Source organism: Cyprinus carpio, chromosome B7, assembly GCF_018340385.1.
Source record: "Cyprinus carpio isolate SPL01 chromosome B7, ASM1834038v1, whole genome shotgun sequence".
NCBI classification, from domain to species: domain Eukaryota; kingdom Metazoa; phylum Chordata; class Actinopteri; order Cypriniformes; family Cyprinidae; genus Cyprinus; species Cyprinus carpio.
The window spans coordinates 30,230,883-30,302,971 of record NC_056603.1 but is presented as its reverse complement, the minus strand read 5'-3'; the positions used below and the strand labels follow the sequence as shown (position 1 = coordinate 30,302,971).

The following is a 72,089-nucleotide window of genomic DNA, read 5'->3' as shown; positions in this document are numbered from 1 at the left end:
CTCTTTTTATCTCTCTTTTTACTCCATGTATTGGAAAATACTATCAAAAGCCTGAAAATAATAAATTTCACTATGCTTTTAGGAATAAAATGTTACATAAATCAGACAAATGATAGATTAAAAACCCCTCTGTAGAAACCATCATTATATATATATATATATATATATACACACACACACACACACACACACACACACACACACACACAAACTGGAAAGTGTAGTGTATGTAAGTGCTACAGATTTCTGGCTCAGTGCAGGTCAAAAAAAAAACACATTTTATTAAAATGGCTTTTAGGATATTCTACACATGCAAATGGATAAAGTGTATAAACACTTAAATGTGTAGTATGGATGTTTTCTTCTGCAGAACACACAATAGTTTTGTTAGTATTGCCTTGCCTTAAACAGATGAGAATTTTTAAAACAAATGCTTCTCTGTTTGAGCAGACTGTCCTGGTTCAGTCTGTGTCCTGGTACAGCGCTCTAGACGGCTGACACAAACTGACACATGACTGGATGGCAGAGGTGACAAAACTCCAGATCTGAAAAAGGAAGGAGCGGAAAAGAACAAGGCAAAGAGAGTGTGTGTGTGTGATCGAGATTTTTTTTGGTTTTTTTGCAGAAAATAAAGAAAACACACCCTGTGGCAAATGGGAGATGGTACACATACCCCAGAGAATGGATGTGTTTGAATTTTAGAGATGGAGGCAGTGGGTGCATTTGATGTCAGCAAAAAAATAAAAAAGTCTAAAAAATGACACTGTCATGTGTCATAATTTGATGTGACTTGGGTCTTTGTGAGAGACTGGATGTCAGTGGACACACGAGTGTGTATGAAAATGTGCACGCCCCTTTCCCTCACAGAAACAGCCCTGCGGTCCTGGAGTTGAGCTCCAGCTGATACATCTCTCACCCTGGATGCTGATCACTTTCTCAGTCAACTGTGTCAACATGTCCATGGACATGAGATAGCACAGAGAAGTCAACCAAAATAAAATTCTGGCATCATTTATAGTACCTCTCCTCATGTTGTTCTAAAAACTTTCTTTCTTCTTTGTAACACAAAAGATATGTTGAAGAACGCTGGAAAACAAACTTCCATTGTAAGGACAAAAAACACTCAAAATATTATCTTTTATGTTCCACAGAAGAATTAAATTACACAGGTTTGGAATGAAATGAGGGTGAGTAAATGATGAAAGAATTTTCATTTTTGGTTAAACTATCTATTTAAATCTGCTTTAAAGAACGGTTTCACCCAAAAAATGACATTTTGACAATACATTCAATAATTCACTGTTAATCATCCCCTCCAGTGAACTGTTAACTACAGCAGATTGTGAACAAATCAAAGAGACCAAATTATATGAACTGGATCAACAGATTCATTCAAGAGATTTGACTCATTCACATACATACTTTACCCATGAACACACCATTTGCCAAATATTTCAGTAAGTAACGACAGAAACTTTGATCACAAATCTTCTATAAGGCTTCAGAAGACCACCTTTTGTTCTCACCAAAGACGTGAAGCATTATCTTTATCGTTTTAATAATCATTTTGAATTGTATGAGAATAGAGATGTCCACACTACAACTAAAACAATAATAACATTTTTTTTTTCTCAAGATGAATGATAAAAAAAAAAAAAAAAAAAAAAAACATTGACAGTAACACACCACTTTTAAGAGCTTGAGCATCTAAGGTGCAAACAGCATAACCAAAGCATGCACTTACAGCAAATAAAACGTTATCAACCACTGGTGTGAATTCTAATAGTTATTGTTACAGTTACTATTAATACTTCTATTATATATATATATATATATAAATAAAAAAATTCCTTGTGTGTTTGCGCACACCTGCCGAATAAATCTAATTCTGATTCTGATCTTTTTAGCTATCAATCTTGGTCTCTTAAGTAGACTAATTTGGTAAAAAAAAAAAAAAAATGCTTACCTTTACCTTTTAAGTTTGAAAGTACACGAGGGTAAGTAAATAATATTAAATTAACTAATTTCTGAAGGAGCTCACGTGTTTAGCATAACTCAAATTCAAGTATAATATCGGGAGGTGAGTCAGCTGTATATATATTCTATTCTATTGTGCTAATCAAATTTATTATCTACATTTACATTTAATTATTTAGCAGACGCTTTTATCCAAAGCAACTTACAAATGAGAACAATAGAAGCAATCAGATCAACGAGAGAACAACAACAGTATAAAAGTGCCATGACAAGTCTCAGTTAGTTTAGCACAGAACCCGTAGCAAGTTTTTTTTTTGTTTTTTGTTTTTCTTTCCCCAAGAATAGGATAGACAAGAAAAGTTATCTGAACGTTTTCATCTGGTGGTAACTGGTTGATTATCTGAGCATGCTCATACTGAACTTTGAAAAAAAATCATATAGTCGGTAGAAGTATGTTGGGGCACTATTAAAATGAAGTCGTGAAAATAAAGATTGGTCGCTGACATTGCCAAATTCGTCTTAAGTGAACTATCAAAATAACGTGTTATCTGTTTTGTTTTGTTTTTTCATATACCAGTATAATGTTCTTTATTGCCGTTTCTACCTGACTCTTGCCTTCAAATGCATGCATGTTACCACACATCTCTCCATTAACATCCTCAGTCATTCTTTTGGCTCTATATTGAAGAATTAGGAAGCTAAAAGCAGTCTGTCTGAGTGATTCTGTAGAGTGATGCTTTAGAGTAAATACAAATCAATACTGCCGTACTAACTCAATTTCCTGTTAGCGTGAGGCTACATACAGCGTTTCACTGAATTAAAGCGAGGCAGACAGGATGTGCAATTGTATCTAATGTAATATAATTGAATATGGTAAGCCTGTCTGCTTATTTAAGCATGTAGCAAAAGATGCCACATGGTGAATGGAGATGATAGACTGTGACTAGCATTGTATTGAGACCATAAGGTTTTAGAAGCTTCTTTTGATTGAATCTGTTGCGTGTCCCTGAAAAACAAGCATGTGGTTCAGTCCTGACAAACGGGAAAAAATGAGATATAAAGTGAGGCTTGTATCTGATGTAACATTGTGCTTAATGGTTTCAGCAGAAGCGTGTTGAACTCCACCGCACTCGTCTGCGTGTTTCCAGCTATTCATCCAGTTCAGCCTGTTCCATGTTCTTCATCTGTAACCTCTCAACATCTCTTCTTCCTCTACTGCACATAGAAAATGGTTTTTGTATTGTAATTAGACAGCAATTTGTGAGCACAGAGTTGCTCTACACACAAGTATGAGCTAATCTCAGTAATTAATCCTCATTTACTTAGTTCCTCGGTAGAGACCGTCACCTCTGCTTTCTGCATATTCTCTCGTTCTCTCTCAAAATGAATCTAACATTGTAATCATATTCGCTTTTTGGCCAAGAATAACTTGTTTTCACTCCCTTGCTTAGCAGTAAGTGCATTCTCCAATGAGTGCCTCGTTGTCAAAATCATTACACTGTATTGAAACTTTCGCTTTCTAAAGATTTTTATATTTTATGTATAAATATGATAAAATATGCTGTTGCCAAAGCATGGAGCCCTGAAGGTTTCTTGTGGTCTTGGCACCAAGACGTTTCCAGCCAATCCTTTAAGTCATGTAGGTTGCGAGGTGGCCACCGTGCATCAAACTTTTTGGTCCAATGCATCCCAAAGATGCTCAGTTGGATTGAAATCTGGTTAATGTGGAGGCCAAGGAAACACCTCAAATCATTCCAGAACAATGTGCGCAGTGTGGCAGGATGCATAATCCTGCTGAAAGATGCCACTTCCATCAGGAAACACTATTGTCATAAGGGAGTACCTAGTCTGCAATGGTGTTTAGGTAGGTAGCATGTGTCAAATTTACGCCCACATGAACGGCCAGACCCAGAGTTTCCCAGCAGGCCATTGCCCAGAGAATCAAACTCCCTCCACTGGCTTGTTATCGTCTCTCAGTACATCCCCAGATAAACAGTGTACACTACACAGCTTTCCACATGATGTCAAATAAAATGGGACAGATCAGACATTTTCCACTGCTCCAAGGTCCGGTTCTGATTCTCACATGCCTATTGTAGGCACTTTCGATGGTGGACATGAGGTAATCAGTCTGAATGGTCTGCAATGTGTGTTGTGGCACATTCCTCCCAAAACCATCATTAAAATTTTGTGGGACTTGTGCCACAGTGGACTTTCTGTTGACGGGATAGCCTTCGTTGCCCTCACCGGTTTGAAGTTTGTCCCTCCTCAGAACACTGTTGGTAAATTCTCATCACTGTTCACTGAGAGCAACCCAAAAGCCTTGCTGTTTCAGAGTTTCAACTCTAACTGAACACCTGAACCAGCTAATCAAGGTCTTCAGAAACTTCCAGGAAAGTTTGTCAGAGCTGGTTGGAGCTAAACTCAGAACATGGACCCGCCAGGAGCAGGATTGGACTGCCCTGTATATACATATCAATTTGTAACTGTATGTTTTGTTTTACAGCCAAAAAGGTCCAAAATGGTCCAACGCCAAAATAATACCAGGAAGACATCAGTCATGGAATGTTAGTGAGTTTGTGGATAAATACCAGCTATGTTTGAATGTACAACCTTGTAATCATGTCAAAGGTCATTAAGCCATCAATGTCCCAATGTTTCGTTGTTAAAGTTATTTTCACAATATATTGCATCATGTCATAGGGAATTAGTGAATGGAATGAGACGGAGCCGAAGTGTGTGTCTGCACCGACCGATACATGCCACCCTCTTTCACCAAACAATGAGGAAAAGCATGGCAACACAGAGGACAAAGCCTGGTTGATTGCTCTTTGTGGAGTGGAGCACTCTCCGTTTTTCAACCCCACGAAAGCTACAGACTTAAAGCTGATGTGACAAATTACAGAGGCAGTCTCACAATGCCTTCCATTCTCAAGCCCTTCCAGATATGAGAAATGGTCGTACCACATCTCTTTCTGTAGCGGGTATCTGTTTGCCTCAGCTTTCGTCCTGTTTCATTTATTCAAAGTATTTACTGTGGTGAGGTCTGGACTGACATGGGCAGCCATGTGTAAACAGAATCCTTCATTAAGATAAAACGCAAGAGGCAGGTCTGATAAATGCAGCAGATAAATGGCTGTGGATATTTGTCTTGGCCGTGGAAAACAAGGTTTCATCATGGCAGCACTTGCTGGTTTCGAAGTCTTGCTCTTTTCTTTTTCTGTGTTTATTTTTTTTTTTCTCGGATGTTTTCATCTGCCTTCTTCTATTGAAACTTCTTTAATCTGTAAAGAAATAGTTCACCCCCCAAAAAATTCTGCAATTTATTCACAAGTGACTTTCTGTGGAAAATAAAAAAAGATATTTTAAAAAATATATTGAGATGGAAGTCAATGATGACCAAAATGCTTTGGTTGCCAACATTCTTCAAAATATCTTCTGGAACTTCTTCTGTTTTCCTTTTTGCCAGCACAACTAATGCCATGTTTTCGCATCTCTCACTGTTGTCATGTAGACCAACAGTGTGTTGACCCTTACTGGGTTGGTTTCCTCTGTTCATTTATTATTTAGAGCCCATTCTAGTGGACATATGTCCATGCCATGTCCATGCAGGAAATGAAGACATAGAAATCAGGCACAAGTCATAAGAGTTGAAAGATATCACCAGACCCCCTCGTGATGGGACCACAGCATCAATTATTCACCATCTTCCAGTATTTCAGCACCCAATCAACAGCTACGATGAATTTTTATCCAGCCTTTTATTCTTCAAGACTGCAAACATATGCAGGAAAATAAGCAGGCGAACCACTACCGTCCCAGTTTGTCTATGACCTGAATCGCCTGTCTGCATAAACACTAGTGGATGAGGCTAATTAAGATGGGAGAGAAAGTCTTATTAGTATGAAAACCGAGACAGAAAAAGTTTTAAAATTGCAGAAAAGTGACTGCATAACAGGGAAGGTTAGTGAAAGTCAGCCAGTACTCAGTGAGATATCTGAAAGATTTTTTTTTTTTTTTTTTTCATAGAATAGTGACTCCAGTTTGAATAGTTGAATCCCTAAAGAGACTGAATGAGGGGAGTTTAAGCCCTAAGCCAAAAGCAACTTTGGATTCAAATGAACAAAGCCAAAGGTTTTGGTTACTGTGCCCTAAAAATCAATGTTATCTTAAAAATAGCAATGTTTCTGAGTGGCTTTCAATCATGACTGAAAAAAAAAAACTGCTGTGACTCAGTCTTTAGTGGAACTGGGTGGACGGGGAGACTGAAAGACAGAGAGCGAGCGAGCGAGTGAGTGAGTGAGTGAGTGAGGGAGTGAGGGAGTAAAGAGATGATAAATGCTCTGACAAATTAGGTTAAGTATTAGTCTAGCTTGCGCTGGATGTAGCACTGGCAGCATAAATATGACAGAATGAACGCAGCCAAAGTTTGTTATCGAAATGCAAGTACAGGGCAGCGGTGATGCAGTCAGTGACAAATTGATGTCAGAGGCTAGCATAATAAAAATCATTTACCGTTGCCGTAGTTACCCAACCCTCAGTCATGCATGCTACAATAACACTAATAACTGAATGGCAAGGATAAATAGACATGTGCACGCACATGCATTGGTAGATAAAACCAATATAACTTGGACAATATTTTGTTCATTTCGATGTTAAGATATATAAATTATACACTGGCTAATTCGTACATTTTCCCCCTTTTATATATATATATATATATATATATATATATATATATATATATATATAATATTTTTTTATCTCTAAATAGGCCTCTTGTATTTGATTACCTATTTTTCTCTCTGATTTTCTCACTTACACGCAGTGTTGAAGGCATCTGCTTTTTTGAGCGTTTTCAGCATGTGGGTGCTGATATTATCTCCCATCAGCCCTACATTGTCTTTCAGCTGCTAATTAGCCACCATTGTAGTTTTGTGGCCAATCAGAGATCTTGGTGTCCGACGAGAGTTAATTTACATCAGATAAAAGGCATAATGTGATGGGATGGATTGTGGCGATGCACATTATGATCCAAAATCTGAGCTCCTGTGCCAACTGAACAACTGGTGCAATACCATTAGGGTTATTAATTTTGATAAGATAAGCCTTGTAATGATTCATAACCCCCTAAATCTCATCTCATCCGTGTATAATTTAGAGGGAATATCGGTTTATTATCGGTTAGTAGTACACATATGTTCCCTGGCTTTCATTATGCTCTGACTCTCTTGATTAGGTATAGCGTATAACGTAACAATGGGTATTTAACCTCTAAGGGCCGGCGGAAGGCGCTGGAGAAACACAGGCAGCCGGTGTGAATAACACAGTAAATTGCTGCAACAGTCTGTAATCGAAGTGAACAAACAAACAGGCTGTGATGAATGCAATTTTCATAATTTTCAGATAAGATTGCAATCTTTTATTCGCTAGCATTCTGTATTGCTAACATCATTGTCTGCAGAGTTCTTCTGCTCTTCCAGTCCTCATGGTAATTTTGCCCCATCGTTTGTTAGCTAGCAGGCAGCAATATGGCTGTGTGTCCAATTGGAGTGGCCAATATCCACATGAAGATCTGTGTCTTTGTTTATGCTGTGGGCACAATTGTCTTAGTTTGATTTCATCGGAGTGGACGTTCATTAGTGGGAGGACAGCAGACTCACATGCATTGTTGAACAATCAGGAAAAAGTTAGCGCCTATAATTACAGACTTGAAGAGAAAATCTAATCTTTTTTTAAATAATTTGTAAGATATAAAGTCTGGGGTATACGCTAAAGTTTAAAAGTCTGAGGTTAAGAATGTTTTCATTTATAGAGTTAAAACAGTAATATTATTACAATATAAAATAATGTTTTGTTTCAATATCTATTAAAATGTCATTTATTACTGAGATGACAAATCTGAATTACTCCAGCAGCCATTACTCCAGTCACATTATTCTTCTTATTATACAGAGCCACATTATTCTTCAGAAATCTTACTTATATGTTGATTTGTTTATTATTATTATTATTATTATTATTATTATTATTATTATTATTAATGATAAAGATGTTGAATATTGATTAATATTTTGTGAAAACATTAGAAAATGAATTAAATGGTGCTAATGTCGCATTTGATCAATTTTACATCCTTGCTGAATTAGAGTATTAATAAATAGCCTAATAAAAAAACACTTACTGACCCAAACCTTTTAGACAGTGGTGTATATATTCCCACTTACATCACATTGTGTGAAATTAAATCATATTGAGAGATAAAGTGTCACAAATGAAAGCTATAAAGTCAGAATTACACGAAATATATTCTGAGACGTTACACTGTGAGATAAAAAGTCAATGTTATGAGGAATTATGCCATAAAGATATAAAATTGCTGTTACCTTTGTATTTTGAATACTCTGAAGCAGAAATATATTTCTATATACTGTATGGATTCTGTATGTACTACATACAACAGAGTCTAAATCACTTTTTTAATAAGTGTATTATAGTTCAGTAACGCACTGCAAAAACACAAAAGAGGTTGGAAAAGTGACATTGTAATGCCTCACCAGTTATTTTACACTCTAACTACAAAAAGCACACTATCATTTATTTAATTAAGCTCTTAAGTCCATCATTTGAATAGTTTAACATTAATTGTCCCACAAGAGCCACTCGGTGCCTGCGGTGTGCCTAGCCGCACTGTCCCACCTTTCCTATTTTGTTGCGCAAATTAAAAGCCTAACTTGCTTTATTGACTGTTGTAATCTCTCCGGACCGCTCAGTGTTTACTGACTAATAGCATGAGGGGAAGGTTATGCATTAGTGATGAAATCTGAAAGCTCAGTGGTTGAGAGTCTTGCTTTTCAGTCTTAACAGTGAATAGACTTTGTACTGATAAAACAAAAGCCTGAGAGAAATAACAGACTATAGGGAGATGCTGCATCTTTTATGAGCAAATGTTTGTGTCATATTAGCTTAATCTCTTTTTTAAATGGATTTCGGGGAGGTGATTTGGGAGCTTTTACCTGGCGTGACTCTTATTTTAGTTTGGCCAGTCCAAAGTTAGTAGGACGAGTGTTAAAGCAAACATTTGCTACTAAAAAAATAGGACTGTTAATGTCCTCAATCAAAATGCAAGCAAAACAAAACGTTTAATAAAACTTTCAGAAAATGGTAGCCAATATGATTGCCAGGTAGCAGATGCAGCCCAACTAATTCATTCAAAACGCCCGGATTTCACCGCTTCACAGCGACCTTCCTTTGTGTGTCAAAGTCACGCATAATGTTTTCAATTATTTGAGGTCCTTTATTTCCCACACTCCTGCCATATGGTGACCTTCAGATGAGAGAAAAGCGCCCGCACGGCGTAGCAGTAATGCTTAGGCAGGAAGCGCAGCGGAAACAGGTGAGAACAAACACACATGTGCGCTTTGAGTGACAGGAGCACAGAAGCGACATGTTTCAATCAAAACCGTAACATGTGGCGATGCTCAAGGTGTCAGCATCTGACAGTCGTCATTTATAAACAGGCTAATTAATTCAAGCATAAAAACTTTAATGAGGGAGACGGCGCAGGTGTGTCATTTACACCTTTGGCTGATTACAGACAGTAAATCAGATGAAGACAATAAAACACATGGAATACAACCTGATTACCACTTTAAGACAAACAGAAACACTCTCAAATCAAAATGGCAGCAGCATACTTTTACAAGCAGATCATAAACCACTGGCAGTGCTCCAGTAGTATTATTTATACAGACGCTGAGGAGTTGAGAGAGCACTTGTAAAGTGACTGCAAATAAACAGATGCAACATATATACAGTGAATATACAGTATATACACTACTCTTCAAAAGTCTGAGGTGAGATTTTTTTTTTTTTTTTTTACTTTTAGTTAGCAAAGATGCATTAAATTGATTAAAAGCCCCATTAAAGGCTTTTATAATGTTACAAAAGATTGCTGTCCTTTTTAACATTTTAGTGGCATTGAGATACTATTATACAGTGCTAAAAAAAAAAGAAATGAAAGGAACACTTTTTAATCAGAGTATAGCATCAAGTCCATTAAACTTCTGGGATATTGATCTGGTAAGTTAAGTAGCAGAGGGGGTTGTTAATCAGTTGCTGCTTTGGTGTTAATGAAATTAACAACAGGTACACTAGACAGGCAACAATAAGATGACCCCCAAAACAGGAATGGTTTTACAGGTGGAGGCCATTGACATTTTTTTCCCCTACTCATTCTGACTGTTTTTCACTAGTTTTACATTTGGCTAGGGTCAGTGTCACTACTGGTAGCATGAGGCGATACCTACAAAGGTTGCACAGGCAGTCCAACTCAACCATTACTGCACATCAAAACATGCCATTGCCAGAAGGTTTGCTGTGTCTCCCAGCACAGTCTCAAAAATGAGGAGGAGATTCCAGGAGACAGGCAGTTACTCTAGGAGAGCTGGACAGGGCCATAGAAGGTCCTTGAACCATAAGCAGGACTGGTATCTGTTCATTTGTGCCAGCAGGAACAGGATGAGCACTGCCAGAGCCCTACAAAATGTTATGCTGCCTGTAACATTGTTCAGCATGACCGGTTTAGTAGTGGGTCATTGATGGTCTGGGGAGGCATATCCATGGAGGGACGCACAGACCTCTACAGGCTAGACAGTTGTACCCTGACTGCTATTAGATATCGGGATGAAATCATTGGACCCATTGTAAGACTCTTCGCTGGTGCAGTGGATCCTGGGTTCCTCCTGGTGCACGAGAATGCCTGGCCTCATGTGGCGAGAGTATGCAGGCAGTTCCTGGAAGATGAAGGAATTGATACCATTGAATGGCCCCCATGCTCGCCTGACCTAAATCCAATAGCCTCCACCTCCACACAACGCCGCCAGGTTGGACCTCAAGACTGTCCAGGAGCTCAGTGATGCCCTGGTCCAGATCTGGGAGGAAATGCCCCAGGACACCATCAGTCCACTAATTAATAGAAGGGGCCGAACAAAATACGCATGCATACAAGCATGTGGGGGCCATACAAACTACAAATCACCAAAATGAACTACCCCAATGAATCATAATCAAAACTTAATTTTCAGCCTTCTGTAGGTTGATCATTTTGAAATTTGTGAAATTTTTGGGGTTTTGTGAAATTTTCAGCCCACTGTAGATTGATCATTTTCATTTCCATCAAACGATGTGGCATCCTTTGATTCCTAACACATTACCTAGTCCATATCAGTATAGTTGTCCAGCATATTTTCCCCATTGAGATCTGATGTTTTCAAAGTGTTCCTTTAATTTTTTGAGCAGTGTAGTTTTTGTTAATATTTTGAATTCGATTTTATTTTATCTGCTGTTCATGTTAATTGTTGTTGTTTAGTTTAAGTTTTAGCATTTTTTTAAACACAACTATATAATTTTTCATTTTAATCGTTATCATTTTTATTTCAGTTTTAGTTTATTTCAGTAAGTTAAACTAAATGAAAATGAGAAATATTGCCTTGGAAATATGCTAAAATATTTTAATATTTTAATATAGTTAATATTTATTTTATTTTAACTAACATAATGTTTTTTATGGTTTTAGTTAACTAATTAATTCATATATTAAAATAGAGAACAATTATTACTGTATTTTTTATCAAATATACACAGCCTTGGTGAGCATATAAGACTTCTTTAAAAATTAAATAATCTTAGCAACCTCAAACTTTTGAATGCTAGTGTACTATATGAACCATTTAACTTTATTTGCATGTCACAAAGACTTTAGTATGTTACATGTTTTGATGACAGGTAGAGTGCATGATTACCATTTTAAAAACAGCCAATGAAATGCAGATGGCTGTTAAGTGATTCATAATCTACATAAAATGTCAACTATAAATATTTCATATCAAACTGGGTGACAATATTCAGAGTGTATGCTTTCCTACTATTATGCATTATTCAACAACTTTGGAGTGTTTGGAATGCTGGGTAAGTTTTGTATCCAACTATAAATAGGCACAAGATCCTCTTGGTAGACCATTAGGATTGTAATGACTAATTCAGCTCACTTCTGAACAGCCACTTTCATTACATGGAGGTTTGATAAGTTCTAAACAGATCAATGCAATTGGAGCATCATTGTCTGGTAGAGTCTTCAACCTCCGCTGGCACAAAAACAGAGGAATGAGAATGAGGGAAAACAGCAGGGCTATTTTTGTACCCAACTATAAAAAGGCCATACAATTCTCTGGAGTCAAAAACATGTTTGGTAGATCTTGAAGCACATCAGTATCAAAATGATCAAAATAGAACCAAAAATAGTTGAACTGAACTAAAAATTGCTTCTCTTGAGATTACTTTACAGTAAGGTTCAATTTGTTAGCATTAGCCAATGCATTAGGTATCATGAACTACATAACAACCTTTTAGTGTTGATTTATAAACATGCAGTACATCTGTTCATTTCATATTTCTTTCATTAATTAATGTAACGTGAATTGTAAAAAATGTGTTAAATTTATAGAAATTAACTTAAACCTAGACTAACGAATGCTGTAAAAGTATTGGTAACTGTTCATTATACCTAACAGATTACAGTTGTTACAGTGTTGTAAGTACATTATGGAAGTGCACTTTTTTTTCCTCCTGGAATCACAAGATCCTTTTTTTGGATTGTGATACACATCTGACTATGAATGTGTAAACAACTGTTGTTTCACTGGAAGATTAATTTATGATTTTTTTATTGAAAATTACGAGGCCAAAAAAAAAGATGCATAGATTAATTGTTCACAATGTGATTAATATTAAGGATTTAGAAAAAAGGGTAAAATTCTATTTCATGCCAACTTTAACTAATGCTAATGTTACCATTCCACTCATCTCAGAACAACCAGTTTCAAAATATGAAGATTTAAGATGATATTGGAACATTGTTGTCTATAGTAGTGTCTTTTTCAACCTCATTGAGAATAAAAACAGATATGAGAACGAAGAGGGAAATGCCTGTTATCATGCAAAAGCCTAAAACAATAATTAATGTTCAATAAAACTGAATTATATGGTTCTAAATTGAAGGATAAAGGATAAATGCAACCCATGGCAAACAGCTGTAGTTGTGCGCATAAAAAAAGTAGTACATCCAACCTCCTTACTGAGAACTGTCTGAGTTTTGTGGCTTGATTTGTCTTGGTTTTTCCTCATGCACAATGGAAGAGCAACAGACAAGAGTCTTGTCTTTCTGTCTCTGTCTGTCTCTCTTAATTGTCTTCTTTCGGAAAGCGTCCTGTTTTGTTGAGAACAGTACTTAGTTCATTAATGAGGTTTTGTGGCAACTGCGCACCTCTGCTGGGCAACACAGCCTTCTTGTGTGATAGCTGGGTGAGAGCACTGGGGTCTTGTTGAAGTGATGGTCTACGCAGAGACTGGAGTGTGTCATCAATCACCATTTCAAGCCCGGAGACACTTGGAGTTCCTTCACAGCTTGCCAATTTATGCGTCAAGTCCGGTTGGTTGCTCACATCTGAGGTCATTTGGTTTTGTGTATTTGAACCTTCTATACTTGTAGTGAGGACTGACTTCCCTTTAGCCTGCAGAATAGGGGGAAGAACATGGATATACATGGCTATATGAGTAAAAGGCTGTTTTGTACGCAGTGGATAAACTTGATTCCCAATTCCAACAACCATTTTTCTGTACAAGACGACATGGATATGGTTTAACTGACAACAAAGATGGAGATCAGAGCTGATCTACTGCCAACTGTGCTGGCCTTTAGAAGTGTTCATTGAAGCACAAAAGTCATTAAGCAACATTAAATGAAAAGGTTTGTTGAGTATTTGTGACATTTATGTGAGTGTAGAACAGGTTTTAGTGCTGACCTCTCTCTGATGTCTGGCTGTGCTGGTCTTTGCAGTGCTGTAAGTGGATGTTCTTCCTCTGCTCAGGTTATAAGGTAACGATGCGCTCTGCCTTAGGTCTTTAGGCCATAAGTCACTGGCATGCTGCAAACACATTTAGATTTAAGAATTTACAAGTTGCTTTTTCCTACTTTGTGTTGAAGATTTACGTTTTATCAGTCTATGCAGAATCAATCTTGTTGATGTCAATGCAATGCTCTATTGTTTAAGCTAAAAGAAACAGGGTAATTTCTAGGCAATCAAATATTTTACAGGTGAACGTTACTAGAAAAGCCAATAGGAAATAACAGTGTTTGCAAGACAGCAAAGGTACAGAAACTTGTCATAATGTCTACTCCACCATAAAAAAATTTAAGAAATGAATCACTAATGAAAAGTGACAGTAAGGGCATTTAAAATGTTACAAAAAAAATTATATTTCAAATAAATGCTGTTATTTTCAAATTTCTATTCTTCAAAGAATCCTGGAAAAAATTTAAAACGGTGTCCACAAAAATATTAAGCAGCACAACTGTTTTCAAAACAAATAATAATAAGAAATATTTCTACTTTATTACTTTATTTATATTACTTGAGCACTAAATCAGCATATTAGAATGGTTTCTGAAGGATCATGTGATACTGAAGACTGGAGTTATAGCTGCTGACAATTCACCTTTGAAATCAGGAATAAATTAAATTTTAAAATATATAAAATTAAAAAACAGTTACGGCATATATATTCCACAATAAATGCAGCCTTAATGAGCATACAACATCTATTTCAAAAACATGAAACGATCTTACTGACAGCTAACGTGTGAACGATAGTGAATTCTGCCAGCTGAACATTAATATTAACACTTGACCTAACTATAAATTGTTAAACATATGCAAGAACAAAAACACATTCACAATATGCAAGTATGCAAATAGATTGATAGACTGCAGGAGTGAGTGTAATTTAGTATGCAAATATTATGGTGACATCATCTCTTCGTTTGAATGCTAAGCATTCTATATTTTCAAACTCCAAAAAAAGTTTAGTAAATAGTAAATTATTTAGAAAAACTGCTTTATAATAATGTTTTAAGGAATATCATTACTGCCTTCCAAGCACTTTATTTATATAACAGTTATATAAGAGTCGATTTGACACATTTCTCCAAACTCAGGTCACTGTTCTCAAAACAGTTAACACAGTGATCGGAATACTTTGTAATTGTGCTAAACAGATTGAACGTTTCTGTTCATTTCATACAAATTACAAATCATGCAAATAATTTTCTCAAAACAATGTGCACAAAACTCTCTAATGTTTTCACAATAGTTAAATCAACCAATCAATACTTTAAAATATCTGAAAAAAAGTTTTACACAAATCATACATTTATGTACCATTTGTCCAAACACAACAAACAAAAATCTGTAATTTATCAGTCTATCAAATGAAAATGATGTATTTTTGATTGGCCCTTAACTCTTAGGTTAATCATACACTCAACACAAAAAAAACACTAATCACTTACCCATTTATCACAATTGCTTTAGAGTAATAATGAAAGGGAAAGTATACAAAGAGCAAGAACGAATATGCAAAAAAATAGTTCCATACAGAAAATGAATACCTTACTTTTTAAGCTTTAAGTCTCAGGCAAGTGAAATGTTTAAAACTTCCATATATTCTCGAGCAGCTCTAACTAACACTAACTTTTTGACCTTAATGATGTAGGAACAAATGTGCTGGAACATTCCGGACCTATTCCTGAGCTGAACACTCACTAAGACAGCTCATACTTTCCACTGTGACTTTATGGCCTTTGAGTTGTTCTTCACGTCTACATCCTCATTTTAGCAGCAGGTCTCATCTGCCTGTTCCTTTACAAACCCAGCACTGCTCGCCAGTTTCTATGGAAACCATGCCAAGCAGAATGCTGGGTGAAATGGAAGCAGCGAGAGGTTAGAAGAGTCTCAGTGCACAGAGTATCAATTAATCTACCTGCATGGACTGCACAACCGCTTTTAGTACATGTAATAATGTGACAAAACAATATGTAAACGGAATTAAGAATACATGCCCTCCACTCCTCATTTACTCTACTGCTTGAAGAGGAAAAAAAAAAACTCTCCGCCCCACCTCCCTGGAAGAGGAAAAAAATTAAGAACCGAAGCGCTTTATTTTTCTTCCTCGTATCAGTTCAAAGCCACAAAAGCAAGAATAAACCTCGACAATGAAAACAGTGAACCTGTGGGAAGTAGATAAGGATGAGGCATTAGGACCGAAGAGAGGGGCAGGAAAAATCTGAGAGGGTTAGAGGATTGGAGGAGAGATCTAAACAATGGCTAGATCATCTACTACAGTACTTCTCTGCCATCTCTTGCCTTTGGTTTAAGTTATTAATAGTGAATCAGCTGAGTCAGGCCCTCTGTGTGTAGTAGCGCCCGGCTTGTCTAAAGAAGAGTCTGCTGGAACCAGTGTTACTGTGGCAGTCTGCATGACCTTATTTCAGCTAAAAGACCTTTCCGGATAATGTGATTTATACTCATGGAGGATGACCTTGAAAACATTCCCTCAATTCTTAGGGCTAGTTTTCGTCTAACTTTCTCTGGGAAAAGGAAATGCAGTGTTATAAAAAGGACTGTGGGGGTATCATGACCCTTGTGAAAAAGAAGAAGCACACTTTAGCATACTAAAAATAGTACAAAAAATATAATACTGCCTGAGAGAGTTACTGTAAGTGTGAACAGAATGCAATGTTATCAGCATGCTAATTGCAATGCAATGAAAATGTATCATATTCTAAATTTACATAAAACATTTGAGTGCTTTTTGACCCAATTATGTAGGACATCTTTATATGTAATTCCCTTTATTGTTTTCGAAATATGGTCAACGTTTAATGCCAAATGTACTGGCAGTCATTGATGGAAAACTTATATAACACTAAATCTACTTTAATGCCATTTTTACTGAAACAGGTATGTGTTCTGTATTAAGTTATATTTGTAATTACACATTTGAGATAATGAAGTTACAATTTAGTAAATTTAAAATATATATTGAATAACACAGTATAATTTAAATATAATCAAGTGCTTTACATATGCTTTAGTATGTTCCTCAACACATCAAATAAATGTGCTTCATTAAAGCGGATGATTTAAATGTAATTTAAAGCAAAATTCTTAATTTGACATTATTACAAATTGCACTTTTTAAAACATAAAAACATTTGAAGCAAAGCTGTGAAAGTGTAGGTGTATCTTTAAGAACAAGTAAGTTCTGGCCTTTATTTTATTAACATTACATCTGTAAGTGTACTGTTTAAATATGTACTTTTAAAATTTCTTTTCATTTGAAGTATGTTACAAGTGCACATATGATACAGTTAAGCACGCTTCTTTTTTTACACAATGAAGCAGAGCTATGGTATCAGATGGTAATACCATGTATTTACAAGGTACTCCGAAGTACTTTACAGAATACCTTCAATCTCCAAAAAAAAAAAAAAAAAAAAACATGATAATATCATGGAACTTTATGAAGCTACAAAAAAATGCCAAATTTTTCATTGCTAAATTCAAAATAAACCCCAACTAAGTGCCAGATGTGGAACAGCAACAGCAACAGCAACAAAAAACTCTTCCCATGCCCATTTGTAACAATGTTAACTGCACATTATGAGCACTTAGAAAATGAAGAAAGCTCACCTTCACTCTGATAATGGAGGTGACCCAGTCCTGCTGAGATTCATTCCCTTTACAGCAGAAATACCTTTTTGAGGGAGGACACAGAGGCACATATTCAGAACACTGAGGCACAGTCATGCAGTTCTGTAGTTCAAGTACTAAGCTGTACAAAACCTTAGTAAGTTTCAGGCAGAAATATGAAAAAAATGTCTATTATTCAGGTCCAGATAAATGTTTTTCCTAAAAACCGTGCTGAAGCGTGTGATTGACTGTGCAGTTAGGAACAGAGTTAATTGCACTTACCACTGCTGCTTTTTAGTATAAACAGTAAAACCCCAACTGTTGAAAATGAGTCAGAAAAACAACAACAGAAAGTATTCCATTAGTTTCGCAGCATTACATTCAGGTTCTCCACATCAATTTACAACTATTTTCAGCTTTTCCTGATGGCGCCACAGTCTGACCCCTTGAGAACCTCTAAAGTGCTAAGATACCATTAAATTCAGCTTAACTTTCACAGCCAGCTGACAAGCCTAATAGAAAAGATGACCTATTTTGCTTGTGTAAGAGAATTATATCAATGTTACATGGCCTGTTATACTTTACACTCTTACAGATTTAACTGTTTTGCTAACCTACTTCTCGTTAATTTATTAAATTCATTTTTCTTGGTCTAAATGGTTCAAACTAAATTCTGACCTTACACACAGCATTTTAGTCAATGTGGCTGACAAACAGCTGTTATTTCCACACAACTGGTCACGCAATGAGCGTTAAAATGTGTTTCTTCAACCTCTGGCACTTTGTCCCTGGTGTTTTGTTGCTGTTGTTTTTTTTTTGTTTTTTGTTTTGAAGACAAACAAACATTTATTGCCATTTTATATATTGATTTTATTGCTTCACTCTGAAAACCCAGTATAAAATATGAATTCAAAACTTAATCTTATAAAATAATGAAATACAACATTTCAATATGTATAATGTGCAAACTATATGTGCAAAGTCTCCCACTTTTGACATCACTACCACCACAACAAATACTTTTGCTTCAATTACGGTTTCTTCAAAAGATGAGATAAGATGAAACATGATCATTCAAGGAAAATATTACATGTAATAAAGGCATCACATTTTGTTTGGTTCAATTAAGCTGTACAGTCATTTTGTCATAAGTGTGAAAATATTACCAAATTGTGTTTAGATTAGGTTACAAAAAATCCATCTATAAAATTAGCCTTAGAAAAGAACCTGTCACAGGACTTATTTAAAATGTGGCCACCTTTGATAAATTATTTTTTTGTTATAGGAAAATCATGGCCATGTTATATTAATTATTTTGTTTCCTTGTTTTAATTTAATTAAATCATGGCCACCAATTCATTCCCACAACTTTCTAATTTGCGGCCACATATTATTAATTTGTTTTAGTTAAAGTGTGGCAATGTTGTATTCATTTATTCCCTTGTTTTAAATTAGCTAAATCGTGGCCATTTTTGTGGAATGAATTCTTATTTAATGATCAAGTTATCTTGTTTTTTTTCCCCTGCATGTCATGTGCAGGCTCCAGCAATGTGTAAAATGTCATTTCCACCACACGTTATCAAACACCATACTCCATTTGAAATGTGGTGAAATTGTCACTGTGGTAGAAATGTTCATGACGGTTCCTGTGACGCACGTATGTCCATTGTAGGACAAAGTAAACATGAGAGTGTGAAAATGAGTTAATTTTCTAGTCCAGGGAACAAAAGTGCCTAGAGTTGAAGAAACACCCTCAAATGAACAAAGACTAAACAGTTTGCATGTCAATACCTCAATGAAACATTCAAATAAAATAATGTGCAAAATAACAGATTGCAAGTCATTTAAGGGTAAATGCTATTGTAAGAATCATGCCGTGGATACATTCACAAGGAAAATTATGAATAAATGATCATTAGCAAAAAAAAAAACGCACTCATAAATTACACTACAGTCATAAATCACAAAAACGCAACATTATTGAAATGAAACAAATCCACAGTTAACAATTTTCCCAGCAGGAGAGAGAAAAACATAGTACAGTGTATTTGCTAAATTACGTTTAATGAATTTTGTAATTGTGAGATATAAATCTGCTTTCAGATTGACTGTGATAGTCTTGTTTCTGAGGAGGGCATTTGGCACTAATCCAAGCAGCTCTGTGTGTTTGGCACAAGAGATAAAGACTGAACTCGGAGCTCATTTGAGCACAAACCTAGAGTTAATGTCAGAGCATTTATGAATCGATCTTAATTACACATTTAGGATTATTAATACATCTTTCAGTGTGGCCACACTAATTTAGAATAATTTGTTTTATACCACTGTTTGTGGGCTCTACGTGCTCCGGATTAAAATAAGTATCATAATTTGTTACAAAAAGCACCAGTTTGTTGATGAACTTGAGAAAGTCACGATTAGGTAGCACTTTTTTTAAAATGTGAAAGATAAATAATTGTGTCAAATGGTTTTTAGTGCACTAGATAAAAGACCATTACCTGCTTGTTGGTTTCAACTTCCTTCGTAGCCCTAAGTAACATTTAACAGACTTTAATGGAGCCTCTCTTTCTGGTTTGGTACTCTGTGGAAACAATAGCACATGTTTCAAAATCAACACAGGGCTTTTATTAAAAAAATATTCTGTCTCTACACATATTTTAAAGTACATAGCTCAAGATTTATGCTGCTTTATAACAATGCTATATATCTATCAAAATCCTCTCCAAACAATCTGCTTTATTTCCCGCAACTCATTCGCTTGAATCAAAAGGGGAAAAAACTTCAATTTCCTCTTTACAGCTGTTGGGAGCCCAAGGGCATTGTGTAAACTAGCATGTGCCGACAACTTTGTTGTTGTTGCCTGGAAGGGATGTACTTCGTACGTAATGCACTGCAAAACACAAGCGGCTCAGGCGAACACATCGACGACAGCAAAATAAGATCTAAACGAGAGTCCTAACTTACAAAGAAAGCAAGAAACAGAAAACAAAGGCAACAGAATATCAATTAAATTTCTGCTTCACAGCCAATTCCCACCTTCTTCACTTGATAATTAGCTGAATATTTCGCAGCAGCCAGAAATTACACTAATTAAGGAAAGAACAGCCTTCATTCAGAGTGCCTTCGCCTCTCCGCCTTCCCTCCATCTCTCACACACACACACACACATCCACACTTTGCTCAAATATCAGTTATTAACACATCCTGCACTCTTTAGGAGACTGTGTCTTAGATCATGGAGCATGTGCCCCTGAGGAAGAGCAGACCGGCGTGTGCACAGAGTGAATAAAGCAAGTATGAGGAGATATTACAGAGAGAGAACCTAACAGACTGCAGTCGTTAAAATCACTGTACTCATTTCAGAGGGTATGAGAATCCCACATTACTTTAATTCAAAATGAAAATAGCCATTAAGGGTTTATTTGTTTCCTTTTTTTTTCCCCTCCACGCTTATTACAAGCGGGCCCCTGCGATTGGCCCAAAGCAGGTAATTTCACATCCGCTGTGTTTTTTAATTACTATTTCATCTGTAAACGCATGCTAAGAAAACAAACAGAGCTAATATGAAATGCCACGGTGAAAAATCTAAATTGGTAAACTGGCGACTGCTGCAGGGCCACTGGTGAACAGAGATACTGCGCAGAGGTTGATCCCGATGAACAGCAGGGATGGAGATATTTAAATATTACCATGGGCAGAGATACTTAAAGACCTTGCGAACCATTTTGACTCGGAATGAAGAGTGGAAATGTAGGAGACTTACTTTTATGTCTTTGTATAATAGCAGTTTTTTGTCTTGTAGTACCAGGTATCGATCCTGAAACTTATTCCCCAAAAGCAGTTTGGAAGAACCGTCTTTGAATTTGAGTTGCTCTCCTTTAATGAAATCTTTCAGTTTATCTGTCACAAACAAATAAAACATATTGAGTCATACCATGAACTATTTATGAGACAAAACATACAAACTATGCATCTACTGCAGCACTGCACCAGCGCAGCCCCCGCTACTTCAAACTCTAGCAAGGTGTCATACATTTTTAAAATGGCTAAAGTTGTACTGAAAAGCAAGTGAAATCTCATCTGCAACACATTTCCAGCTTAACACATTCGAGAGACTAGCACATACACATCCTGCCACATGAATAAACCTTTGCATCACAGGACTGCTTAATATATATTAATATCTTTAGTGAGGCATGTAGAAAAGCTATTACTCAGCGCAGGTAGAAAATGATGATTTCTCTCTCTCTACACATATGGTTTCAATAAGAAACCAAAAAGAGTGTAAATGCACTTTCTAAAAAAAATAAATAAATAAATAAAAAACTGCTTTGCTTTTATGCAACTATGCCATTTATCATCTAGAGTGAAAAATTGATCAAGAAATTGGTACAGAGACTCTAAAAAGAAAAATTAGGCCAGAATCAGAAAACTTTATGACTGATAGTAACTAGTGCTAGGCGATTTATTCTATTTTTGCAATGATTTGTTGGCCACAAAACAACAAAATTCAGTTAATCGATTTAAAACTCAGATTTATGGATTTATTAGGGTCATCAACCGAAAACATTCACAATCTCCATGTGGAATGTTTCACATGATAAAATAAACATGAGAGAACTGAGACAGGTGTCTGCGGTTTTAATAGCTTTAATAGTCTGATTTTTACTTCAATGATCTATTTTAGTCCTCAGCTGAAATTCTTAAAATATGTTATAATGTTAAAATAAATAAATGAACAGTATCATTCTTCCTTGTGTTCATTTAGTATACTAACTACTAACAAGGCTGTAAAATATGAGATAAGCACAGCTCTAAGAATAACCACAAGCTAATCTTTGAATGTGGCTCCAATTAAAGACTGACTGTAAATGTAATAAAAAAATAAGGTTGTTTAATCTGTCGATCATAGTTTAGAGCGATCTGCTGGGGTTAGGCATTGGGACATTCATTGTCGGTACCTGAGTTGGAATCTGTCATTTTAGAACCAGAATATTTCTTAATGAGCAGGAAGGCCGAGCTGGGATCCTCCAGAGAGCTCCACTCCAATACCTGCTCCAGAATCTTCTCTTTGTAGTGTAAGGGCCGCTCTGAGCACAGAGAGAATTGATGAACGCAAAGCTCCATCTGACTTCTTTCACAAATGACTGCAACTCCACAGAACAGAAAGGCCAGAAACATATGCTATGCAAAAATGCTACGCAAGCTCGATTTAACACATCATTGTCCTTCAAAACATGTCAGAACACAATTCATATAAGTATGTTTGATGGACTGCATGTTGCAATGTGGAGAGCGGACATTTGTGTAAATGTTGTGTAAATTTATACAATATGTTCCTGGACAAACATACTCTCTAGACATTCTCTAGAATCTAAAAAAAAAAAACAAATGAATCAGTAGAACTGTATATTCTTACATACAGATTACATGAAAAAAAACAAACAAACAAAACAATCCTCCTCATCATCACCAACCACCCCCTCCCCCCCAAAAAAACTGTTTTTGCTTTGGGTTTGTCCTCCTCACAAGCATAATTATGTGGTGCAAATTTGTAATTATCGCCAGCCAATCTGACTATGATTAGAAAACACACTCAAGTGCAAAATAGATCCATTATCAAGTTGTAATTTGTAAAAAGGAAATCACAATGCACGCTATTGGCAAAAATCACTCTTACACCACCTGTCTCTCCCTCCCACAACTGCATCACAATCTGCTAATAGTTTCGCATAACCCTCATGAAATAATAATAGTTCTAATCATGCGCATTCACTTAGCTATTGAAGCATTTTAATGTGTGTGTAAGCCTTAGAGGAACATCATTAAATGCTCTAATAATTTGCTATACACTTGCTAAAAAGATGCTTTATGTAGAATTCACTCGCAAGTTAAATTTAAATACGGATTCCAACTGTTTTTATTGTTTTATTGTAAGATTGAACAGCAGCAGGACCCTTACCCATCTCTCCATTCTCAATGACCTCAAAAGTGGTCCAGAGATCTTGAGCTTTGACCTCCATCCCCTTCATCTCCAGAGTGCTGATGGCAAGCTCGTCTGACCTCATGCTAGGAGACACTATAGACACAGACATCAGTATTATTCTGTTTTCTGTGTTTTAAATGTTCAAAACTTCATTTCCTTGTGCAAAAGGATTTATCTACTTTTGCTGGAGGAGAAATGAGAGGAAAATAGGAAAAAGATATCAAAGTGTCAAGAGATAAAACACTCTGAAGCAACCTCTATTAACTGAGGTTTACCTTGACTACTGATAAAACACAATTACTCTCACAATTGAATCAAACATGCCTTTGATTAACTGCGGTTTGATTTAGTCTGTGGCAGAATACCCTCTAGGTTCACACACACGCACACACACACACACACACATAGAGCCAGACAGTCACACACACCACAGAGAGAGAGGGAAACAAACCTTGATTAAACAACACTTCTCTGGCTCCTTTTTTTCTAAGTAGACTTCAAATATCAGGTCACCAGCAGGAGAGAACTGCAAACACAGGTAGAGACAAACACACACAAACAAACACAACTTTAAATACATACTTAATTCATATAAATATAAAGAAAGAAAAAGAAAGAAGGAAAGAACGAAAACACAGCTTATCTAAGAAACTAAGCACCCAACTGTACAGCAGTCTTTGTGGATATAATACAAAAGCAATCAGCAGCCCATTCAGTTCAGACCAGCCTCTGTGTGTGTCTGACTAAATGACACACAGCTGGAGTCCCACACATCATTTAGCAGCATTACACAACAAAAGCTGGCAAACATCTTAGCTCATGTAAACCACAGATTAAAGCTCCTCTTTTAAACGAATGAAACTGCGTTGGCAAAATGTATTTAAATGTAGCGTAAATGACACATATGCTTCTGTAACATTCTATGAGAACAGTATATAAACAGTATATAAACACTCTTATTCAGATATTCTGTCTTATACAACGAAACGTTATTTTTGTAGCCATGGGAATTGTACTAGTCAAAAGTTTGAACACAACTAGCTGAATACATTTTTCTACTATCTGATTTAGAGCAGTGGTTCTCAACCAAGGGGGCCTGAGACAAACAGGGTTTTTCATTACATTAAAAATAATTAAGTTAAATGCTATGTTAGTTGGTTAATATGTGAGCACCTCTGGATCCTGTGCAGATGTAATATATGTGTTTAAATAAATAAACCAGTATGAAGGGCCTTAAAATAGTGTGTTGGAGAATAGGTGGCCACGGAGTCAAAAAGGTTGAGAACCACTAATCTAAAGACTTATGCTTAAAATGAGATTTTCCCCATACATGAATGTGACCCGGGACCACAAAACAAGTCATAAGGGTCAGATTTTTGAAAACGAGATGTATAAATAAGCTTTTCATTGATGGTTTGTTAGGATAGAAAAATATTCGGCTGAGATAAAACTATTTGAAAATCTGGAATCTGAGGGTGCAAAAAAATCTAAATATTGAGAAAATAGCCTTTAAAGTTGTCTAAAATGAAGTTCTTGCAATGCATATTACTAATCAAAAATGAAATTTTAATATATTCATGGTAGGAACATTTACAAAATATCTTCATGGAACATGATCTTCATATCCTAATGATTTTTGACATAAAAGAAAAAATGATCATTTTGACCCATACAATATATTATTGGCTAATGCTACAAATATACCCGTGTGACTTATGGCCAGTTTTGTGGTCCAGGGTCACAAATGGGCCAGTGACATAACAGTCATGTTTGGTCCAGATCTATGATGTTTTGTGAAAATACATTAAAAATGCATTTCAAATAAAAATGACCTAAAATTCATCTCTATTTGGTGATCATGCTTTTAATTCATGAATTAAAATCCACTTTTTACCTGTACTGTATTTGTGTTTCACTGTGTGAGTGTGAATGTGAATGTTTAAGCTTTTCAAAAGTATTTTTCCATGGGTCAGTTTCCAACATTGTCCTTGCCCAAACTTGAACAAATTCAATGAAACTTTTTAAACTTGGACAGTAGCAAACAAAGGAAGATTAATTTGTTTTTTCAGCTTATCTGAACAAATTTGTTCCTTATGGTGCCAGCGAGGTATAAAAGCAGGAGGAGACAGAAAGGTTAGGCAGCACAAAGAGCTTGCTGTTTGCTCTAATTTGCTCAAAACAATACCAATACAGATCAAATTGATTCTGTGACCTGTAAAAACGTACACACATATATGCCAACACAAGGAAGTTAAAAGCTAAATGCACACATTTATGGCCTGTAACATCATGCTTTAGAAAACCCGCAAACACACACATACACACCTATTTAACAGGAAGGTTAAAAGGGATGACTTACTGTGGTGTCCTTCCACCTGGTGATAAAGCTGTTTTCTTTCTCCATTTGCCTAACCTGCTCTTCACTGACCTGTTTTAATGGACCCACACAGATAAACACAGATTAAAGCCCCTGTGCACAGTAAACAGTCCTACTCACATCCCCAACAGCAAAGTCAGGGCATTTCAACTCTTCAGAAAGCAAGCCACAAGTGGACAAGTTTGCCAAAGGCATGTCAGAAAACTAACCCAAGCAGGTCAATAACATACAACCACAAGTGGAATATAAGTTTTCAGATGATTTTAATATATAATGGCCAATAACTGATATCTAATGGTGCAGCTATTTTTTGCATTTAGATTGTAAATGTAAATTACTGTAAAAGAAATAATGCTCACTTAAAGCTAATCTGTTAAAATGTAAGCTTAGAAATGTTCATACTGCACATTATGCTGTGATGCTTCTAAATGCATTTTATAAGATATAGAATAACTAACTTAAATGCTTTATTTTTTATAACAATACTTTAAATTTGATATTAGCAGTTTGAAAACATTGTCACATTTGTAAAAAACAAAACAAAAATGTTAACCTATAGAGTAAACTTTTAATTTACACCTGCATGCCTTGCTGTTATGCTGCATATTACTTTAATGAAATTTCCCATGTTTTTCTCTAGATCACGGTTGTTAGCAACACTAAACTTCACGTTTCACACGTTCTCCCTCTCTCCAAAAGTACAAGCGTGTGTATGTGCAAAGCCGGGGGCCTATGAAAGTACGAGCGGGCCGAGGGGGAATTAGCACAGCGCGCAGCACCTGTAAATCCCATTACAGAGGCACGCGTCCAAGTGCAACACGAACACCGTCCCCTTCCTCACACACTTACACTAAAGCTGCGCATTCGCGGTGTTTGAATGGAAATGCTTTTCACTGTTTATAGCAAGACATGGAGTTTGTCATATACTCTGTAATGGTTAAACAGCCACAGCTTGCCAGTTTGTTATAGCCCTCTTCAAATGAGGGGTTCAACACAGACAGGCGTCTATTCTCATGAGCGATAATTAGAATGGACAAGAAGATCAATGTCTCATGTCCAATTCTTCAGTAATAAAAACACCACAATTGACTACGAAATCAAGTTCTTGTGTATTAATAAAAAGGGTATAACGGTATTATAAATTATTCATTCATTAACCCCACACACCTGTGAAAACAACACTTTTGGCTCTCAAACTGAGAATATGAGGGTAGTGAATATTGGAGCGGTCTCCCGTTTAGCAGGCTCTTGGGACTCACGCAACAGAGATCAACTATGTGTCTGAATCCTGAGAGAGGACACATGTTTAACTCACAGAGAAGAGCTGGGTGTAGTTGTTGATGAGGTCTTCCACCACGCGGGACTCCTGAGCTGTGTGTCCCTCCGTTTGAAACAAGCACGAGGAGAAAACACATGCCAGATTCTGTGTGTTCATCTGGTTGATATGCGAGCACCTCTGGATCCTGTGCAGATATATGTGCATAAATATGGGAATACTTCTGGAAAAAGACCTATATAAATCATAGATGAGTAAACACACACCGTTCATACAAATATATACACTTCTGAATTCACTGAATTCTTTGTGTAATGTGTAATAACTGTTGCAACTCTTGCATGCAAGCTCAAGCTTAAGTAAAGTAGTATAGCAGTATAACTATTTTATGATGCCTAAATTAAATTTTAATATTTACATATTTAATTACACTACTGTTGAAGATTTTGCTGTCTGTAAGATTTTTTTAAATGTTTCTGAAAGGTCTCTTATGCTCATCAACCATTATATTGTGAAAATATTATTAAATATGATTAACATAACCATTTTCTATTTTATGTTTAATGCAAATGTTAATGTTTTATGTAAATGCAAATCAGAATTTATATAAGCCATTCCTCCATTCTTCAGAACCAGGGATCCTTCAGAAATCATCAACATAATACTTTGATTGTGCTGTTTAAGAATTTGTTATAATCAATCAATGCTGAAACACAGTCGTTCTGCTTAATATTTTTGTGGAAAATCATGAGGAACAGAAAGTTCAAAACAACAGTATTTATTTGAAATAAGACTTTTTTAATGCATAATGCAAAAGTCTTCACTGCCTTTAAACTCAAAGTATTTACTTAACTATTATGTCCAAGTAAAAAAAAAAAAAAAAATTGTAGTCAAAGATAAATACAGCACGTATCATATTGGAAAAACATATTTTGATCAGAAAAGTTTTTGTTGGCACTGTGTTTTTGTTAGCAGAAATTTTAAGGCAGTTTTTATGAAGAAAGCTTTGGCAGGAAGTGAGTAGATTTAAATAAAAGCACATATAAGCAACAAAAGAAAGTAGGCAGGTGTAAATGCTGTGTATTTTTGACCTGAACACAGCAAAACGGTTATTGTACATCATGAGGGAAATGTTAGGCTACACTCCCAAATATGCCAAAAGGGCCAATTAAGCCTTCTTCAAACAATTACAGTCATTACAAGAATATTTCGAACAATCTGACATACCCAGTGAGGGTTTGGAGCGCCCATGTTTTACTGTGAGCTATAACCAGACTTCAAACATTAACACAATACCAACTGGAAATGTTACTGGCTTCAGAGGATTTAATTGCAGAATGTTGTTGTTGTTGTTGTTGTTGTTGTAAAAATGGGGAATTACCTGTACAAATGCTTGCCAGCAGAGCACACAAAGTGTTAAACCTGTTGACTTTGGGTAAACTCTGAATGTAGGTTGAATACTTTTGCACTCTGACCTTCTCATCCTGTTCATCTGCATGTATGGACAATAAACACTATTTAAACTAGAAATGTAATGTGCATCCACATAAAGTTTCTGTTTGACATTTTACACACACGGGAAAAAAAAAATCCTTGACCAAGCCCCTTAAAGGTGCATTCAGTAGTTTGGTGCTGGTTTATACTCACCCATATGAAGACTGCGCCTCATACTAATTTCCTATAAAAAGTGTTTTAATTATATATGGACGCCAGTCAACCAAACTTAATGTATTTTGCCATTATAAAAATGACGAAGAGAATCCCCGTGCTCATTAGCTGATGCCTCTGTAGATACTCTAGTAGTGTTTCATGATATAAAGAGTGAAAGCGCCTCAAAAAAGAACACACTTTTGGCTTTTAATCGTGCAAAAAATAGAGAAAATCAGGTACCTCTACAACTGAAAAGGCCAAAAAAAGATCTGAAGCCAGAAGACTGACAAAAACAAAGACAAAAAATAACGATCATGCTGATCCACATCGATAGATGGCAGTGTGGCATCTAACACTACTGTGGTAACTGTAATTAAAGCACAAAAAGAATGCTGAGTGGCAAACACTAGCTAAAGAACTATTGAACACACCTTTAAGAACACAACAACTGGACTTAGAGTAGTTTTGATCTATAATGGAACACAAATTATGTTCATTCACAGGACAGATTAAGTGGTTGGCAGCACTAAACCAAGGGCAGAGATCCAAAAAAGGGTAAAGCTCTTTAGCCAATAGAGCATCTTCACGGTGAGACAGGAAGCTCTTGAGTGTGTCTGTGACGTCCTCTAGCCGGTGCTCTTGAGCCCATAGCTTAACAACCCGAGCGTTCTTGGTAAAGTCATGCAGGTACTGGGCCACACGGCCCGGGTCACCGTTCTTCTGGTAGATTCCCCTCATAACACAAACCTGGGGGAAAGGTCACAGTAAGAGCTTTGTGAGATAACTTTATAGTGTCCTTTATGACATGATACAAAAAAAAATAATAATAATTTTCAAAAATGAGATACATTAATACAATGAAATACAATTGGTTTAGATCTCATAGGAATATACAGCAGCTTACATATTGGGTGACAAAAGCAATGCAGCTATCCACAATGATAGAACATCCATTTTTATTCAACTGCTGGTTTGCAGAGAGCCATACCGTCCCGTCCCAGCTGCCAAACTGGATGGAAGAATGCCACAGTGCAAAATCCTGCTTTGTTATGCCATGTATGTACACAGTTCTGTATTAAAAAATAAATATACACATTTACAAATTAAAATATATAAATTCACAAAAAAGAGGATTTATGGACAGCATGGTGACAACACTGTACACTTCAGTTCGGAAGGCTCTTAATGCTCACCTAATTGACTAAAAATACAGTAAAAACAGAAATATTGTGTGAATATTATTACAATTTATAATATCACTGTTTAACTATTTTTATATATTTAAAAAATAATTGAATTGATTATGTGATCGGGAAAGCTGATTTTTCAGCAGTCATTACTCTAGTTCCTGTGTCAAATGATCCTCCCAAAAACCATTTCTAATAGGCTAGGTGCTTTTCATACTCAATGTTAAAAACAGTTGTTATGCTTAGTTTTTTCAGGATTATCCTTGATTAATTTACCTTGAAACAGAATTGTAACCTTATAATGTCTGTTAACTTTAACTGCCACTTTTAGAGTCATTTTTAATGTGTCTGAAATACACAAAAGAAAGTATATTATTCATTTCTTTTCTTACTTTCAATAAAAGTACATAAAAATACCAACTTTTGAATGATAGTGTATGTTTACTAAAACTTAATATCAGCAGTCTTTTATGTTGCATTATGGTGTACTGTACCTCCCACGGGGAGTCTCAACCATGAGTAAGACCTGAATCTTCTCATCACCCTCCATATGAGTGGACTGGTACAGCTGAGGAAAAATATATAGGAAAAACTTTGCTGAAGCAGTCCATAACTCCATTACCTTGACAGAATGATAACAAGCCACTCTTAGACAAACTAAATAGTAAAAGCATTAAGAGTGAAAGAAAACAGAGGAACATGAAGTGAAACAAATGATGAGAGCTTTAGTGTTTTGTAAACTTTCCAGCTGGAGTAAAGTGGAGCAGAAAGCGGAGTGCTGCTGGTCATTCAAGTTTCTACGGCAGTACACGAGAAACAACTGCCTCACTGAACCCATCAGACACATGCACAGTTGTACATACACAATTCAGGAGTCATTGATTCTTCAACTAATCTTCCCATCTACATATCCTGGTCTTTGTTTTTTTCCCACTCCCTGTCATTGCCTCTCTCCTGTCTTTCCCTCAAATTGCCAGACCAATACTGCAAATCATATTCAATGACCAAAACTCTTTATCAATCTTTGTATTATGTTTCATTAATAATCAAAAAATTCAGTAGAGTCAATCACTTGTGCATAAATTCAAAGCTTAAATCCATATTCCAGAGTAATAAAACACAACCAAAATCAAAAACAAGTCAAGTGGAGAACACAACAACCTTGCTTCAATTATTTCTGACAACTCCAATACTCAACTAAAAATCAAACCGAAACATAGGAACTTAAAGGGATAGTTGTGCACCTAAATGAAAATTTCTGTCATCATTTACTCACCCTCATGTCTTTTCAAACCTGTATGAGTGCTTTCTTTCTTGTTGTTGAACTCAAAAGAAGATATTTTGAAGACTGGTGGGGTTCCCATTGACTTCCACAGTATTTCTTTGTGTGTGGGGTTGTGGTGGGGGTCTAACTATGGAAGTTAATGGGGAACCACCAACTGTTGGGTAATGATGACAGAATTTTCATTTTTGGGGGTGAACTATCTCTTTAGGATCCTATTGTTTAGGTTGATTTTAGTTGAGTTTGGAATTTCACACCACATACAGAATTTTAATTTTTGGGTGAACTATCTCTTTAAGTGCTAAAAAAGCACTTTAATTGTTGCACTTTTAGCCATTTTCAAGGTTGGCAAATTTTTGTTTGCCAATGTTATTGAAAATGATTTTTTTAAAAAGGAAAGGAGCGCTACTGGGCACACAAGGTTTATTAAAGAAGCCATTACTGAAAAGAGGCAAACATTCACTATCACACTTTGATAAACAAAACACCACTCACTTTCATCCTTTAAACCCCCCTAAACAACGCCGCTTAACTTTTATTAAGGAATTAAAAACAGAATTAAACCAAACAGCCTTGTAGTTGCTGGGGCTAGCATTGAAGATTCCAATAACACCTCTCTAGGGCTCTCTTTTTCTTGTTTACACATACCGTGGAAATTATGTTACAAGGGTAGAATGACTTCAGATTAAAGTGGCCAACGAGCTTCCTTTCCATTTAGTGAGGGTTTAGATTATGTTCGACAGATGAAAGAGAAATCAATTTTTACAAAGTAAATTATGCTTAAGTTCCCAATGGAACATACAGTTTTTTATTGCAGTAACCCAACGGTTGAACAAAAGGATTGATGAGGCTTCAAAATACCTTAATTTTTATCTAACTTTTGCCTTAATGACAGCACACTCTAGCAGTATAGACACTCCAGAAGTTTGTGTAAAAAAAGGCCTCCAGCATGATCTGAGATGATCCCATAGAAAGCATCTCGAAGCTTCCAAACTGTACCAGAGTCCACATGATCAAATGTCAACAATTTTATTTTGATTACTAGAAAATAGTGCAGAACCTGAAATATTTCTCAAATGTGCTTTCAAATATAAGGTTGTTTTTACATTTGTACTTTAGTTCTTTTGGTCCGGACCAAAAATGAAACTATACAGTTAGCCCTCGTTTTGTTCAGTGTTCATTTTAACACTGAGTCTAAAGATACAAAACAAAATGCCATAAGGATATGGTCGCAACCTAATTTTTTTTTTACTCCCAGATTTTCAATGTGGCCGCAGACCTTTGGACCCCACTGTACTTGAGGCACCTTTTAAGATCTTCAAGAACAATTGGATCCTTATATCGGAGAACCTGCATGTACTTTTCAGGACCATGGGACAGCAAAGCCCTTTGACAAATACTATAAAACTACCATACTGCCATTCAGGAAGTTTAGAGAAACTATTCAGAGGTGCTTTGAAGCATTTACTTACAAAAGACTATGAGAATTCCTTTCAAAAAGCTTCTTTGTAGACAAAATATTGTGTATGACTTTCAGATGTCATTTCTACACAAAGCTTTTCCATTGCTAATGGAATAAATCTAACATTGCTCTCCTGTTTATGGGCAGGAGCGAGTAAAAGAGGTGAGCTAGGGGTCAAAGCTGTGACACTGCTGGTACTGCCTATGTCTGTGTCCTAATCTAATTTTCACAGAGTTGCAGCCCTTTGAGGCCCATATGTTCTGTTCGCTATAGAGATCTTAAACCCTGGAGACTCTTCGTTAGCGTGCCCACTCTAAATTTCAAGGCTCCGTGAACTGTTTGGAGCATCACCCTCTTAATCCTGGCCCCGAGTATGTTGGGCTTTCTGGATTTGTATCCTTTTTTGGCCTTGAAAGGATTAGGAAAAAAAGAGATTCCCATTGATTTTTTCCCGCCTCGTTCTAGCGCAATTGATTGAAAAATGTTGCAAATCTGGTCCATGTGGTGCCAAGCTCGTGTCAACTACCTCCCGCCCAAACACGATTGCCATCGGCAACTGCGGTCTCCCTTGGAGACAGACGAGACGTTGTGACCAGACGAGTCTTTTAGAGGACGTGGGAAACAGAATCAAAACATTAGCACACACTGAATGCCAACAAATAGAAAGACAAGACATACTATCAATAGACAGAAAAAGGCGAAGAAGACTAGGTCTAGTATTTCAGACAAGATTTCAAGAAATGATTGTGAGGCTCAAGGTGTCTCATAATAACGGAGGACTGAGAAAACTTTACCTAAGAAATCACTAATGTAATTCATTAAAAGAATAGACAATATGGGCAATACTTTTTTTTCAACAGATGATCCTAAAAATGCCTTACTGAGATCGTTTTTAAGCTCCAAAAAGGATGCATAACACAATGAATGTATCATTAATGCTATGTTTAGCCATTATTTGACTGCTAATGTTTGTCGCTCGAGTGACCTGTAACCACTGCAATCAGATCACCTGAATCATGTAAACTGAACTTGAGAATCAGAACCAGATTGATTTGAGAACAAACCATTGAATTGATCCAAGGTCTGGGTCATAAAAACTGTTTGTTTGCAAGTCGACATTATAGCTCTCTATGGACTCTCATAAAGGCTGAAAAGGAGCGAGACATTTGATCAAGATTTTCATGAATAACTGAAAAATTAATAAAATTAACATTTCTAACTGTTTCCTCACGCTGTGTTTGTTATTGTTAACTACCAAAACAATGAAAATCACTGAAAATTTGTAATTGAAGCTAAAACATATATATATATTTTTTTTAGGTAATTTTTGAGCTTGGCAATCCCAGTCTCATTTACTTTCATTATATTAAAAATAATAGCCATGATAATTTTTCAAAAACTAAACAAAAGAAAGAAGGTTTTGGAAAAACATGATCAACTATTCCCTTAATATCTTTCATTCGGACTGATATGCATGCATTTTTTGTCCCTCACTAAGCTCCTGTAGGCGTTTGGAGTTGAAGAACCTCCCTCCTCTTCATCTTCATCTCCAGACAGAAGTAGAGTTCTGAGCCCAACTAGAGCAACCATCCCATTCGCCCATGATAAAGGTCATGACCCTCTTGTAGTGCAGTCGGCCAATAAGTTCACTGTCCTGCCTCAGCAGCATCTGCCCTTGCAGAGACAAAACGCTGAAACGAAAGAGAAAAACATTAAACAGCGGAGCCGTGTGAGTTGCAAAAAAACATTTAAAATTCAGGGGCTTGTGCAGATGACACAAAAGAAGTTCTAGGTGTTTTCTGCCAAAACAAACTACAGCTAACCCTGGAGTTGCATTAAACCGGCATATATAAGAATGAACCACAAACACCCTTTGAACATTTCCTAGCTGCACCTCCACACTTCCACATAAATGGGAATACGTGCAAGTGTTGTGTGTGTGTGTGTGTGTGTGTGTGTGTGGAGTGAGGGATGAGAGCAAGTGAGAACTGGATCTGTTTGAAGGAGTAATAGCATACACTCACTCGCACACAAGAAACACACTAACCGCACACCGACAACAACAGGGACAAAAGACACAATAAAATGACCTTAAAGAGTCGATGCATACAGCACAGTGCGGCAAACGCTGCAATTCATATTTGCGCACATATGCTGAACCCCTGCAACGTTGAAGTTGCGCTATATCTTTTAAGAAGCTATTTGATGTGTTCGAGTTGAGTGTAACCTTGGGGGGCGATGGCATGTGTCCATGTCCCTGGGGTCCTGCTGTGCGTCTGAGGTCTCCGCTCCGAACACCAACACTCTCTGAGAGAGCAGGTACAACATCAAAGGGGGTGAACACTGGCCTGAGGGGTAAGGTGTGTTAAACAGCACAATTAACAACACACAACACTAAGTGACTGAAACAACACCACATGACCCACATGCGTCACAGCTGGTGAAACAGCAAAGCGGATGGTGATTACTCCTGTTATCCTTTTGCTCTTACAGTAAACAGCTGAACGCTGGGAGATTAAATCCCGAGGGAAAGGTCACTCTCCTAATGGCTTTTAACAGCTCTGACTTGGGAGCCCCACATTTTTAGGACAGGGGTGGATCTTTTTTGTTACAGTTAGGATGAAAGCAACGAATTCAAGAAAAAGGGGGATTTCAGGAGATTAATCGGGTTAGAGGTCGGCCAGCATGTCGGTTCCTCTCTTATTTCTTGTTAGGAACTGTGGGTGGGGTCACATCAAAAAACTTTCCATAACCACTAACCGAAAAAAAGTTGGTCAAAAGAAGAGTTCATTAACAAGAGGGTGTGAGAAGAGAGAGACAGAGTGGGAGGGACGAAACATGTACCCTGTTTTCAGTGATGTTCTTGCTCGTGTGTTGCTGATGGCCAGGCTCACCACATCGCTGACATCAACGCGGCCTATGGCTGTAGCGTTCTTCTCATTTTCATAGTATAAGGAATCCACCTTCCAAATGTACACAAGCGGACGGACCAGGTCTGACACATACAAATAGAAAACCAACATGAGAGATTTAACTACTATGGGTACTAGATTCAAATTACAGAGTTCTTTATCGCACTTAGTGGATACTTGCTGCTTATTGCTCACACAGACAGATTTAAACAACTTTAGTCCAGTGCATAAATTCTGCACTGTTGCACTACAGACATGAACGAGCAGACAATTCCCCAGGTAAAATCCAGCCATTTCAACAGGAATCCACCATGACTGGAGTCTCACACATGAAGGTGAAAAAAAGTTCCCTATGCAGATGTAGTTGTTTGTAATTAAATTGGTCAGGCAAATTTAACCAAACCGGAAATGTCTGCTTCAGTTTGAAGCTGACTTTTATCGGCCGAATTAGAGCTTCAAGCATGCAATTTGACAGTATGAACCTTCTTTTTTTCCACCAAAATTTGGTAACATGACCTGCACCTTTAGAGTTGCTCTGCAGGATAAATGTGGTCAATATCCAGAACATGTTAGCAACCCCATAGCAATGTGTTAAAAACCATTTAGACTACATTTTTTACAATTTTACATGTGTTCATAGTAGGCTCTCTATTCACTCAGACGTACTTTAGGATTTGCCTTACTCACAATACAATTTAAAAGAAACCAGAGAGTTTCTAAAGAAGGCCAGCTTAGCAACAAAGGGTGGACAACTTATTTTTTCTTAAGTGGAATATTACTGTATTAATGTTATTAAGAATTCAGAGCAGATTCACAGCCCACGGTTATGGTGGGATATCCAATAGTTACCACATATACTGCAAATCTTTATCTACTACTATTTAAAGACATTAAAAAAGGTTTAAAATATCATTAAAGGATTTTTATAATAATATAAATCCAGGTATGCATGATCAATAACGAGTAACCAGAGACAGTTCACATTTTTTTTCTAATGGAAACAATTATGCTATCTCAAGAAAAAAAAGAAACTTAAAAATGCCAAGTGATTTAGCCATACATTATTCAAATGCACCTAATGGTATTCAAGCTTATACCTAACTTATTTATGTTTTTGTTCAAGTAATTAAATAATTTATGTCAGAGACTTAAATTCCCTAGTGTCCTATCAGTAACAGCTTCCTTTATTGGCTCAGGTCTTTGTAGTCAAGGCAGTGTTCTATTTGAGGACTTACCGCCTCACACCACTTTTACTGTACAAAGCCAACTGCTGACGAAGGTTCGCAGGACCTTGCAGGACGGTTGATGATCTGTAATGTACATGTCGCCGGCATCCAAACATTATATGCTATGATTGTGTATAAATCAGACACAACTGTAGAGATTTCTACAAGCTGCTTTACTCCGAACACTGAGAGTGTGTTGAGTTACAACAGCACAAGTAATCCTGATCAAGACCATTTTAATTATAAAACCAAAGCAACAAATAACCCTTGCCCCCAAAGCCAAACCTGTAAAAAAGGATTTAATAAAACAAACTTGATATTTTCATTATGTTAACATATCTAGTCAAAACACTGCATATTTAATTTTATGCAGTACTGAATGCCTTTAAAGCGGTGTTTTTAAAATGCAACACAAGACAAAAAAAAATCATGACTAACTAAATAGCCTTTTATACCTATTTGGCATCACATAATAAGTGCAGTTTGAATCTATAAAAGATACATCAAGGAATGTTAAGGCCTGTAAAGACAGCCCACATTAAGTACTAAACTCCAAGAGATTCTCCGCAATCTGAGAGGGCTTCATAAAATATTTCAATAAGATGTTCACTCTTTTTTCTAACTATTACATTAAGTTATTTAAGTATTACTAGCTTTTGAATTCAACACAATATAAATAAATATTCAGAGCAAAAGTCATTTTCATGTAATACAAACTGTCATTTGTCTTTTAAAATGCTGATGTTCTCTTTCTCAGCGGAAAGGCCTTGTGTGCATGTTTCCAGAGGGGAGCTATTAGACAAAATAGGATGGATAAACTGAACTCCCATCCTCGTGTTACAGTGACACACAAATGGTTTTAGTTCCTGACAATGCCTCACCTGATTCATCTACAAAAAACTGGCACTTCATTAATCCAGTTAGCCTAGCTTTAGGGTTTGGATGCATCAGGGCGGGGAACAAACTGTTTTGTCTCGGCAATGTCAAGATGAGAGTTTAAGAGACACTATAATTATGGTGCAAAGAGGGGTTATCCATGTGACATTCAGAGTGATATTTAACCTTTAAACTGATGGTATATGAAACAAAACTAGTTGATCAGTGAGAAACTTCAGTGTCAGCGTTGGTAATTGGTGACTGTTGCTTTGACGCAATAACACAACACATTAATGCGGCTCGTGTACATACACATGCACACAAGGTCCACAGGCAGCTGGCAGTTTACTATCAACAACTAGACCGACTCGTGGCCAGTCTCTCAGTACTCGAGTGTGGTGTAATACATAAATTGCTGGTATTTCTATTTGTCCCTCCCACACCTCTTCACCTCATCTCGTCTGGAACCTCTCCAGCTCAAATGCCACCACCAAGTAATGTGCACAAAAACCCTCTTGTCACTGTCTTTTCATTTTCTTGTTTACAAAGGGCTAATGGATATATAATCTCTGAACCAGTTTGTTCCTCAGGAACACTATGGAGAGGTGTCCCTTTCATTAGTCATTATATTCTGCAATTTGCACATCATGTGAGCCAAGGGTCTTTGTCTACTTCAACTCATCAGGGTCTTTAACTGAATTGAAACCATTTTTAAAAATTCACATCAAACATCTCAATACAAGTCAGGTTGCTGGGGTCAAGCCTCAAAATTCAAAATGATTAAAAGAAGATTTGAAAAGGCTTTTCACAAGCAAAGTTGCACAATTTACTTCATACACCATCTAACATGCTGCTCATTGGAATCTTGAACAGGCTGGAGCATTCCTGAAGATGCTGCATATCCCCCCCCCTCCCACACTTGGAGTTGCCCTTACTATTACAATCCATGTACATCTTGTAATGTGTTGTTTTGTGGCACAAGCAAAACAACTATCAACTGTACATTATTGTTCAAAAGTTGGGTAGTCAGTAAGATATGTTGTTGTTGTTTTGTTTTTGAAGAAAATACTTTTACATTTTTTTTACAAAAATATATTTCAAATAAACGCTTGTAGTTTTGAATTCTATTAATCAAAGAATCTTGAAAAGAACGTATCATGGTTTTCACAAAAATATTAAAGCAGTACTGTATTTTTACCCAAATAAATGCCGCCCTTGATGAGTCATAAGAGCCATAAATATTAAATAATTTTAACTGACCCCAAACGTTAGCCCAGTGGTGTCATATAAAAACTATTATTTTTCAAATTCCCACATTAATTAGACTGCCGTGCAACAAAACCCAAAAAGTTATCATTTAACCAAAACACTTATCACTCATATAAAATTTGGCCTGTTTCACAGTGAATGCCCATAAGGAAAACAAACATGTATCTACAACACAGCAGATTTATGCTGCTTATGGCTGCAGAAAAAAAAAAATGATTTCTGTGCTACTGTATTGCTACCAATTTTCTTTAATAACAACCATACATCACAATCAGGGCGTTGTCCATTGAAAATTATTACAACTTAATGGTCACAAAATGACATTTATGAGAAAATATGTAACATGAGGAGTGGAATCACATTTATTTCCAGATGATAATTAATCTACACAGAACGACACTAAACCTCAAACTGGAGGCTATAAACTAAAAAATCCTAATTGAATCAGCTGGATTACGATGTCAATGCAGTCACTGTATGCATGGAGCCCAACAAATGTCTTCAAACAACAGAAGAGTTGTTTACTGAAGTAGTTTATATTGCTTTAAGCACCGATATAATGCAACAAATGTTCTGAAAAGTAGGTTTAAAAAAGCATTTTCTGCTGAGTTTTAATTTCGTATGAGCAGGAAAAAGGCCCAGCACCAAAACACGCACTTATGTTCCCGGTAGACAGAAGCACTTTAGTCTAGCAGTGTGAATACTGTAACAGGATGCAAAAATAAATATGAGCTGCTTCACATGCAGTGTGAAAACACAGACCATAGTGTAAAAATGTTGAGAGACTGTTGAAAAAAATCTAAAGGTCAAATCGTTGTGAGCATTTATTTATAATGTGCGCAGTTAAAGTGACTCATATTCATGTGAGTTTAGTGTCTGGAGCCCAGCATAGCACGGTTCAGAGGCTTAGTCATCACATGGACGTGCCTCAAAATAATTCTTGTTTTATCATTTACACAGGCGGAAACCTCATGGGCGAACCTCTTTCAATTGCGGATGGACATTGTTTGCTATGAAAGGATCGCAACATTGATCCAGATGAAAGAAATGAATGAGTCTCGATTGAGAAGTTGCCCCGGCTCTGATACACACAGCTACCAGCAGTGACAGGCAATGGGAGCTTGTTTTAGATGCATTATCCCCTTTAGAGCATGGGGCGTTTCACAAGTACACACACACACACGGAGGAATACCGCTGCATGATTTATAAAGGGGCAGATGTGGTTGTTTTCTCCTCTTCCCCTAAAAGCACGATTCCTCTGCGGGTAGGTCAGCGGAAGCATCAGTAAAGACACACAGAAAAACACTCTTTGACAACGCGACACAAACATCAGGGTTGGGCAAAATTCGGAATTTTAAAGAATATGCTTTCAATTTATGATGTACATTTCAAACGAATTGGCAACACTCCATAGGAAGTGTGGACAGGAAGAAGAATTTACTGAATTAAAATTTACATTTGGTTCAGCCCAACAATAACAGATAACTCTGTTCTATTTGGCTGCCTTCTGGGAAAATTATGGTGATAATAAATAAATAATAGAGTAAGAGAGTAAAATCTTCCACCATATCCATAGAATTACATTATTTGACATAAATTTCTATATGTAGTATTCAAAACATTGTCTATTTAAATAATATTTCTGGAAATACACTGTATGTTGTTTTATTTTTATTAGCCCTATGTATTATTAAACACAACACTTTATTGTCATTATGAATATTCCGTTAGAATTTCACATCTAGTTTGAGCAGTTACAATTTCAATTGGCTGAATTCACTGATGAAACAGAATTGGATATTAAAATACCATTATCAATTCAATTCTGAATGGTGCCATTAAATCCTAAACACTTAAATTTATGCACCACCCACATTAAAAAAATTTCCTTTACAATGACATCCAGTATTTTAGTAATCCATTAATGCCTGCAGAATACTGCTGTGAATGAATTGTGAGACCATGACTTGTTTTGTAGAATATCAATGCCAAATAAATGGGAATTTAAAATTTAGAGAGATTCAAGTAGTGTAACAGATAGCAAAGAGCAAAGGAGACAAGGATGTCGCTATGAATGAAAAAATCCCATCTCCGTAAGTATAAACGAGAACAGAATATTGCTATGGACAGAAACAGATAGGATGAGAGATGACGAGAGATTGAAGACCACAAACTGTGAACCTTGAAAGTTTTTCAAACACGTGAAATAACACTGAAATGCTCAAGTTTAAATCAGAGGTTTTGATCTGTGTTTTCTAGATCATGACAGTGTGTTAGGGAACAACTAAAAGATTAAATCTCAGTAAAACACAAATCACTGGATAGTTATCTATTTAAAAAATATACTGGAACATAAGTATATTAAGTGTGGTTGGCATTTTTTGTTAGTAGCGTGTGGTGTTTGCTCCTCTGTAGCAAAAAAAAAATGTTGCTACAGCTTTAAAAACAGCTGAAGTCAGTGCAACAACCGGACAAGCCTCAAATCCAACAGACCGTGCTTTTATTTGTAAATCCCAGGAACGAGACCATTAAATTATTGACATTAGGTTTTATATATGAGCATTTTTTAGACAATTAGCGTAAAAAGGCTTTTTTTAAGGCTAACCTTTAGTGGAAGAGCTTTAAAAAGTCCTTTTTTTGCGAGGAATGGCACAAGCAACATTTCCTGTTGATTTAAACCAGTTTTAAAGCACACTGTTAAGTAGTACTGCTGAATATTTATAGAAGGGGACTCTATATTACGACACCATTAATGTGTCTGCACAATGTTTTTTATAATAAATAAAACCCTAAGGTATTTTCAGCTTGACCTTAAAAATCTTTTTAAAGAGGCATGTAAGATATGTATACAATGTAAATCAGGTTAAATAATAAAAGGGCAGGGGTCAGGGGGGCAAGCAAGCTGATGATTCTCATAGAGCTGTAAATCAGCACAAAATCAGACAATAATATTTTTTTTATCTGACCTATTTTTCTAAGCAGTAGAGAGAACCAAAATATTTTCATATTTTTGTGGAGATCTATTTCTAAAGAATCAAAGAGCTGTTCTGTGCATCTGAGTGTTTTCTAGAAAGGTGCAATGCGGTTGCTTGGGTGGGTACTAGGTGGTTGATTACTGGCCCAAGTTAAAAGAAGCGTCAGAAGCCAGTCTTACATCACTACGATGTTTCTGGTTTGCTGACATGGCTCACATCCCTCCTCCATTTTCACTGCTTTGTAAACATTTACCTAGGCCAAAATTGAATAGTAAGATATTTTTTTGTCCATAAATAAACACCCTTGTGTAAAACAGTACACTTTAGCATACTTTTAAAAAGAGTCTGTATTGCAGAAATAACATACTTTAAAAAGAATATACAAGAGCAAACTGAATGTAATGCTTTCAGGCACACGCATGTTAATGTGTGTTTTATTATAGATATAAATTATACATTACATAGTTAGCTGAACTTTTTAGCGTTGCATCTTTATTTCACAGAATGTGCACTAACCTGCTACTTACAGTGAACTTACCCTAAGAAATGACCTGGATGATAAAAGGTAACTACATGGGTTAGGTTTAGGTTCAAGGGTTAATACCTAGTTATAACCCAGTGATTGTAATGTAACTATAAAAGTGTACAACTGTACAGTACACGTGGGAAAGGGCTGTTAAAATAAAGTATTAAATGCTTTTTTGGTTCCACTTACAGTATATATTATATTTGGAATTCCATAACTACTATTGTATTTAGAATATATGTAAGTTATATACTTATAAATATATTAAATGTAATATCAAATAACACTGCAGTATTTAATAAACGAGTATTTGTACAGGTGCTTTATACTCATCAAAATAAGGTGTACTTAAAAAACATGTCAAAAGATTTAAGGCGTTTATTATTACTCAAATGTACTTTCAAAGTTAAAACATTACTTTGACAAGTGTTATTACAAAAGTGTACTTTTAAAAGTTCATGAAATATTATGAAACTTAGTCATGAAAAACTCTATTTAAGTTTCTTAAGTGGTCCATTATTTCTAAATATAATTTTTTCTGTAAGAATAAAAAACGGCTGCTCTACAAGTGCACTATGTCAATACAATTAATGCGCACTTCATTATCTTTTTACTTTTCTTTATCACATCTTATGCAACCGTGTGGTTTCATTTGAGAATGTTCTGAAGAACACTCCAACGTTTGGTCATGACGTTACTGGAAGTTCAGGAAACTTTTCAGATTCTCATCCACTTGCTGAAGTTTCTTTTGTGCCTAAGAATAATGAGGCACATCTGTTTTATATTATCATAACAGACACAGTTTCTTTAAACTTTCAAACAGTCATCACATTATACTTTTAACCGATACTTAGAACTGCATTTAAACCATTTTCAACTATCAGAGTCTAATTCTAAAAAACACAGCTTGCTTGCTATTTCCCCAGTACTCATAAACACACACGCAAACACACAGTGATATCGGGCGGGGAAAACAGGCGAAGCAGGACAGACAAAGCCGGCTACCACAGCTTGAGACAGATGTCCCCTAGGGATACAAAGATAGAGACGAGCTGAAAAAAATGAAGAAAAAAACAAACGAGCTTCTACAGTGGAAACATGTTGTGCTCCAGACTGCTTGTGCTACTCCACCGAAGAGTCCAGCTTGAATGTAGGGCCCCTTTCCTGGCCCCTCGTCCTAGAGAGAACTTCTGTAGTAACCACCAACAGTCCTCGTACAGATGCTTGGAATGAGAAACAGTGTGAGCCACAATGGGTGCCAGAGAGACGAGGGGGAAAACTATACTTGAAAAGAATAACATCTTTTGGGGGAGGATTTAGTAATAAGAAGAAGGGGGTATTTTCTCAAAATAAAGGGGGCATTAATAATATTACACAAATAACGGTTTGCAAACCATTTCCAGCCATGGGGTGAGGATAAACAGTTGAAGCGCAAGATGAATATTCATAGGTAATTTATTTGGATGAATGGATAAATGAGGAGGATCTGGTGGCGTGTATGTCTTGATGGATGGGGTGCATGGAAAGACGAAGGATCAGACTTCCTGGAAACTCACACGCGGTTCTTTCCTTTCGTTTGTTCTAGAGAGTGGCCCTGCGGCTGTTCCACAGAGCAATAGAGGAATCCATCCATTTAAAAGACAGAACATCAGCCGAAAAAAGAAGCTTATACTGTGCAAATATTGCTTCCAGCCTTAGGAAAATCTATAGAGAGAAAAAACAGGGAGCGATTTAAAAAGAAAAAAGGAAAAAAAAGCCAAATAAAGATTAGTAGAATAATCCTAGAAATATGAGTGACAGGACGAGGAAATGCTGTTTATATGGAGATCAGTCGCATTAATATTTTAGCAAACACAGTTTGCTTATTCCTGCCTGCTTTCAATGTGAAATTCAAAGTTTTTTTTTTTTTTTCTCAAAAACTATTTACCTCAGAAGATTCTTGATAACCAGTCAGTCTTCCTGCAAGGTTGTCAACACAGTCTTTTAACATCTAAAATTCATCATCCATTTTATATGTTTATTTCTCCATTTTGCAAGGTTATTTATTTAGTAGGCTTGTGTAAAACTTCCATTCAAACATAGAAGCCCTCAAGATTAGAATTTGACTCTGCTCCCCTCGTTCTGCTCTACCTCTTTCATCGGCTCTCCCTATTTGCCTCCTTCACTTTTAAACTCCTTTTCCGCCAACTACCTTATCACGTTCCTGATTCACTTAGCCACTATGCTCAGGTTCAATTTTCTTCGGGAAGGCCTACAGGGCATGTACAGACGAGATTTTATCACACAATTGGCCCCCCCCAGTCGCCAACATGGAAAAAAGTTCAAATCGAACTTTAATTGAAAAGCTTTTTAATTGAGGGATCTTTCCATCCATCCATCTCTTCCCTCCAGCTACTGATACTTCTCTGTTTGAACGAGAAGTATTAAAAGTGATAATGAGATGGGACGGAGGGAAGTCCAATTTGGCGATCTCTGCACACGTGCCTCCAACATGCAATATGAGAAACCTGCATAAGTAATATATTCAAATGTATGTGTATGTGTGTATTTTTTCCATTAGACTGTAGTAATCTAAGCGAAACAATGGAACTTGTTGCAAGTGGAATGTGTGTGTATGTGTGTAAGATGATAACTGAATTATCTGACTGAGAATCACATTTACAAGCCATTAAGTTAATGAGGCCATAGCTCCACACGGATTTAGAGGTTACGCAAATGTTGTCCTGCTGTTGTTACGATGTCAGTAAGTTTAACAAAACATTGGCAGAACACTGTAAAACATTTTTTTTTGACTGTGCTGATTGGAGGATGGCTTAATTAGGATCGTTGGCACACTTCCTGTAAAGGCCCCAAAATGAGGAATGTAATGACACACACACACAATCTACAGCTAATTATAGACACTTTCAGGGGCAATGCCGTCTTGGTTAGTGTGTGTGTTCTGTGTGTGTGTGTGTGTGTGTGTGTGAGTGTGTGTGTGTGTGTAGTGTGTGTGTGTGTGTGTGTGTGGTGTGTGTGTGTGTTAAAGTCGCCCATTAGCCTGTAAGAAATGCTAGTTGTAATGAAAATTTGACTGAGTACCAGACGGTGTGTATTTAAATGCAAAACAGGAAAACATAAAAATTTTCATTTAAATAGCATGTTATTTATGGTCTACAGTACCCTTCAAAATTTTGGGGTCAGCAAGATTTCTTTTTGTTTTGTTTTTCATAAAAAGTAATTAAATTAATACTTTTTTTTACATTCAGCAAGGATGCATTAAATTTAAGTGACAATAAAGACATTTATAATGTTACAAAATATCTATTTTAAATAAAAACTAAATGAACTTTTTATTCATCACAGAATACAAAAAAAGCTTAACATTTTCCATACAAATATTAAGCGGCACATCTGTTTTCAACATTGCTAATGATATGAAATGTTTTTAAGCACCAAATCAGCATTTTAGAATTATTACTAAAGGTTCATTTTATAATGAAGACTGGAACAATGGCTGTTGAAAATTCAGCTTTGCCATCACAGGAATGAATTAGATCATTTTAAATTGTAATGTTTCACAATATTACTGTTTTTCCTGTATGTATTGTACATCTCATTATCTTGCATTCAATATAAGTTTTACACACAGCTGTTCAGTGCATATTTGAAATAACAATTCAATTCTGATACAACTTCATCTCCTTTCCATCAAAAAGCTGCCCAGCTATTAGACTGAATAATCAATGTCATATTAGATGACTGATTTTTATAATCTGAATTGTGTATTGGTATAATCATGGTGTAGTATATAATTTGATGCTTGAAAAAAAAGTGCTTTTTTTTGGAACATTTGTGGAAGCAGTGATAAATTTTTTCTGGAATCTTTTAATGTATAGAAAGTTCTAATGAACAGATTTTTTTTTCTATGACAGGACAGTAGAGATATGACAGGAAGTGAGTTGAAAGAGAAAAATTGGGAACGGGAAAGGTCCATGAGGCAAGATTTGATCTCGGGACACTTGAAGCACAACTGCGCCATATGTCTGCATGCTGCCCACAAGGCTATCGGTGCCAACAAGAACAGAATTTGTAATAGTAACATTATAAATGTTGCTACTTATATTTTTGATCAATTTACTGTGTCCTTGCTGAAAAAAGTATACTTTCTGTCAAAAAATAAGAACCAAATAAATAAAAATCTTACTGACACTGAACATTGGAAATGTAGTGTATATCCGGTGGCATGCATTTCAAGGGATATTGCAAAGCACGGCGGCCTGTACACATCATGATGAAGTGACAGGTTCTTTAGCACACACACACACCTGAGAGCTTGTGGTGGTAGAGAAACTCCATCTGCAGCCTCTGGCCCTTCTGAGCCAGTAGATATGGGGTGGAGTACTGAGGGTCACCGGTTGCACACATCACATCCGCCCCGCTGAAAACCAGCGCCATGGTTTGCAGGATGTCAGGGAGAACTACTGTTGCACACAGCGCTCGGAAACACACACATGCAACAAAAACACGTTGTATGAACACGACTGAGCATCAGTGATGGGACGAGCACAACAGCAAGCAAAGACTGCACTGAAACTGACAGCACATGATGAATAATTAACAACACATTGTCAAAAGTACCACTCCTTTTGCAGCAATGAAAAACAAACATTTGTTGCATGCAGCTTTACTAGGAATCTTGGTACGGAATAACATTGACATTGACAGGAAGCGAGGCATCCAAAAGAAAGAATGCAGTCAGTCCAATTAAAAAGAGATGGAGGGGGAAAGAGTCAATAAATACAATAGTGTGTTCTCTAGCTGAGAGAGCGAGAGAGAGAGAGAGAGTGTTGGCGGGAGTAATTCAGTCGAACACTGCTTTCATCTAAAACAGTCCGATCCAGCCAAGCTATCGATCCTCCTCAAAAGCTAGATCCGCTGAGAGAACAAGGACAGTGAGACAGTAAACCACACACACATATATGTACAGAAGAATCAAAACATCTCAGACTACTAGTGAAAAGTATTATATTATTTCAAATTATTTTCTTATTTTTTATTTTTAAATTACACTACCATTCTAAGAGTAAGTACGATTATTTTTAAGAAATCACTTTTATTAAGCAAGGATGATGCATTGAAATGATCTTTTAAACTGTTACAAAAAAAATTATTTCAAATAAATGCTGTTCTTTGAATGACTCACTGAAGAAACCTGAAAATCACGTATCAACTAAACTACAAAAATAACAAAAACAACAAAATACAATTACAACACAAATAACAATAAAAACAAAAGACTGGAGTAATGACCAAATCAGTATATTACAATGATTTCTGAAGGATCATGTGACACTGAAGACTGGAGTAATGACTGCTGAAAAAAGCTTTGCAATGACAGGAATAAATTACATTTTAAAGCAGAGTCTTATGCTCACCCCAAAAAAAAATTTATTAAAAAAATAAAAAGTACAAATCTTGCCAACCCCAAACTTTTGATTGATAGTATATGTTATAAGCATAATGAGTAAAAAGTTGAACTGGAAAATAAATAACATGAATATCACAACATTTTTCTTTTGGTTTAATAATAATTCCTTACATTTATATAGCGTTTTTCTAGGCACTCAAAGCGCTTTACATTGTCAGGGGGTATATCCTCGCGTTTGTCTCTTTTTTTTAAATGATAGCAACACTTGACCTGCTTTAACTCCACAGGTTTTGTGCCATCCTGATGATCATGTTCTCCAGCATGATGTGAGATGTACTGTATGCACAGGGGACTGTTACTTACTTGATGAAAATAATGACAAAACTACATTTAATTTAGACTAATAATAAAGATAAATTTAATAGTTTCTATTCATAACTTTTCCCTTGCTACTTGTACTGCGTTTAAGCTAACTGAGACTTGTATATAGCACTTATATATCATTGCTCTTTTGTTGTTTTTGATTGCTTCCATTGTCCTCATTTGTAAGTCGCTTTGGATAAAAAGTGTCTGCTAAATGACTAAATGTAAATGTAACTTTTATTTGCTGTGTATTTGTTGGTACAACATTAAAAAGTATAAACACCAGTTCCCCATTCATTTGGAGTCTAGGTGACATTATAATGTTCTTCCAATGACATCAAACCCAAGGCGTCCCTTAGCGTGTGTTTTGTGTGTACATGTTCTCTGGGTCACATTTTCTGAAGAGACTTTCTGGAGGTCACTGATTTTAATTGGAGTTGTTGACTATAATCCAGATAAAGACATACACATATATACATACTCTACAAATACAACTTAATGATAAATTGTGCCACTTGTGGCAAAGACTGAAATACAATTCTCCAGCCATCATTCTAATCTTCAGTGTCACATGCTCCTTCAGAAATCATTCTAATATGCTGATTTGGTGCTCAAGAAACATTACTTATTATTATTAAAAAAATATATGTGCTTAATATTTTTGTGGAAACCGGCGTATTTTTTACAGCAATCTTTGATGAACAGAAAGTTCAAAAGAACGGCCTTTATTAACTAGATTTTTTTGTAACATTCTAAATCTCTTTACTGTCACTTCTTGATTAAATGTATGTGCGTGTGTGATGCCATTAAGATGGCTTCTTTTACATGAAATGCCATTAAGATCTATATCGTGGTGGGGACTTCTATCACACTGAGCAAATTATAATTCTCATCTGCTAAATCTGCATTTTAACATATTCATTTTCACACTAATGTGCATGTTTATTAAGCAGTTCAACTTTGGGTGCATGGTCCCAACGATGTAAGCACTTTCAGGTTTTTACTTTTTTCAAAAAAAGAACTTCTTCTGAATTGTTGTTAAATCTCATAAACCCAAAACCACTGCCTACCAGGCTGACTACTGCTCGAAACTTCAGGTTGAACGAAAAGTATCAGACAGGAACTCAAATGAAAACTTAAAGAGATATATCACATCAGGGCTTAAACAAAAACTTTGAGAACAGGGAGGATATTTTTCTGGAAAATGTTGTTTGTCTGTCCCAGACGTACCCTTCCACTTATAATCTAATCTCACCTCTGTATGTACCTGCACTATATTCTTTATCTTCCTCTCACTCTCTTTGTCTCTCTCTGGCACATGCACACAATCATATAACTTTTTCAGAAGAACACCTGAAAACTCCCGCTGCTCTCATCTCACACACACGTAATCCACAGTTCCAATCCTCTCGCTCCTTCTCTTTTCCCCCCCCCCTCCAGAAAACAAAAGCAGGCTTGATCTGTGTTAGTGCTGATGTGAGGTAAGGAAAAACAGCATCTTTTGGCTTAGGAAAGAGTAATGCGGACAAACTCAGTAGGAACAATCAAAACACACACACACACACACACACACACACACACACACAAACACACACACAAATACAGCATAATTATGAATTATGCACAGAAAATTGTGTTAATTCATAACACACCCATTATCATCCATTCAGTTTCTTTAACATACTTTACATTTTACGACTGTAACATTAAAGCACTTTGATTGTAGTTGCATTATTTAGTGCTGTGCAAAAAGATTCAATGCAGAATCTTGGTTTTAACATAACTCTGGCAACCAGCTCTGAAAATTGATGAGAGCCAGTTACCATGGTAACCCTAATTTACACCTGGGCTACCAGGTGAGCCAGAGCAACAACAGATGCACACACACACACACACACACACACACACACACACAGCGACCAGCATCTTCAGCCCTAATGGGCCTTTTAATGAGGTAGAAAAAAAATAACACTAAGCCAAGGCCAACGTTAGCACACAGGCTCTCTAACACACACCTTGTTGAGTTCCTCTTGAGTGTTTAGACCTTCTAGAACTTTCTTGTACTTTCTCTTTTTGTACTTCCTGCGAATAAAGGATGCACGCTGCTCCAGTGATGGCTGCATGCATAGCTCCTCCTCTGGGGGAAGATTTGCTTCCCAGAAGCTGTTGGAATTTTTATTTCCAACGTCTAAAAACAGCTAAAGAGAGGGACAGAACGTGAGGACAATGTATTTCACAAGAAAGTTAGATCACCCAAAAATGAAATCTCTGCCATCATACTCTGCCTCATGTCATTCTAAACCCTGATTTTTGCTCGAAAAAAACAAACTAAGGTATTTTTAATGAAACCTTTCCATCCCTCTATTTCCTCCATGGAATGGACTTTCAATGGAGGGACAGAAATCTCTCAGGTTTGATTAAAAATATCAATAACACTTTAGTATAGGGATCTATTCTTACTGTTAACTAGTTGCTTATTAGCATGCTTATCATTAACATATTGGCTGTTTATTAGTACTTATAAAGCACATATTCTGCATAATCTCTAATCCTACCCAATACCTAAACTTACTATTAATAAGCAGCAACTTAGGAGTTTATCGAGGCAAAAGTCACAATTAATGGCTTGTTAATGGCGAGAACTGGACCTAAAATATCTTCCTTTGTTCTTAAGGTTTTGAATGACATCAGGACAAATAACTGTAAATCAACTGATTTTTAAAATCAATATGTAAGAAGTGACTACCACAACAGATCGGTACCTCAATGAGCTCGTTGGTCCATATGCTGGATGCTGCTGTCGAGCTTCATACTGCGGACCTTTGAGATCCCAGGACCCAGGGATCGATGCTGACCTGGAAACAGATACTGATCTGAACTATTCACATCTAAAACAGACAATGTTAATTTAATAGTCAAAACTTTCTGTTAACTAAAAGTGTCCTGCTTAACCTCAAAACTAAGCCAGCTTCACACTAAATGGTAGAAAGCAACGACTCGTATGACACACGTACAGACAAAGTCACACTCATTATACATTTCATCGTATCCTTCCCAAGCACTCTTTTCTCCAGCCTGCCACAGCTATAATTGCAAATGAAAGGCGCGAAAAAGCCATTAATTGCTAATGAATCATAAGTAATTAATTGTGTTTGTTTGGTCTACGCATTAATTTCGCTGAACTCCAGGCACCGTCGTAGTCGTTGTTTATGCGAAAAACAGATGAATTAAACATGGCAGGGAGAAACACACATATTTGAATATGGAGTGTGTGATTTTCCCGGCATAATTAGTAGCATTTTAGAGTACCAGTTTGCCATCAAAGATCATTAGAGCCGCCTGAGAGCCGACGGGACTAAAGATGCTTTGTGTAAGTGTTAGTGTGTGTGCATTAAGGGCACTCGTTAAAGGTTTTGTAGTGCCATCTAAGAAAACTTCTAAGACAGGAAAGTACCTTAAACACAGTGTTTGCTTCAATGAAACCTTATTTAAAGCATCAAAAGAGAACAAAACCATCAGAAAGGTGGAGAAATTTCTCTTTGTTACCTTATTTGAAACTACTGAAAGAAAGGAAGAGTGGAAAAATGGGCATAGCAGGAGTTTCTATGGTAACCGTAGCCTCACTTGAGGAATGTCTCCAATCACGAGTTCGATTTAAAGAGCTTATTGCAATTACACGTGTAAAGAAACAGACATACCGGAATATGTGTCACACAGCCAGGGATGCTGATTGATATCAAAGTGTGTTGGAAGATAAAAGACGGGGAAAAAAAAAAAACAGGACTGAATGAGGGGGAAAAAAAAAGTTGGAACGTTAGATAAGTATTATTAATGTGAAGATAGATCGTGAGAAAGAGGGAAGTCACCTCACTTGTCTCTCTCTTTCACACGCTCTCTGTCTCCCACCGAAGACGATTTGCTCTCATTTAATCATTAGCTGTTCGTTATATTCCAGTATTTCGCTTTTGCGCTCCTAATTGTCGGCTGCAGAAGCGCAGCTAATTAAAGTGTCTGTGCCATAGATCCCATGAAAGCTGCGGTGCACATTTAGGTAAAGTGTCTCCCCACTCGATGGCTTATTCAGCCACTGGTTCATCCTGTATTGTAACCTAATGTAACATTACATGGCTGCGTAACTGAGATAATGACTTAATTTATGACATCGGAGGTTGGCCAAAATAATCTAACCAACCACAATATCGGGAAAAAGAGCAGAGGAACTGTCTGAGAAAAGATGGAGTAAGAAGGCTATGAACATTAGGCCGTACCTGTAAAAGACAAATAATGAATAAATATAAATCTGTTTGTGTTGTTTTGTTTCTCTCTATGATGTAACAACTGTTCCTTACCACAGGTTTGTCTATATTTTAGCGAAAAGCTGATTATCTATCCACACTAAACTGCGGTGTAACGTGTCACATTATTCTTCTTACAGCCAGTGAGAAGATATTTAATATGTCCAGTAACAAATTTGGGGTCAATAAGATTTTAATTTGTTGCTTGAAAGAAGTCTCTTATAATCAGCAAGGCTGCATTTATTTGATCAAAAACACATTATTATTATAAATTAAAACAGCTGTTTTCTAATATAATGTCTGTTAAAGTGCAATTTATTACTCTGATGGAAAAACTGAATTTTTAGTAGACTTTTCTCCAGTCTTCAATGTCACATTATCCTTCAGAAATCATTCTAATACTCTAAATAGGTGCTCAATATTTTTTTAACTTAAAGAAGTTCAAAAGGAAAATCCTTTGTTTGATTTTGATTAATAATGTTTAATACAATTTTTTAAAACAAAATCCTACTGATCCTTTTCAACAGAAGACATAGGAACCATGTAAACTTGTATTGCTTCGTGCTTTAGAGTGTGTGGTTAAGACATTGTGTGTTTCTTGTTCCATTGCTGTTGTGTTTGTTTTTGATCTGTTCTTTGTGTTCATAATGGTTTCTTACCAGCACAATTCTTGCAGATGACCACACACAGGTTGATGGAGGCCCATTCCGGCTCAGGAGCCTGACAATCAGCGCACTTCCTGTTTGACATGTTGAACCAAACCTTCTCCAGCACCTCATAATTGCACAACGTCTCTACGATGGACTCCTGAACTGCTTCTATCCATTCCTCTCTCTCACGCTCAGACTCCACTGTGAAACTGACACAAATGATACAAAACTCTTACATACACTTTATCAGACTGATTATAGATTAAGTATTACAGAAGGTGATTTAAAAAAAAGGCAATCAATATTGACTCTGATTGGCTGTCAAAGTTTTTATCATTCATCAGCTGAATACAATGTTCTGAAAGTGATTCCAACAATATCACTTTGCTCCTCTGTGCCATATTTTTTTTAAATATACTTTTATCATTATAGTGATTGCCCTGTGTGTGAACAGGCCTGAAGGAGTGGTCACATTCACTATTGTCTGGGCAAAATCTAGTCATTTTTAAAGTAAATTACACAATCAGGAATTTCTTGTGAGGGTGAAAGATTGCCCCAAACAGATTTCACATTGGATTCAGTTGGTTATATGAATTTGCACAAATAGTATTGCCCTTTTATGAGACTTGCATGGTGCTTCTCTGTCCTTTTTGAAACTTAAAAGTAGAGATCGACCGATATGGGTTTTCTATAGCCGATGCCGATGTTTAGAGGTCAGGGTCAGCCGATGGCCGATATGTGCTGCCGATTTTTAGGGCCGATATCTTGAAGTTTTCCCATTCATTTGCCATGCTAAAATGTCACACTATAATAAGTGGCTGCACAAACATTTCTAAACTTATCATCATTTATTGAGCACTGACTTGAACCATCTCTCGAATCTTAATTTTGTGCACTGCACGGTATTAAAGATAAACAAAATTATCTAAACTGTTAACCAAAACAAATCAATAAACTGACCAAGTATTAAATATATAAAACAGGTAATATATATATATATATTATATATATATATCATATATCTATATATATATATATATATATTTATATATATATGTGTGTCAATTATTTACATAAAAATTTTGAGCATTATCAAGCAGAATTTTTCAAGTTTGTTGGAACATTAAATGTAAACTTAAATATACATTTAAATAAAAGAAATAACATTTTATAAATAAAAAAAAAATTAAACTGAAAAAATATAAAAAATTCAATATATGCAACCAGCAACCATTTGTGTTTGGTATAAATGACACAGAACATCTAAAGTGCATTCTAATTTCATTAATTACATCGCAGGTCTGTGTTTCATTATTAAAATAAAGTACAGTCAACCAAACATATAAAAGGTTACACTGGTCAGTTTAAATAGACCGTAATATACCGGACCAATCTGCTGTTATGCCAAGGACGTTTTTGCTCATGTGAGGATGATTTTTTTCGTCTAGTTTACATAAAAAAAATAAAATATATTATAGTTTAACATTCAGATACATTGCGAATATGGAAACATTTTGGATAATGTGCAGAACGAGACCGTGAGCAATAACCTCCAATTACATCTAGCCAAACCTGCGCTCGCTCGTCCTCGTCTGCACGCACGCATGCACTGTCACGATCTAATGCACTGTAAATGCAGGATTTTTTTTTAATTCAAATAGGCCTACCCCGAACTGCAAAAATTCAAAATCGAACATTTTACAGAACAGGATCAAATAAAGTACTGGTCATAATGCTCGCATAAAATGTTTGATGTGAAAAAAGGCGGTTTCACTGACTGCGCAGCACAGCCACAAGAGCCACAGTTACGTTTAGGAATAATTTTATTTTTAATACTATAGTGTCATTTGAAAACATTGCAATTGCGTTTTAAAATACAACAACGAGCACCCACGAAACCATTTAAAGAGGCGCATTCAAGCGGTCTCCTTGACGGGAAAAACTAAGTAAAATGATCTCAAAACGTATGGCGCGCTCTCTCTTCATATATCAAATGATCATAATCAGATCTATTCATTTTACAGTCCTGCTACTAGCATTTTATTTAGACTAAACCTTGATTTTTATTTCGGGTGAGAAAGCTTTTTTTCCGAGTGGCTTTTGCACATAATAATAATACCGCTGCAGACGCATTTTGTAGCATTAAGGTTATTCATTGATTGTTAATTTAAATGACGATCGATCATGGAAATTATCAAATATTGACATCCCTAAATGCAAATGAGGTGGATGGATGGAATGGATGGAAACCTGGCTATGTCTGCATCAAACCATGCTTCCGAACAAATGTCATTCACCGTTCTGGACTACTCCAGGACAGCTGTCTGTCCAAGCACGGTGCTGTCTGTGAGCGGGGCGGACTAACGTAGCCCTCAATCACGCTGCAGGTGTTGTGAGAGCTGCCACCTTCTCCACCCCATTTACAGATGTGAAATTCTCTGACTACCTTTATCTCCCAGGACTGTTGGTTGAATCTTTCCAAAAGTTTTGGCTTGGGCTCCTTCACCTGCGGCAGCAGCACTTTCCACCGCACCAATAACACAGGGCTGCCCGCCGACGTGCCTGAATTTAAATTGGTGCTACTAAACACGGATATCGGCCGATGCCGATATATTAAAAAATTTCAAATATCGGCCCGATATATCAGCCCGACCGATATATCGGTCGACCTCTACTTAAAAGCATTCATTGTTATTGCATGGAAAAGAGCAATAACACATTTTTCAGAATGTCTTCTTTTGTCTTCCATGAAAGCAAGAAAGTCCTATAGGTTTGGAACGATATGAGGGTTAGTAAATGAATTACAGGATCAACATTTTTGGGACGTAAACTATCCCTTTAAGTTTGAAGCCCAAATCCGTAACTGTCAAATTTTAAGACAGGACCTGAATGCCTTGCCATCCGCTTTGTTTTCTTAGCACTGACTCAAATATAGGGAGTCGGTGGTGTGTGCATAAAACAAAATATGTTAAACATAACCAAATAGAACTTTTAAGTTCACCCTGGCTTAAAACCCGACAGTTTGAGTCCCACTGGGCCCAGGTCAAGTACCAGACAAATAACAATGGTGAACACCACTTTTTAAATGTTCATTATTGCATTCTGATTGGCAGTGATGAGCCACAGTACAGCCCAAATGTAAAAACCAGTAATAGCTCCGAATCTGCTTTCCATTTCCATTATGACACCCTCTGCGCCCCTATTATTTTAAATGAGCCACAGAGACCTTGATCGTGTCATTTTTGAGAACATTCAATTATGTTGCCAACAACCTTATACCTAAATTAGGTCATCTGGCCTCATATCGATCACAGCGTTTTTAGAAACGCAACTACAAACAGATCAATTATTCTGTCCTGTCCACAAAAAACAAAGCTAGGAGAGATTTAAAGAGGAAAAAATCTTTCAAAAACGCGCAGAAAAAGAAAGATGAGCGATAGCTTTTCATTGTTTGTTGTTGTATTGTGGTGTCTTGTTTTTAGCGGGGGAACTGCATGAGCCATAAAGGATCATTTAAAAAACAAACACAAAAAACATCTCATCGATTAGGGCCTCCGCGAAATGGCTGCTTTGTTGGAAACATAAAGCTTGTGTGGGGTCACCAGGTGTGAGCGATGCCGTTCCTGTACAGCCGGTTATAACAGAAGCTGATCTTTATAAAGAAAAAAAAATAATACCGAAAGAGGACGAAGAGGAAGAGAAAAAACAGATCAATAACAAGTGTGCTTCAGAGCGATAGTAATCAGAGTGGCCGGACATGTCATAATGAGAGAGTGGCTGCTAGAAAATAACAGCAGGCAACAATCTCTGAAAAAAATGGTACTGAAAACAGGCTAACTAAAAGAAGAAAGCGACAGAGTTTCCTCTGCCTTTGCTATAAATCTCATACTGTCAAGCTATACAAGCACTCAATTTCATTAGAAACAGCACAAAAGTTTCAACTATTTGACACTATCCTTTTGCAAAGTTCAGCCGTTTAATCCATATTATATTTTGGGGGTTGTGCAATCATTTATACTACGAGGGAAAATCTCCCAAGTAGGAACGCCTTAATAAATGAACCAGAGACAAAAAGTTTCACCTCTCTTGAAATGTTACAAACTAGGCAGGGGCTAAGTAGGTAATAGTAAGTAAAAACTGGGTTTTAACTCACTGAATTCAGATTTGGTTTTTTTTTCTTCTAAAAAAACAAAATCCATGTAACAATTCCAGATACAGCTGTGAGAAAATTTATTAACATACTTGGCATTCTAGGAATCTGGTTTTGTTTCGCAGGAAATGGCTAAGTAAAGTGTTATTTTGTTGCAAAACATTCATTCACCAGCCCCTTTATCAGGTACACCTTTTCAACTGCTTGTTAATGCAAAAAAATAAAAAAAATTATCAGCCAATTACATGGAAGCAATTTGATGCATTTAGACACATAGACAGACTTGGCCCTATTATTCTAAACTATAGTATGCTCTTCTGTGTTAGCCGCAACACAGGATGCCCTTTTTTTTTTTAAATCAAAGCGTAAATATAGCATAGGAAACGTATCCTTGGTGGCGCGGACTGACACAGAAGAGCTTGAGATGTATCTGTGTTGGTATGCTCAGATTCGCCAAAATGGCGCTACGCTGATGTGGAGTGACACAGAGGAGACAAATTGTTGAATGAAGTCGTTATTTTTGGCTTATTCACGTACAAAAAGTATTGTCGTTGCTTCATAATGTTACAGTTGAACCACTGATGGCAGATTGACTATTCTGACGATGCTTTTCATACTTTTCTAGACCTTAACAGTGTAATTTGTAATTTACTTGGCAAGTCTATATTGGTACAGTCACAAGGCCTCCCTCGATGTTCATTCCAAAAATATCTTAAATTGTGTTCTGAAAACAAACAAAGCTTTTACAGGTTTGGAACGACATGGGGTAAGTGGATTAATGACAAAATTTTCATTTTGGGGTGGAGTAATCCTAGCCAGCAGCCAGTCCTCTTTACCAGTTCAAATGATCTGGCTCTTGATTTTATTATTTTATAATTTCTCCCCGATTGTAAAAAGGAGTCCTATCGAATCAGGGCTACTAGTTCAAGACGATATGCTTGGAAAATTCAAACCCAGCAGCATCAGAATGAGGAAGAAATGTAATTTAAGTGACTTTACAAGGTGGCATTGCTGTTGGTTGCCAGACGAGTCCGGTTGTCGTAATATTTCAGAAGCTGCTGCATCTACTGGGAATTTCACGCACAAACCATCTCGCGAGCAAAACGGTTTACAGCAGATTGGTCAGAAGAAAAAGAATACGGGAGAATATCAAGTGGTGAAGAGTGCCAGTGGGGACTGTTTGGGTGTGGTGAAAAATGCCTTGTTGTGATGACCGCAAGGAGGTCAGAGAGGAAGCAATAGACCATCCATGAACAGCGTGGTTTTTGAGCGATAGACGGAAGCCAACAGGTCAACTTTAACGCTGATAACTCCACTTGTTACAAACCTAAGGTAAGCAGAAGAGGCCATCTCCTGAATGCTCAACATATTGAACCTTGAAGCAGACAGACTACAAGCACAGCAGATAAGAAAAGGTACCACAACCAGTGTTCCACACCATGTGCTACACTTTAAAGTCAAACTGTTTTTTTTTTAACACGACAATGATATCACAATACTCAAATTACCTCCACAGTACTTTCTTTTAGGATGTGATTAATATGATTTATTTATTAACCTAATACGATTTTGGTCACTTTGTTGTAAACTTAAAAAGCAAACAATACATTAAACTAAGTTGCTTTACCCTGTAAAACACAGCTTCTGGGTGTGACATTCCTTCACTAAATTGCGGTCATTTAACAATAGAACCAACATTGTAAACTAACTAATAATTTATGTAAAAATGTTAAATATCAGAAGCCGATCTACTGAATGCTTCTGAATATTTGACAATCTGCCCTGTAATTTTGGATTTGTATCAAATGAAGTCACTTGGATTCACTAGTGCCTTACAATACACTGAACACTTTTGTTTTTTGCCCCCATTTTTCATGAGCTGAACTCAAAGATCTAAGGACTTTTTCTATGGCGTACACAAAAGGCCTACTTCTCTCCCAAATATTGTTCACAAATCTGTCTTAATCTGGTTTAGTGAGCACTTCTTCCTCCTTTGCCGAGATAATACATCCACCCTCAGAACAGGTGTGGCATATTCAAAGTGCTGATTAGACATGTCAGTCCACTGAGCATGTTTGGGATGCTCGGATCAGCGTTTATACGACCAGGGGGCAGTGTTCCCAGTTCATGCCAATATACCCGTCGCAACTTCGCGGAGCTCATCAAGCGAGAATGGTGGACAAAACATTCCCGACAGGCCACAATTCAACAAACCTGAATCAACTCTATGTGAAGGAGATGTGTTGCACGGCGGTGAGGCCAAATGGTGGTCACACCAGATACTGATTGGTTTTCGGACCCCCCGGACCCCCCACAATACAGTAAAACGCGACACATTTTAGAGAGTGGCCTTTTTATTGTGGCCAGCCTAAGGTACACCTGTGGCAATAATCATGCTGTCTAATCGAGCATCTTGATATGTCACACCTGTGAGGTGGATGGATTATCTTGACAAAGGAGAAAAGTGCTCACTAACACCAGACAGATTTATGTGAAAACGAATATTTGAGAGAATTAGGCCTTTTGTGTACCTACAGACCTACACAGAAAAAGTCTTAGATTTATTGAGTTCAGCTCAATGATAACTCATGAACTTTTTTTTCCCCCTCATTCAGATGTCCTGTTTTGTGTAGATTTGTAGGCAAAACAAAAATATGCACCCAACCGTCCCTTATCTCTCAAAGCCCAACAAAAGTGTTCGCATCCCTGGCTTGTGCGTTTTATAATAATTGTTCAGTGTACACTTCAGGCCCTGAAAAAGAAACGAAAAAGCGTTAGCTTCATTATTATACACCCTATTATTGACCCTAAATATCATTATTATACATCCTCCAGCATAGTTTAACTTTTGAATAAGAGTAAAAAAAAAAAAATACAGCATTTTGTTTTCTACAAGCAAACATATTTTATATTCTTTGTATGTTGTTTGTTCGAGGACTCTCCTCGCATGTGTTCTTCGAATTGAATTTAGGATTTGTAAATGAATGCCCACTCCTAGGAAATGTAGAAAGAAATGGAGTTTGATCAGGAGTAACCTGCCGCTGACTGGGACTATGGGGAGCCCCCAAAACATCTCTTCATAATTCTTCCCAGGACTTATATGTGCTTCAAGAACTCTTCTCAACTAAGTTTCTCTGAAATCTCTTTTGATCCACCCACATTGCACACTGAATACAATGCAGTTGTGAAAAGCAGGATCAACAAACGTTTTTTCTTTCAATGGCAGAATAGGTCAATCCCACACTGGAAAAGCAATCGCATTCTTTTTAGAACTCACCAATTTCAGAGATTTGCATATTATTTGTCAATTATTTTTAATTTCTTACCAATATGAATATGTTTCCCAAACAATATGTAATTGTTCTTGCTAATGTCTACACAGTAAGGTTCGTAAATGACTACTTTTATAGAGCTGGAAGAACATTTTAAAAAATCTTGAATATCTTTTTTACACAATAAAGAACCAATGTGCAATGAAACAGTTTCCATGTTGAAGGTTCTTCATGGAATCCATTTATGCTAAGAAAGATTTTTAAGAGTGTTGGTTAGCATATTATCCTCAGGTAACTCTTTTTGAAGATGATCTATAAGCAGCACTGACTCCATTAACACTCAATCACCACATCTCAAAAATGTGCTCTTCAACAAAACACACACCACATTATCGTAACATTATCACAAATACACACAAATTTGGAATGAAATGTCTATTATATTAGATGGTATTTTTTTATAGAGAAAGAACTGAATAAAATACTTGTATAATTAACATAACAACTTGGCTAGAGGATAAAATGCTCTAGTTAAGTAGATAAGTAGCACACTATGATTTTTAAGAAGTCTATATACTATATTATACAAGCAATGATACGATTTTTAGGTAAGAAGTTAAATTCCCAAAGAACAATTCAGCAAATGAAATGAAATAACATTTTATGTAATCACGAACCTGTATTGGTGACGAACATTTGAGAGACATCTCTGAATCTCATAATCTGGAGGCACTCTTATAAATAAGTATTCTTTACCACTAAGAAAAACTTATCCTCCAAGTATGACCTTGAGTGAAACTTTGATGATGTTTTAGCATAAAGTGATATTAAGGACGTTCAGGTAAGAAGCTTACTCGTGTTGAAGGTGAATCTGAAATCTCTTTTAAAAACAACATCTAAACCAGTCAATTTATGCTAAATATTTTATTTTTGATAAGAGATTTCCCTTTTCCTGGCAGTATGCTATATATAGTAAATTAATATTTAGGCAGTTTACCAGAAGGAGATGAAAGGTTGTAGTGATCTCAAATCCTTCTCTCTCAACTTGTTTTGCAAACACGCGTCCTTCAGGTCCCCCACAGTGATGGCCAGCCCAGCAGTAAAGTCCTTGTGAAGAACCAGCATAGCATCAAACACTCAGTTTTTCATATCCAAGAAAATTCCGACATCAGGAACTGAAATCAGAACGAGCACAGTAGAGTAAATAACGCAGATAAGTGACTGCTATGTGAATGGCCCAAAGCATTCACATCAGACATTATGCGTGTTCATGTTTAGAACCACTGTAGCTGTATTTAATGAAGTAAAAGGCAAACAAATTCTACTATAAAATCAATACAAATGCAAGGACTGTTGTGTGAGAAGGGTCAAGGGAGACACAGAACAGACACTGAGCTCACTGGAGAGTGAATAGCTGCTGATCCATTGTTTATTCACACAAGAACAAGCAGGAAACACACAACAAACGTAGGAGGAACAAGGGATGATTCTAGAAGGAAATAATATAGGACAAGAAAAAAGGAGATGACAACAGATAAAGTCTAATATACATCCCTACTGTATATGTGACCCTGGATCACAAAAACCAGTCTTAAAGTCGCTGGGTGTATATTTTTAGCAATAGCCAAAAAAACACTGTACGGTTCAAAATTATTGATTTTTCTTTTATGGCAAAAAATCATTAGGATATTAAGTAAAGATTATGTTCCATGATGGTATTAGTAAATGTCCTACTCGTAAATATATCAAAACTTAATTTTTGATTAGTAATATGCATTGTTAATAATTCATTTGGACAACTTTAAAGGCGATTTTCTTAGTATTTAGATTTCTTTGCAGCCTCAGATTTCAGATTTTCAAATAGTTGTATCTCAACCAAACATTGGCACTAATAAACCATACATCAATGGAAAGCTTATTTATTCAGCTTTCATGTGATGATATAAATCTCAGTTCGAAAAATTGACACTTCATTTGTGGTCCAGGTCACATATATACAGCATAAAGCTGAGAAAGTGTAGGCACTCCCCTTTTATTTTATTATTGTTATTATTTTATTTTTACATAAAAATTCTATGTCCTGGAGCCACTTCAAGACAATATTTTAGCAAAGAAAGAAAGGAAAATACTTTTTAAAAAGCAACTCTACAGTTAATTTTGCAATATTATTATAAAATGTTAGTCTAGTTTTTCTTTTGGTGTACAGGGGACCTGCAGGTGCCTTTAAGCAAACCAAGCCAAACAGCATTTGGAATTTTTGACAGCTGTGTTAAAAAGATCAGCATTTGACATTTTTGATAATGAATCCTTTTTGTGTTTCGGAGTGTCATAAAGGCCGTCGCTTTTTAGCAAAATCAAATGATCTGTGAAAGATAAACTCAATTGGACTGACTGACCAGTATATGTTGTGAATATGTGATGTCTATCACAGCATTTAAAGATTTACTAAACTTTACATGCAGAAGCAAGGCCTGTTTATGCCAAGGCAACAACTGTAATGACAACTATATTGAGTGTCACACTAACAATAACAGTGATAACGGTATTACACAAGCTGTAGTATTTGTCACCTGCCTCTTCAATGCTTTCGAGCTCATTAAAAGCTGTGTGGTTTCTTATTGACTGTCATAGTTTTTTATCATTTATCAGCTAGAAAAGTCATTCTAAAAGTGATCCCAATGATATCATTGGTTATGGTGTGAACTTTCCTATTCTTATAGAATAAGAGCAACTGTTAATAATTTATAGTTATCATTACAGTTATCATCCTTAGCCTTAAAACCTGTTTTTACTAAGAACTCAGAATATTTCTGAAAAATGTCTTCTGGGATGGAAAATAATGAACTTCTGTTCAGAGCAAGATGCATACTTTGAATATACTGTAGGTCCTCTGTTACACATTAATTAAAAGGAAAGCTCCTTCAAGAGAGACTTCAGAAAGGTAGGTTCATGCTAATATAACAAGGCAGTTTCGGGTGTGAACACAGGAGGTGTGAATACAGATAAAGGTAAGCGAGAGTGTGAAACCGATGCATTGATAGACTCATAGCGGCAGTGAGTTCTTGACCAGAGCAGAACAACATACTTATGTTACATAATAACTTTTATCTCTTCAAAATTTCTTGCTTTTTATGCTGTCAAAAAAATAAAACAGCACCCAGTCTTTTATTTCAAAATAAAAAGGCTGTTATAAACCTCTGTTAACAGTGCATTGCACATTACAACAAAGTTGCTGCACGCTACATTAAGCATTGTAAATAAAATAAAACAACAAATGTAACATAAGTGACCATTTAGGTGTTCTATATAAGCAGCTCTCACACAAAAACCATACAGAAGGTTTATACTTTTTGCTTGGTACATTTAAATTCAATTGAACCAGTTTTCTCAATACTTTTATGCTGAGCTAACATATATTTATTTTGTTCGAGTACAGACAATATTTTTTGTCTTTGTTTGTGCTGGATTGTTTCTTTTTTTTTTCATTCCCCTAAGCTCATATAGAATTTGCCTTCTCTTTCAACATGCTTAAATTTGGCCAAAATAAAGGGTATCTAAAACTTTTCACAGATCAAGTGGTTTTTGCATGCCATGTTCTAGGAGTTCCATTTGCATTTTGCGCAACCAGCAATACGTAATACGGCCATTCAAGACAAGCTTTTAAAGAAAGAAAGAAAATACTTTTTTTAAAGCACAATCTTCAGTTAATGTGTACATTATAAAATGTTAGTCTAGTTTCTTGCGTGAACAGGGGACCTGGGTGCCTAAAGTAAACCAAGCCAAACAGCATTTGAACTTGACAGCTGTGTTAAAAAGATCAGCATTTGACATTTTGATAATGAATCCTTTTGTGTTTTGAGTGTCATAAAGGCCAGTTTTTTAGTAAAATCAAATGATCTGTGAAAGATAAACTCAATTGGACTGACCAAGTATAGTTGTGAATATGTGATGTCTATCACAGCATTTAAGACACACTCGCTTTTACATGCAAGAAGCAAAGGCCTGTTTATACCAAGAGCAACAACTGTAATGACAACTATATTAGTGTCCACACTAACAATAACAGTGATAACAGTATTACACAAGCTGTAGTGTTGTCACCTGCCTCTTTAAATGCTCGAGCTCATTAAAGCTGTGTGGTTTCTTATTGACTGTCATAGTTTTTATCATTTATCAGCTAGAAAAAGTCATTCTAAAAGTGATCCCAATGATATCATTATAGTTATGGTGTGAACTTTCCTATTCTTATAGAATAAGAACAACTGTTAATCAATAATAGTAGTTATCATGTAACAGTTATCGACTCCTTAGCCTTAAGACTAGTATTTTTTTACTAGCACTCAGAAATTCTGAAAAATGTCTTAGCCGAGATGAATATGCAGCTTCTGCGTTCAACTGCATAAGTGCAACTTGTTGAAATAGATGTAGTACTCTGGTACAGTAATTAAAGGGAAACTGCACTTCAGAGATGGACCTTCAGAAGGGAATATGGTTAATGTCCTATATCACAAGACGGGTATGTTTAGTGAAATAGGAGGACCGTGATCATGAATTACAGATATAAGTAAAACAGCAGAGTGTGAGAATACGATATGCCTGAGTGAAGAATAACGGCAAGTGAGTGAGTTCATGACCCTAGAGCAGACACGAACGATATTACTTGATGGTTACATCAATAACTTTTTATCTCTTCATGAAGTTCTTGACTTTTTTACTGACACCGCTTGTCCAAAAAAATAAAAGCAAGCACCAGTGTCCATCTGTATTTCACAAGTAAATATGGCTCTGAGTTCCGTTACAAGAGCCTCTGTGTCACAGACATGGCTTGCTTTCCACCATTACAAACACACGGTTGCTGGCATTCACATTAAGCCTTGTAAATAAAATAAACACAACACAAGTACATTAAGTGAGCACATTTGGGGGAATGTTCTAGTCATAAACAGGAACTCTCACAACAAAACCATACAGGAAGGTTTTTATACTTTAACGGCACATGTAAAATTCAATTGAACCAGTTTTTCTCAAGTACTTTTATGTCGCACACCAACATATTTTATTTTGTACGACAGTACAGACAATACTTTTGTACTTGGTTTGGGCTGGATTGTTTCTTTTTTTTTTCATTCCACTAAGCTATAGCAATTAGAATTGCCTTCGTTTTCAGAGCCTACTTAGAATTTGGCCAAAATAAGGTGATCTAAAACTTTTCAACAGATCAAGCTGGTTTGCACATGCCGTGTTCTAGGAGTTCCATTTGCATTTAGCAACCCTGGATTTAAAAAAGAGAAAAAAAAGTTTGTTGGTCAATCCATTATGAGCATGTGCTTTACGTTTTGTTTTGTTCCCAGTAACACGCATTCTGAAAGTTGCATAGCCCTCTGATTTAAAGAACAGCACAACAAATGGGAAAAAAAAGAAGAGGGTAGGGTCTTGACAGAGGTCTTTATCCTCAAGGTTGAACTAGTTTTAACTTGAAACTGGTATATTAAAACTGCAGCACATGCAGCCTACACTCCATTGCAGTGAAATTATCAAATTAAATGCAACTAAATGCATTTCTAATAAACATCTAATGTCAAACCAAAATAACTGTCCTTTTAGACATTAGCCATCAGAGACCCTCTGAAGTGGCCATGTGTTTGGTCTTTTTGTGTTCTTTGCTGTGGAGCAAATAGTTGAAGTAAGGAAATCAAAAAATCGATGCAGCACTAAAACACTGTTAGTGATGTCACGTGACTTAGGCTTGCCTGTTTAGGTTGACTTTCATTACCTTGGGGAAACATCATGGCCTGACCTCAGAGGAGAGCGAAGGGCAGCACACTTTCATCCTAACCAAGATGGGAAAGGGGGAAAAACCTGCGTCCTGGGCAGCTCGTTCATCTTGTTAAATTAAATACGCTCCACTTCACTGAACATGAGCTACCCAGCACCGCACCTTTTTCCTCTCTCTCCATCTTTATGCTCCTTTGTGTTTTCTTCATCCCTCAACAGCCACTGCTGTCTTCACCTCCTGTCTGTTATCCCTCCGTTCTTGTCTCTCTGCCCACTTCGTCTTTCCCTCATTCCATTCCATTTCTTTCTTTCCCCCATTGCCCTCTTTTCCTCCATTCCCTCCGTTTTCTCTCAAACCACTTGTCGGAGTGATGATTGCCACGGAGAGGATTTAATGCAAAAAACAATACAATCAATTTCCATTTTTCACTGCTCTCTTTCTCTTTCTCTCTCCCGCATGCTAAATCGCCTGACGAAAAAACAATTTCCTTGCAGAATGAAGACAAAGATGCTTGCTTGTGCGCAATAAGGAAAATAATGAAAGACAAAACAGAGATGATAACGGTGTGTGTGGAGCGTGAGCGTGTGTGCCGCCTTATTCATACAGAATAACATTCTCAGCTTAATCTCGTTTTAAAACTGAGACCAATTGGGCATAGATCACAAACATGCATGCGAAATGTCAGGGCTTGTGTGTGCATTGTAATAACTATACTCTCAGCATATGGGCTCATTCACATAGAAGAGAGCACAAAACAGACGTCACATATTTTAAAACATGAAGTGTGAAAGTTTCAGTTATTTCACTACGCGAGAAAACCCACTATCTCCACACAAAGGGTGTATAAGGAAAAAAAGTAAGTAATTAAACACAGTAGAGGTTAAATAGATATAAACAGAGTTTACACAGAGACAGACAGACAAGAGATTGACTTACAAACACAACATACAGATTGGTCAAGGCTTAGCAGTGAAGTCTGAAGGTACTGTAGACACAAAACAGACATTAAAGACAGACAGAGAGAGAGAGAGGACAGACAGCTGAGATAGATAACGTTCAAACTGCAAACATGGAAGTTTGAAGGTAGAGAGATAAAAACAGAAAAGACTGATCGAAGTTTGAAGGTAGACAGACAGACAACAGATAGACAGATGTACAGAGTGGTCAAAACAATGCCTTAGAGCTGTGAAGTTTGAAGGCAGACAAAGATCAATTTACAAAGTAAATAAAGTAATAAGAGTTTGCAGATAGACAGACAGACAGACAGGCAGAGAGATAGATAGATAGATAGATAGATAGATAGATAGATAGATAGATAGATAGATAGATAGATAGATAGATAGATAGATAGATAGATAGATAGATAGATAGATAGATAGATAGATAGATAGATAGATAGATAGATAGATAGATAGATAGATAGATAGATCGATAGATGAAAGATAGATAGATAGATAGATAGATAGATAGATAGATAGACAAGTGCTAGATAGGCAGACAAACAGACTGGTCGAAGCAACGGTTTTAGCCACTGAGACTCACAGATACAAACAGACAGATAAAGAGACAGACAGACAAGAAGTAGAGAGATGGACACACAAGCTGGCCGAAGCAATTGCTTAGCACAGTGAAGTTTGATGGTGGACAGATAGACAGGTTGGGAGACCTTGGACATGATTGTTGAGGTGTGGTACTTATTTTAAACTCATGCGGGCAGCAGCAGTATGAATCCAGATCAACATTTAACAATGTCAAAAAGACCCAATATTAAAAAAAAAAACTGCATATATTGTATAGATCTACCTGGTCTGTTTTACAGAGTCTGAAGCTGGTTCCCATGAGGCTGAGGCAGACTCTTCCTTTGAGGCCACGCAGCTCAACGTAGCCACTCTTGTTTGTGTTATTTTTGCGAGGCTGAAGGGAAATGGAGGGCTGGGAGCTCACAGCAGACTGGAAAACCTCTAGCCAATCCTGACGTTCTCCTAGAGGGAAGACAGAAGATGGGAGGGAGGTAAGAAGAAGAAGTGTGTGTGGTGAGTGTCTGTGGAGGAACGCTGCAGTCTGTTTGAAGTACATTAGTGAATGCGCAGGTATGCGTTGCGCTGTGTGGAGAGACGCCATGCCATGGAATAAAAGGGAAGGAAAAAGTGTCTAATATTATTGTTATACTTTATAAACTTTCAAATCTGCAAACAAAGCAGGTATGCAAAAGCCCCTGTGCCTCATTGCATTGTGTCTGCCTGTGTTTGTGTATGCGCATGTGAGATGGGGGAAGGAAGCCTGTGAGGGTTCTGTTGTGCTGTGTTTTAAATAGGGCTACAGGGGCTTGCACAAATTCATTGCAAGCACACACACTAGCCAAAAAACATTAACAGCTGGATACTCTTATCCTCTGCAGGTCTACAGCACCTGCCACAATCTAGAGAGAGAGAGAGAGGGGTGGGGGGGGGGTCCCCCCCTGAGAGAGAGAGAGAGAGCTAGAACTCATTTCATTGAAGGTGAAATGTTTTTGCGTACAGTGTCTTTTGGACAACACTAAAATGTGCTTGTAGTCAGCAAAAGAGTTTTCAGGTGCAATTTAAGTGTTGGTGCATCAGATATATAACCACATTTCACTCCTTGTAAGTTTAGTTTGTGTAACAATATCTACCAATTCCACTTATTCTAGGTACTACCCCAATTTTTGTGTGTTTTTGAATACTTGGGTTGTCAATTGACAACATTTTTAATCGTGACAAAATCATAATTATTTGTTAATCAACTGAGTTTAATTTTAAGGAAAGAACACAATATGTAAATATGTTGGATTAAACAACTACACTCATATGTGCTCTTGCATATGTATAAATTAAGACACCTGAGAGGAGGTAGTTTTTTTTTGGCAACGGTGCTCTTTACTTGTCTCACTCGCACATCTCATTCTGTATTCCTCACACTACCCAGGAAATGCAAAACTGAAATAAAAACCTGCAATAATGAGATAATAGATAACAACTTTGCTCACACTTATGGACATGTGTAAAGTTGCTTTGCAAGACTGCTGCTTGCGACTTTCACTCGTAGGTGATAATTAAATAACACCATAAAAAAAAAGTATAAATAACTTTACTTTTGTTAAAGATTCCACCTGGGTTTATAAATATTTATAAATATGATTAAATCCATTAAGAACATTTTCTCTATTTTTTTTATGTGTTATTATCAGTTCTCAAAGACAAAAGTTTAGCTGGTAAGCATGATCCCATTTTTTCTAAGCAGCATTTTTAATTAATACTTTATTTAGCAAGGATGCATTAAATTGGATCAAAATGACACTAAAAATATTTATAATGCTATAATTTATATGTTAATGTAATAAAGTATTTCTATTTCAAATAAATCATTTCCTTTTTATCATTTCCCATTCATCAAATAAACCTAAAAAAGTATCAATAAAAACAAAAAAAAAAAAAACAATTTTCAATATTGATAACGAGAATCAATAGTGTTTAAGATGATAACATTTTAAAAAAAATTTTTTTTTTAAAAAAATATATTTTTTTATTGTAACATTTCACAATATTCCTGTATTTTTGATCAAATAAATGCAGCCTAAGTGTGCAAGAATCCTTCAAAGACATTTAAAATATTGTACTGACTCAAACTTTTTGAATGGTATGTGTCAAAATCACATTTAGTTTCAGGTGACTGATTCAAAACAACCTGGACAGCCAGAACTGAACACCCACGAGTTACCATGAGCAAAGATGGCAGATTACATAGACTTCCTCAAAACAGAAACCATTTTAATTTACTTTGACAACCAGTTATCAATGAAAGTGACCATGGCTTCAACACATACTTATATACAGTTATAAAACTGCACTTGCCATTACTTACAAAGTTCCAAACCTCAAAAATTGGTGGCTGCAAAAGATATGCTTCCCCTTTAACCATGAAAAAGTTGTTATTCCCAAAAATATTACACTCTATTTGAAAGAAGCGGCCCTGCACAGCTGAAGAAAAAAGAGTACACAGCCATGAATGTTTGCTCACTCACACACTCTCTCATCTAAATGATCCCAGCGTGCTCGATCTCTAGCACTAATTCTCATTCTTATCTTTTGTGCTCATCCCATGACCACCCACTTCCAGCTCTTTCATTCACTCACTCATTCTCTCTCTCCTCCTCGCTTGTGTTTATCTTAAGATTGATGACTCTTTCAGACTGCTATAAAGCTGTTTAAAGATGCATGAGAGCAGATTGGACCAGCGCTCTCTCTCAGTCTCTGATTTTTTTTTTTTTTTTTTTGATGGTGGAAAGTACAGTTAAATGCATGCCTAAAACTGACTTCCCTCAGAGTATTTACTTACCATGGTCAGAGGTCATTACACAAGAGCTGGGGATAAAGTAGGTACTGAGGAGGCCATTATTTGCTGATTTTTCTGGGACACTATGGCACACAGCAGTGCTATTACCCTCAGATTTACCACAGTAATTGCAATGGGGAAAGCACAGGCTGTGTCAATACCATGGTTATTGACTGGCTCATGGTGAACTCCCCACCTTTACATTGTTCATTTTACTGCAAGATGTCTGAAAAAGTCTTAATGGCAATGAGAAAGTCAAGTTGCTCCATTTACTAATAATGACAATATATGACATACTTAGGTCTACAGACATACAGTGGCCACAGAAAGTACTTAGGAGATTCACAGCACACAAAAACTACAAATATATTCACCAAAAACATAGAACAAAATCATGCTAAAATGCTATTATTAATGAACTAGCTGTGATATTAACGTAAAATCTCAATAAATCCTGACTAGTACTAAACTTCAGAGTCACTAAATGCTAAAATAGTTTTAAATTGATCCTGAATTGCAGCTAAAGTACCAGAATACTCCTTAAACACCAAAACGAGTCTCTCCATTAAAACCATAATCAGCCATTTCACAGTCTTTAAATCAGGCTTCATTGCAGCTTAGTAATGAATATTAAGAATAATATCCCATAAAATACACAGGCAATGGTGTGGCAACTATATGCACCAACAGGGTGTTTACTGTACATATAAATCTACAGCTGTCATCATCTTCGTCGTCTCGGTTGTTTCAGCTCTATGTCATAATATTGTGATCTCCCTGAGTCTGGCTGGCTTCTCCTCTCTCTTTCACTCTCTCGTGATTCAGTGTGGAAGATCTACTCAGAACATCTTATCTTATAGCAGAGATGGTTTTTAAGCGATAAAAATATGAGTCAAAAGATGATAAAAGATCAAGAGTGAGAGTGGGAGTGAATTGGTTTAAAGAGATTAGCCAGAGAGGGGATCGAAACGTGAGACAGACAGAAAAGCAAAGAGGCTCACCTTCTTTCTCTGCCCGAAACACAAAGTTTCTTATAGACGTGACCACCTCAAACTTATTCTCACCAGAGGCACGGACTTGTTTTACTGCTGAAATAGGTATCAGGCCCTTCGACGTAACATCTCTGCAACGAGTGAGGGAGACAGAAAAAAATTCATTCATAGCACAAAGTGCATATGGACAGATTACAAACTACCAGTCACAAGTCTGGACACACTTGACTGAATTTATGTCTCTCATCAGATCTCA

General features: G+C 36.5%; 1 protein-coding gene across 1 annotated transcript; it reads right to left on the bottom strand.

Annotated features, from left to right (window-relative positions):
• Window positions 1-13,198: 13,198 nt before the first annotated feature.
• On the bottom strand, window positions 13,199-58,811 carry arap2 (arf-GAP with Rho-GAP domain, ANK repeat and PH domain-containing protein 2). The gene is given in 22 exon segments (XM_042726839.1): window positions 13,199-13,550; window positions 13,842-13,964; window positions 17,571-17,634; window positions 17,853-17,888; window positions 20,069-20,151; window positions 21,334-21,470; window positions 22,532-22,660; window positions 23,533-23,649; window positions 24,007-24,082; window positions 25,916-25,984; window positions 27,249-27,429; window positions 28,620-28,701; window positions 29,392-29,410; window positions 29,412-29,606; window positions 29,764-29,929; window positions 30,541-30,614; window positions 35,685-35,785; window positions 46,883-47,053; window positions 50,360-50,546; window positions 51,111-51,153; window positions 53,332-53,502; window positions 58,771-58,811. Coding segments are annotated over 22 exon segments (2,595 nt in total). The 3' UTR covers window positions 13,199-13,220.
• Window positions 58,812-72,089: the final 13,278 nt, after the last annotated feature.